We start from the raw sequence: 72,089 nt of genomic DNA on the forward strand, positions 1-72,089 counted from the left end.
AAACCTTTCATTTATTTTAAGTATTTTTTTTTTGAGAATACAAAATGCTGATTTTATATGATATGTATTAGCCTGAATTATATTCTCACAAATCAGGTATAGAATTTGAGATAAGGTCGATACTATTAAGGTTGACATACATTGGGTCGACCACTGAAAACCAACAGGCCAACACATGAAAAAGGTTGACATGCCTATGGTCAACAGGGTCAAAAGGTTGATGCAACCATTATGTCGACATTGGGAAGGTTGACAGTCAAAAGGTCGACATGGGTTTTCAGATTTTTTTGGGAGCCAACATGTGCCGACAGGCGGTATATCATGCCCTACCATCCACTAGGGTGTGGAGGGAGAATAGAATAGTGTGCCGAGCGGAGCGAGCCATGCGAGCGGATGCGGTGCACTTTTTTTGTGTCTGTCTCGACATTCGGGACAAAAAAAAAAAACCTGTGAAAAACCCATGTCGACATTTTGACTGTCAACCTTTTCAATGTTGACCTAATGCTTCTGTCGACCTTTTGACCCTGTCGACCTTAGGCATGTTGACACCAATGAATGTCAACCTTAATTTGGTTGACGCAATGACCCCTACCGTAAATATGTAATTTATAAAAAGACAAAAGTAGAGCAGTTCTATAATTGGTGCAATAAGAACGACCTGACTGCGATTTAAATACTGTCGGACAAGCAGAGAGGATGATGTTGCTTATGAGGACATCAGAAAATGTATTGAAAGTGAAACAATTTCTTTTTACCACTTCGGTGTTGTCAAGCCGACGTTCTGTTACTGGTTTCAGTTATCTGAGGAATAAGTCATCTATAATCTCAATGCTGAATGATGACGCCTGACAGAAATGTTATGTGTACCAGAGAATAATGGTGTATGGCCATCCGATCTGCCAAGAGCCACCTCCGACTCCAATCCAATGCACACGGGGCCGCGCATCAGATCAGATGGCATGTCAAACACCTGCAATTTGGGCCGATTTCACCCAATTTCTTGTCCCAATCCGTTGGAATCGGGTGAAATTAGCCCATATCGCATACATACATATATATATATATATATATATATATATATAAGTGTATGGGGTCCTTTAGAGCTTTACAGATTTCCCTAGGCAAAGTGGCACATGGGGAGATGTATCAAGCCTTGGAGAACTGCAGAAAGTAGTGGCAGAATTTGGGGTAAACAACCGGAATCCATATATCCATTATGTTTTGTGTTAACGGTTCAGGCTACTCTTACATCACCCACTAATGTCTATGGAGTATCATTTCAATGCAACAGCCTAGTCGCTTCCTTTAGGATACCTCTGTCGGGTCTTATTCAGACCTGTTAGCAAAGCTGCTTTTTTAGCAAACGGACAAAACCATGCTGGGCTGCAGGTGGGGCAGGTGTAATGTGCAGAGAGAGTTAGATTTGGGCGAGTTATTTTGTTTCTGTGCAGGGTAAATACTGACTGTGTTATTCTTACACTGCAATTTAGATTTCAGTTGAACACTCCCCACCCAAATCTATCTCTTGACATTGACACCCAAAGAGATCCAAAAACTCACACCGACAATTTGAATGGCAACATTTTTATTGTCTATATTTTGACTAGGGGTGGGCAACGGGCACTTTTCATGATCTGTATCTCTGGCCGTGTTTTGGGTCTAGATCTGTTCCAAAACAACACCCTTCCATGTTTCGTGTTTTGAATCAGTAATTTTTTTTAAACCACTAAAAACCGCTAAAATAGCAGAATTTGGTTTTTTTTTTGTTGCTCCTACGCTATTATTAACCTCAATAACATTAATTTCCACACATTTCCGCTCTATCCTGAACACCTCACACTTCATAATGATGTTTTTAGGCTAATTGGTTGCACCAATGTAGCCGGATGACTATGCTAAGTGACATAAGTGGGTGGCACAAACACGTGGCCCATTTAGGAGTGGCACTGCAGTGGCAGACAGGATTCTATAACCCCAAGAGCTGTATGTATGTTTTTTTTCTATATGTCTTTCTAAACTTATTTACTATGCCTATAGTAAAAAATGTTCATACTATTGATCACTGCATCATTTTTTTTCTAGTGCAGGGGTGGCCAAACTTGTCTTCAAGATCTACCAACAGTTCATGTGTCTCAGGCAACCTGTGGATCTATAGTAGGAATGAATGCAGCAGGTTTGAAAATGTGACAGTTAGTAATGACTACAGCTGTGCAACAGCTAGGTGATCTGGGTCATGTGACCGTTAGTAATGACTACAGCTGTGCACCAGCTAGGTGATCTGGGAAATGTGACAGTTAGTAATGACTACAGCTGTGCGCCATCTAGGTGATCTGGGTCATGTGACCGTTAGTAATGACTACAGCTGTGCGCCATCTAGGTGATCTGGGAAATGAGACAGTTAAGCCCAGTACACACGGGGGAGATATATTGCTCAGTTTCTCCTTTTCATCAGCGACCAGAGATGGTCGCTGATGAAAAAGAAACTGCCGGGGGAACCCGGCAGTGGTAATCAGCTGGTAGCAGGAGCATGTTCCTGCGACCAGCGATCACTACAGGGGTAAAAACGGGAGCGCGCACCCTGCGATATATCGCCGGTGCACACTCCCATCGTGGGCAATATGGTCGCTTAGCGACCATATTTTCCGCGATATTGTACAAAATCGCCCCCGTGTGTACGCACCTTTAGTAATGACTACAGCTGTGCGCCAGCTAGGTGATCTGGGAAATGAGACAGTTAAGCCCAGTACACACGGGGGAGATATATTGCTCAGTTTCTCCTTTTCATCAGCGACCAGAGATGGTCGCTGATGAAAAAGAAACTGCCGGGGGAACCCGGCAGTGGTAATCAGCTGGTAGCAGGAGCATGTTCCTGCGACCAGCGATCACTACAGGGGTAAAAACGGGAGCGCGCACCCTGCGATATATCGCCGGTGCACACTCCCATCGTGGGCAATATGGTCGCTTAGCGACCATATTTTCCGCGATATTGTACAAAATCGCCCCCGTGTGTACGCACCTTTAGTAATGACTACAGCTGTGCGCCAGCTAGGTGATCTGGGAAATGAGACAGTTAAGCCCAGTACACACGGGGGAGATATATTGCTCAGTTTCTCCTTTTCATCAGCGACCAGAGATGGTCGCTGATGAAAAAGAAACTGCCGGGGGAACCCGGCAGTGGTAATCAGCTGGTAGCAGGAGCATGTTCCTGCGACCAGCGATCACTACAGGGGTAAAAACGGGAGCGCGCACCCTGCGATATATCGCCGGTGCACACTCCCATCGTGGGCAATATGGTCGCTTAGCGACCATATTTTCCGCGATATTGTACAAAATCGCCCCCGTGTGTACGCACCTTTAGTAATGACTACAGCTGTGCGCCAGCTAGGTGATCTGGGAAATGAGACAGTTAGTAATGACTACAGCTGTGCACCAGCTAGGGGATTTGGAAAAGGTGGACCGTTGGTAGATCTCGAGGACCTGTTTGGCCTCCCCTGTTCTACTGAATACTGATGGGGATTGACACAACTGTTACTGCTGGCAGTAACACTTTAAACAGGGTTTTTGTGGCTACAATTCTTTTTGCCCATTTATAAATACACACCTAAATCTAGATATCTACACCAGTTAATGCCGTAGATTTGCAATGTTACTGCAGGGTTAGTAGAATAAAACAAAGCAAGATTGAGGTAGATATTCCACAGATCTTTTTCTATGGGTAACTGTTGTAACCAAATACTATTTGAATTTCGCAAGTATTACATATTGTATTCCAAGACAGAGATGTATACATGGCATGCTTGCCTACCAGGACGCTCCCAATTTTTACTACAGTCTCCTGCTGCCCCACAAACCCCCTCAGTCCTTGTGGATTTTGGGGTCCCTTGGTTAAATACTGTGCATGCCCATGTACTGAATAGGTGGGGGGCAGGACCTACAGAGGGGAAGTCACAGCCGGCCTCCGCAGGGTTGTGGGTAGTGGTGGCAAAGCTGCTGTGTGCACAGACAGGAAGTCAGCCCACGGCTTCCTTAAGGCTGGCCCCGCCCACCACACTGACAGTGGTGGACTCCGTGCCTCAGACCTGCCTGCTCCTGTCACAGGCTGTGACTGCCCTGTGCTGCATCCACCAATATACACTGCCGGGTCCCTGTCCCTGTATCTCCCAGGAAGGTGAATGTTGAGTGTACAGGGGGAGTGTAATGGCTGTGTGTAATATGTGTGTGGGGGGCTGTGAGTAGTAGTAGTAGTAGAAGTAGTAGTATGTGTGTGTGTATTTGTATATACTGGTTGCAATATGGGTGGAAGGCTGTGTATATTGTACTATGGTGTTGTGTGCAATGTGCTTTGTGTGTACTGGGTGTAATATGGGGGGCCGTGTTTACTGTACTATGGTGTTGTGTGCAGTGTGTGTACTGGGTGTTTTATGTGGGGTGGGGCTGTGTGTACTGTGTGTAATATGGGGGTATGAGTATAATGTACACAATGGCCCTTATTCTAGTTGAATCGGACGGATGCGTATTTCGGACAGGAACCAAGCGTTCTTAGCCCCGCCTACCGTATGGATCGCTCACACCCTCCGAATGCGGTAAGACGCCGACCGAATGGACCGCGGGTAGATGTTTCATGTGATCATCGAATGATGGACCGAGCGGTCAGGCAGCACCGAGTGCTCTAGGCCACCTGGACATTTTTCCGTAAGGAAAGCAGGGATATGGGAGGGCAGCTGGCATCCGGCTACGTCAGCTGTCCGCCCCCCACACGTCCGTCACGGCCGAATTACCATACCTACGCCCAGCTTTTTCATGGGCACGCCCATGAAACGCGGGGCGCACGCATATGGTAAGGAGCCCAAACAGCCCTTTACGCCCCTCTCCACCCCCTGTTCGGACGGTTCCGTATGATAATTTTCTGTATGGACCTCACGCCGTGTTCATACGTGTGAGGCGTTCGCACATGCTCAGATACGCCTCTGCACATACGCAAACACCAACCATCGGCCGTCCGTCCGCACTTGGAGCCATCCGACTCAATCAGAAGAAGGGCCAATGTGCTGTGTATTATGGGAGGCTGACTTGCCTACCTTCCGCATTGTGCGGGAGGCTCCTGCTTTTAGCCCGGGTCCCCTGCTGCCCTGCAAATTGAATTACAGCTCCCAGATTCCCCAAAACTGCCCCCTTTTCCATATGTGCCTTAAAATGTGATCTATAATCTCCCTGAAACTACTTTTCAAAAGTAGGCTAGTATGGTACATGGGGAGGAGCTACATGGTCTCTTATTATGTGGAATCACTGATTAAACCACATTCTAGCAGGCAGTGAGGAACACAAGGGAACAACCTAGCAGATACTGCAGTATGTGGACCTTGGTGGCCTCTGTATTCTGCCTGGTGACTGCTCTCAATCACGCTGATGACACCTGCCCAGGTAACTCGTATGTTACAGATTATATAGATAAGTATAAAGTCTGACAGTGATATTTGTAATTTACTCTTTGTTGATTTTGTTTCTGAAGACTGGGGGTTGATTCTGCCTTATTCTATGATGCAGAGTGTGTGTATGTGTGTGTGTGTGTGGGAAGGGGGGGGGTGTCACCTTATATGACCAATTGTTATATTAGGGGTTCTGTACAATGGGTGTTATTCAGTAAAGTCCTAAAGAGCAAACTTTCTCTCTAATGGGCAAAACCGTGTGCACTGCAGATGGGGCAGATGTAACATGCCCAGAGAGAGATAGATGGGTGGCGTGTGTTCAAACTGAAATCTAAATTGCATTGTAAAAATAAAAGGGTCAGTATTTACCCTGCACAGAAACAAATAACTCACCCAAATACTTTCACACTGGCCGATATATCGATTGTTCGATTGAACAGCCAAAATATTGATGGAACATCGGCCAGTGTGTGCCACCAATATATCTGTGAATGGCATTGTTTACAGATATATGGCATCGGCTGTACAGCGCACAGCTGATGCCCGACATATCTAAAGATATATCTATGCATTGTGCTGCGTGTATGTGACTCTCCAACGTTTGGGGTACTACACTTCCCAGCATACCCCTACACAATGTTAGTATGCCCTAATAGCAAAACTGTGGTAGTTCCACAACAGTTGAAGGCAGGGTTGCCTAACCTCCTGGAATGGCCGGGAGGGTCTTGGAAATCCAGTCCTCCTCCCGGTCCCCCAGACCTCTGCTAAGCAGACACCATTCACATAAAGGGGGTGATTCAGGTTGGTTTGCAAAAGCAAACTCCTTCTATAATGGGCAAAACCATGTGCACTGCAGGAGGGGGTCAGATGTAATGTGCAGAGATAGTTACATTTGGGTGAGTTATTTTGTTTCTGTGCAGGGTAAATACTGGCTGCTTTATTTTAACGCTGCAATTTACATATCAGTTTGAACACACCCAACCCAAATGTAACTCTCTCTGCACATTTTACATCAGCCCCACCTGCAGTGCACATGGTTTTGCCCATTAGAGAGGGAGTTTGCGATCCAACCTGAATTAGGCCCAAAGGTAGACAATTCTGTCTGTGGCAGGGCTTAAAGTGGTCCTGGAGAGGTGGGGGAACTCATTCCCCTTTGCCACCTAATTACCCCCCATCCCTTCCCCCAATTAGGCAGAGGCAGGGCCAGTGGTAGGGCTCTTGGTACCCCTCTGTAAAGTATTATGCTTTTCTGTTAGAAGTACTGTGCAGGGCCATGGAGGAGGTAGAAATGTTCCAACTCACTATTACAGATTACACTTTAACCCCTGGTCAGTGAATTCTCTGGGTGAGAAACTTATCAATCACATACTTCAATGCTTATCGAGCAGCATCCACGTTGGGATTATTCCCGGGGACTTTTACCAAGCAATGATGGATTATATATTATATAATATGCTGACAGTGGATTTCCTTAAGCCTGTTTTATGTTTTGGCCACGTAAAGCAGCATGGCCTCTTGGGAAAAGGTTCAAGGATTATATTTATTCATCTAGATAGTACCGATAAATCCATAAATTCACCCCAGAATTAATTAAGATTAGACAATGATTTACAAGGTTAGACAATTATTTATGGGATAAAAACATTTAGGGATATAACTGGTAATCAAAGGTTGAACTTGATGAACGTAAATTCTTTTTCAACCTAAACTACCATGTAACTATGTATAATACACAATAATCCAGCAATGCTTATCCTCCATATTGCATTATACTGTGGATGACCAGATGAGCTGCATGGATCGGTATGTACAGTATAATGACTGGTATATACTTACTGTAAGTACTTTTATTAAATAACAGTGATGTCATCTTCGGAGAGGTGATCTGTGAGTAATGGCTGTCCTTGTTATCGGTCTGCCTATGTACATTACACTTCTCTATCATCTTGGTTTGCAGATGTAAAGCTTGTGGGGATTGGAGAATCCGATAAGTTGGCCATTCTTCGAGGATGCCCTGGGCTGCCTGGATCTCCTGGGCAAAAAGGAGAAACTGGTCCATCTGGAGAGAAAGGTAAGTGGTCGAATTACTGTCTTTGCTTCGTACAGTAGCCCTTCCTGCACTTGATAGGCAATGATGAATATGTAATACAGAACATGCTGACATGGGAAAACTGACCTACCTCATAGACTAATATTAGTATAATTATGGTAACCCCCCCCCCCCCCCCCCCCCACACACACACACTGCACCTTTACCCAATTTCTTGCTCTGTTTTGCTTTACACCCACGCTAGAATCAGGCCCTCAATTCAGGAGAAAGTCATCTGCGCTTTCACTGTGGAAATTGCTGGCAGACCACGGACCCTAGTTGATGTCAGCAAGGTTTACTTCTGCCCTGATTGGGCCAGCTGTATGTTGGGCTGTCACAAATGCTATGGCATGGGTAGAAGGCAGCTGAGATCCCAGCTTCCATTGAGCTTGCAAATAATTGTTATCATTGCTGAGGTGAGGTATTTACTATCAAGAAGTAGCGTAGTCTAAGCTTCCGTCACCAGAGGGCGCTGTTGCTCAACTGTAGAACTTTAACCCCTTCCTGACAGAGCCAGTTTTTGCCTTCCTGACAGAGCCCTTTTTTTCAAATCTGACATGTATCACTTAAGTGGGGATAACTTTTTTTTGCTTTTACTTATCCCAGTGATTTTGAGATTTTTTTTTCGTGACACATTGTACTTCAAATTAGTGGTAAATTTGGGTCGATACAGTCTGTGTTTTTTTGTAAAAAATACCAAAATGTCGTAAAAAAATGGAAAATTTAGCAATTTGCAAAATGTTAAATTTTCTGCTTGTGAGACAAATAATCATACCACTCAAAATAGTTAATAACTAACATAGACCATATGTCTACTTTATGTTTCCATCATTATTTCAACTTCCTTTTAATTTTTTTGGACACTAGGAGGCTTACAATATGAATAGCAAATTCTCAATTTTTCAAGAAAATTTCAAACACTGATTTTTTTAGGGACCAGTTCAGTTCTGATGTGACTTTGAGGGACTTGTATGTGAGACACCCCCATAAATGATGCCATTTCAAAAACTGCACCCCTCACAGTATTCAAAACAGCATTTTGGAAGTTTGTTAACCCTTTAGGTGTTTTACAGGAATTAAAACAAAGTGTAGGTGAAATTTAAAAAATTTTTTTTTTTTGCAGATTTGCAATTTTAATACATTTTTCTAAGGAACACAGTACATTTTACTAGAGAAATGTGACTAAAAATTGATTCCCCCAATTCTTTTGTTTTCATAAATATCCTATATGTGGCCCTAGTGTGCACGTTGACCAAACCACAGGCTTCATAATAGAAGGAGCACCTACTTGATTTTGGAGCCTCCTTTTTATGAGATTATTTTTTAGGCACCATGTAGGTTTCTAGGCACCATAAGATGCTAAAAGTTAGGAACCCCCCCACAAGTGACCCCATTTTGCAAACTACACCCCTCAGAGAATTCATCTAGGGGTATAGTGTACATTTCAAACCCCCAGGGGTTTCACCAATTGTGGTACAACTGGGCAGTGAAAATGAAAAATTAAATTTTTTACACAAAAATGCAGTTCTGGCTCAACATTTTTCATTTTCAGAAGGTATGAACGAGAAAAAGCACCCCAAAATCTGTGCCCCAATTTCTCCCGAGTACGGCAATGCCTCACATGTGACCAAAAAATACCATTTGGGTGCATGGCAGGACTCAGAAGGGAAGGAGTGATTTTTGGATTTTGCAGCTCAGATTCTGGTGGAATGTTGGTGGGTGCTATGTCGCATTAGCAAGACCCCCCAAGCACCAATACAGTGGAACCCCCCCACAAGTGACCCCATTTTGCAAACTACACCCCTCAGGGAATTCATCTAGGGGTATAGTGTACATTTCAAACCCCCAGGGGTTTCACCAATTTTGATACAACTGGGCTGTGCAAATGAAAAATTACATTTTTTACACAAAAATGCAGTTCTGGCTCAAAATTTTTCATTTTCACAAGGAATGAAGGAGACAAAGCACCCCAAAATCTGTGCCCCAATTTCTCCCCAGTACGGCAATGCCTCACATGTGACCAAAAAATACCATTTGGGTGCATGGCAGGACTCAGAAGGGAAGGAGTGATTTTTGGATTTTGCAGCTCAGATTCTGGTGGAATGTTGGTGGGTGCTATGTCGCATTAGCAAGACCCCCCAAGCACCAATACAGTGGAACCCCCCCACAAGTGACCCCATTTTGCAAACTACACCCCTCAGGGAATTCATCTAGGGGTATAGTGTACATTTCAAACCCCAAGGGGTTTCACCAATTTTGATACAACTGGGCTGTGCAAATGAAAAATTACATTTTTTACACAAAAATGCAGTTCTGGCTCAAAATTTTTCATTTTCAGAAGGAATGAAGGAGACAAAGCACCCCAAAATCTGTGCCCCAATTTCTCCCGAGTACGGCAATGCCTCACATGTGACCAAAAAATACCATTTGGGTGCATGGCAGGACTCAGAAGGGAAGGAGTGATTTTTGGATTTTGCAGCTCAGATTCTGGTGGAATGTTGGTGGGTGCTATGTCGCATTAGCAAGACCCCCCAAGCACCAATACAGTGGAACCCCCCCACAAGTGACCCCATTTTGCAAACTACACCCCTCAGGGAATTCATCTAGGGGTATAGTGTACATTTCAAACCCCCAGGGGTTTCACCAATTTTGATACAACTGGGCAGTGAAAATGAAAAATTACATTTTTTTACACAAAAATGCAGTTCTGGCTCAAAATTTTTCATTTTCAGAAGGTATGAAGGAGAAAAAGCACCCCAAAATCTGTGCCCCAATTTCTCCCGAGTACGGCAATGCCTCACATGTGACCAAAAAATACCATTTGGGTGCATGGCAGGACTCAGAAGGGAAGGAGTGATTTTTGGATTTTGCAGCTCAGATTCTGGTGGAATGTTGGTGGGTGCTATGTCGCATTAGCAAGACCCCCCAAGCACCAATACAGTGGAACCCCCCCACAAGTGACCCCATTTTGCAAACTACACCCCTCAGGGAATTCATCTAGGGGTATAGTGTACATTTCAAACCCCCAGGGGTTTCACCAATTTTGATACAACTGGGCTGTGCAAATGAAAAATTATATTTTTTACACAAAAATGCAGTTCTGGCTCAAAAATTTTCATTTTCAGAAGGTATGAAGGAGAAAAAGCACCCCAAAATCTGTGCCCCAATTTCTCCCGAGTACGGCAATGCCTCACATGTGACCAAAAAATACCATTTGGGTGCATGGCAGGACTCAGAAGGGAAGGAGTGATTTTTGGATTTTGCAGCTCAGATTCTGGTGGAATGTTGGTGGGTGCTATGTCGCATTAGCAAGACCCCCCAAGCACCAATACAGTGGAACCCCCCCACAAGTGACCCCATTTTGCAAACTACACCCCTCAGGGAATTCATCTAGGGGTATAGTGTACATTTCAAACCCCCAGGGGTTTCACCAATTTTGATACAACTGGGCAGTGAAAATGAAAAATTACATTTTTTTACACAAAAATGCAGTTCTGGCTCAAAATTTTTCATTTTCAGAAGGTATGAAGGAGAAAAAGCACCCCAAAATCTGTGCCCCAATTTCTCCCGAGTACGGCAATGCCTCACATGTGACCAAAAAATACCATTTGGGTGCATGGCAGGACTCAGAAGGGAAGGAGTGATTTTTGGATTTTGCAGCTCAGATTCTGGTGGAATGTTGGTGGGTGCTATGTCGCATTAGCAAGACCCCCCAAGCACCAATACAGTGGAACCCCCCCACAAGTGACCCCATTTTGCAAACTACACCCCTCAGGGAATTCATCTAGGGGTATAGTGTACATTTCAAACCCCCATGGGTTTCACCAATTTTGATACAACTGGGCAGTGAAAATGAAAAATTACATTTTTTTACACAAAAATGCAGTTCTGGCTCAAAATTTTTCATTTTCAGAAGGTATGAAGGAGAAAAAGCACCCCAAAATCTGTGCCCCAATTTCTCCCGAGTACGGCAATGCCTCACATGTGACCAAAAAATACCATTTGGGTGCATGGCAGGACTCAGAAGGGAAGGAGTGATTTTTGGATTTTGCAGCTCAGATTCTGGTGGAATGTTGGTGGGTGCTATGTCGCATTAGCAAGACCCCCCAAGCACCAATACAGTGGAACCCCCCCACAAGTGACCCCATTTTGCAAACTACACCCCTCAGGGAATTCATCTAGGGGTATAGTGTACATTTCAAACCCCCAGGGGTTTCACCAATTTTGATACAACTGGGCAGTGAAAATGAAAAATTACATTTTTTTACACAAAAATGCAGTTCTGGCTCAAAATTTTTCATTTTCAGAAGGTATGAAGGAGAAAAAGCACCCCAAAATCTGTGCCCCAATTTCTCCCGAGTACGGCAATGCCTCACATGTGACCAAAAAATACCATTTGGGTGCATGGCAGGACTCAGAAGGGAAGGAGTGATTTTTGGATTTTGCAGCTCAGATTCTGGTGGAATGTTGGTGGGTGCTATGTCGCATTAGCAAGACCCCCCAAGCACCAATACAGTGGAACCCCCCCACAAGTGACCCCATTTTGCAAACTACACCCCTCAGGGAATTCATCTAGGGGTATAGTGTACATTTCAAACCCCCAGGGGTTTCACCAATTTTGATACAACTGGGCAGTGAAAATGAAAAATTACATTTTTTTACACAAAAATGCAGTTCTGGCTCAAAATTTTTCATTTTCAGAAGGTATGAAGGAGAAAAAGCACCCCAAAATCTGTGCCCCAATTTCTCCCGAGTACGGCAATGCCTCACATGTGATCAAAAAATACCATTTGGGTGCATGGCAGGACTCAGAAGGGAAGGAGTGATTTTTGGATTTTGCAGCTCAGATTCTGGTGGAATGTTGGTGGGTGCTATGTCGCATTAGCAAGACCCCCCAAGCACCAATACAGTGGAACCCCCCCACAAGTGACCCCATTTTGCAAACTACACCCCTCAGGGAATTCATCTAGGGGTATAGTGTACATTTCAAACCCCCAGGGGTTTCACCAATTTTGATACAACTGGGCAGTGAAAATGAAAAATTACATTTTTTTACACAAAAATGCAGTTCTGGCTCAAAATTTTTCATTTTCAGAAGGTATGAAGGAGAAAAAGCACCCCAAAATCTGTGCCCCAATTTCTCCAGAGTACGGCAATGCCTCACATGTGACCAAAAAATACCATTTGGGTGCATGGCAGGACTCAGAAGGGAAGGAGTGATTTTTGGATTTTGCAGCTCAGATTCTGGTGGAATGTTGGTGGGTGCTATGTCGCATTAGCAAGACCCCCCAAGCACCAATACAGTGGAACCCCCCCACAAGTGACCCCATTTTGCAAACTACACCCCTCAGGGAATTCATCTAGGGGTATAGTGTACATTTCAAACCCCCAGGGGTTTCACCAATTTTGATACAACTGGGCAGTGAAAATGAAAAATTACATTTTTTTACACAAAAATGCAGTTCTGGCTCAAAATTTTTCATTTTCAGAAGGTATGAAGGAGAAAAAGCACCCCAAAATCTGTGCCCCAATTTCTCCCGAGTACGGCAATGCCTCACATGTGACCAAAAAATACCATTTGGGTGCATGGCAGGACTCAGAAGGGAAGGAGTGATTTTTGGATTTTGCAGCTCAGATTCTGGTGGAATGTTGGTGGGTGCTATGTCGCATTAGCAAGACCCCCCAAGCACCAATACAGTGGAACCCCCCCACAAGTGACCCCATTTTGCAAACTACACCCCTCAGGGAATTCATCTAGGGGTATAGTGTACATTTCAAACCCCCAGGGGTTTCACCAATTTTGATACAACTGGGCAGTGAAAATGAAAAATTACATTTTTTTACACAAAAATGCAGTTCTGGCTCAAAATTTTTCATTTTCAGAAGGTATGAAGGAGAAAAAGCACCCCAAAATCTGTGCCCCAATTTCTCCCGAGTACGGCAATGCCTCACATGTGACCAAAAAATACCATTTGGGTGCATGGCAGGACTCAGAAGGGAAGGAGTGATTTTTGGATTTTGCAGCTCAGATTCTGGTGGAATGTTGGTGGGTGCTATGTCGCATTAGCAAGACCCCCCAAGCACCAATACAGTGGAACCCCCCCACAAGTGACCCCATTTTGCAAACTACACCCCTCAGGGAATTCATCTAGGGGTATAGTGTACATTTCAAACCCCCAGGGGTTTCACCAATTTTGATACAACTGGGCAGTGAAAATGAAAAATTACATTTTTTTACACAAAAATGCAGTTCTGGCTCAAAATTTTTCATTTTCAGAAGGTATGAAGGAGAAAAAGCACCCCAAAATCTGTGCCCCAATTTCTCCCGAGTACGGCAATGCCTCACATGTGACCAAAAAATACCATTTGGGTGCATGGCAGGACTCAGAAGGGAAGGAGTGATTTTTGGATTTTGCAGCTCAGATTCTGGTGGAATGTTGGTGGGTGCTATGTCGCATTAGCAAGACCCCCCAAGCACCAATACAGTGGAACCCCCCCACAAGTGACCCCATTTTGCAAACTACACCCCTCAGGGAATTCATCTAGGGGTATAGTGTACATTTCAAACCCCCAGGGGTTTCACCAATTTTGATACAACTGGGCAGTGAAAATGAAAAATTACATTTTTTTACACAAAAATGCAGTTCTGGCTCAAAATTTTTCATTTTCAGAAGGTATGAAGGAGAAAAAGCACCCCAAAATCTGTGCCCCAATTTCTCCCGAGTACGGCAATGCCTCACATGTGATCAAAAAATACCATTTGGGTGCATGGCAGGACTCAGAAGGGAAGGAGTGATTTTTGGATTTTGCAGCTCAGATTCTGGTGGAATGTTGGTGGGTGCTATGTCGCATTAGCAAGACCCCCCAAGCACCAATACAGTGGAACCCCCCACAAGTGACCCCATTTTGCAAACTACACCCCTCAGGGAATTCATCTAGGGGTATAGTGTACATTTCAAACCCCCAGGGGTTTCACCAATTTTGATACAACTGGGCAGTGAAAATGAAAAATTACATTTTTTTACACAAAAATGCAGTTCTGGCTCAAAATTTTTCATTTTCAGAAGGTATGAAGGAGAAAAAGCACCCCAAAATCTGTGCCCCAATTTCTCCAGAGTACGGCAATGCCTCACATGTGACCAAAAAATACCATTTGGGTGCATGGCAGGACTCAGAAGGGAAGGAGTGATTTTTGGATTTTGCAGCTCAGATTCTGGTGGAATGTTGGTGGGTGCTATGTCGCATTAGCAAGACCCCCCAAGCACCAATACAGTGGAACCCCCCCACAAGTGACCCCATTTTGCAAACTACACCCCTCAGGGAATTCATCTAGGGGTATAGTGTACATTTCAAACCCCCAGGGGTTTCACCAATTTTGATACAACTGGGCAGTGAAAATGAAAAATTACATTTTTTTACACAAAAATGCAGTTCTGGCTCAAAATTTTTCATTTTCAGAAGGTATGAAGGAGAAAAAGCACCCCAAAATCTGTGCCCCAATTTCTCCCGAGTACGGCAATGCCTCACATGTGACCAAAAAATACCATTTGGGTGCATGGCAGGACTCAGAAGGGAAGGAGTGATTTTTGGATTTTGCAGCTCAGATTCTGGTGGAATGTTGGTGGGTGCTATGTCGCATTAGCAAGACCCCCCAAGCACCAATACAGTGGAACCCCCCCACAAGTGACCCCATTTTGCAAACTACACCCCTCAGGGAATTCATCTAGGGGTATAGTGTACATTTCAAACCCCCAGGGGTTTCACCAATTTTGATACAACTGGGCAGTGAAAATGAAAAATTACATTTTTTTACACAAAAATGCAGTTCTGGCTCAAAATTTTTCATTTTCAGAAGGTATGAAGGAGAAAAAGCACCCCAAAATCTGTGCCCCAATTTCTCCCGAGTACGGCAATGCCTCACATGTGACCAAAAAATACCATTTGGGTGCATGGCAGGACTCAGAAGGGAAGGAGTGATTTTTGGATTTTGCAGCTCAGATTCTGGTGGAATGTTGGTGGGTGCTATGTCGCATTAGCAAGACCCCCCAAGCACCAATACAGTGGAACCCCCCCACAAGTGACCCCATTTTGCAAACTACACCCCTCAGGGAATTCATCTAGGGGTATAGTGTACATTTCAAACCCCCAGGGGTTTCACCAATTTTGATACAACTGGGCAGTGAAAATGAAAAATTACATTTTTTTACACAAAAATGCAGTTCTGGCTCAAAATTTTTCATTTTCAGAAGGTATGAAGGAGAAAAAGCACCCCAAAATCTGTGCCCCAATTTCTCCCGAGTACGGCAATGCCTCACATGTGATCAAAAAATACCATTTGGGTGCATGGCAGGACTCAGAAGGGAAGGAGTGATTTTTGGATTTTGCAGCTCAGATTCTGGTGGAATGTTGGTGGGTGCTATGTCGCATTAGCAAGACCCCCCAAGCACCAATACAGTGGAACCCCCCCACAAGTGACCCCATTTTGCAAACTACACCCCTCAGGGAATTCATCTAGGGGTATAGTGTACATTTCAAACCCCCAGGGGTTTCACCAATTTTGATACAACTGGGCAGTGAAAATGAAAAATTACATTTTTTTACACAAAAATGCAGTTCTGGCTCAAAATTTTTCATTTTCAGAAGGTATGAAGGAGAAAAAGCACCCCAAAATCTGTGCCCCAATTTCTCCCGAGTACGGCAATGCCTCACATGTGACCAAAAAATACCATTTGGGTGCATGGCAGGACTCAGAAGGGAAGGAGTGATTTTTGGACTTTGCAGCTCAGATTCTGGTGGAATGTTGGTGGGTGCTATGTCGCATTAGCAAGACCCCCCAAGCACCAATACAGTGGAACCCCCCCACAAGTGACCCCATTTTGCAAACTACACCCCTCAGGGAATTCATCTAGGGGTATAGTGTACATTTCAAACCCCCAGGGGTTTCACCAATTTTGATACAACTGGGCAGTGAAAATGAAAAATTACATTTTTTTACACAAAAATGCAGTTCTGGCTCAAAATTTTTCATTTTCAGAAGGTATGAAGGAGAAAAAGCACCCCAAAATCTGTGCCCCAATTTCTCCCGAGTACGGCAATGCCTCACATGTGACCAAAAAATACCATTTGGGTGCATGGCAGGACTCAGAAGGGAAGGAGTGATTTTTGGATTTTGCAGCTCAGATTCTGGTGGAATGTTGGTGGGTGCTATGTCGCATTAGCAAGACCCCCCAAGCACCAATACAGTGGAACCCCCCCACAAGTGACCCCATTTTGCAAACTACACCCCTCAGGGAATTCATCTAGGGGTATAGTGTACATTTCAAACCCCCAGGGGTTTCACCAATTTTGATACAACTGGGCAGTGAAAATGAAAAATTACATTTTTTTACACAAAAATGCAGTTCTGGCTCAACATTTTTCATTTTCAGAAGGTATGAAGGAGAAAAAGCACCCCAAAATCTGTGCCCCAATTTCTCCCGAGTACGGCAATGCCTCACATGTGACCAAAAAATACCATTTGGGTGCATGGCAGGACTCAGAAGGGAAGGAGTGATTTTTGGATTTTGCAGCTCAGATTCTGGTGGAATGTTGGTGGGTGCTATGTCGCATTAGCAAGACCCCCCAAGCACCAATACAGTGGAACCCCCCCACAAGTGACCCCATTTTGCAAACTACACCCCTCAGGGAATTCATCTAGGGGTATAGTGTACATTTCAAACCCCCAGGGGTTTCACCAATTTTGATACAACTGGGCAGTGAAAATGAAAAATTACATTTTTTTACACAAAAATGCAGTTCTGGCTCAAAATTTTTCATTTTCAGAAGGTATGAAGGAGAAAAAGCACCCCAAAATCTGTGCCCCAATTTCTCCCGAGTACGGCAATGCCTCACATGTGATCAAAAAATACCATTTGGGTGCATGGCAGGACTCAGAAGGGAAGGAGTGATTTTTGGATTTTGCAGCTCAGATTCTGGTGGAATGTTGGTGGGTGCTATGTCGCATTAGCAAGACCCCCCAAGCACCAATACAGTGGAACCCCCCCACAAGTGACCCCATTTTGCAAACTACACCCCTCAGGGAATTCATCTAGGGGTATAGTGTACATTTCAAACCCCCAGGGGTTTCACCAATTTTGATACAACTGGGCAGTGAAAATGAAAAATTACATTTTTTTACACAAAAATGCAGTTCTGGCTCAAAATTTTTCATTTTCAGAAGGTATGAAGGAGAAAAAGCACCCCAAAATCTGTGCCCCAATTTCTCCCGAGTACGGCAATGCCTCACATGTGACCAAAAAATACCATTTGGGTGCATGGCAGGACTCAGAAGGGAAGGAGTGATTTTTGGATTTTGCAGCTCAGATTCTGGTGGAATGTTGGTGGGTGCTATGTCGCATTAGCAAGACCCCCCAAGCACCAATACAGTGGAACCCCCCCACAAGTGACCCCATTTTGCAAACTACACCCCTCAGGGAATTCATCTAGGGGTATAGTGTACATTTCAAACCCCCAGGGGTTTCACCAATTTTGATACAACTGGGCAGTGAAAATGAAAAATTACATTTTTTTACACAAAAATGCAGTTCTGGCTCAAAATTTTTCATTTTCAGAAGGTATGAAGGAGAAAAAGCACCCCAAAATCTGTGCCCCAATTTCTCCCGAGTACGGCAATGCCTCACATGTGATCAAAAAATACCATTTGGGTGCATGGCAGGACTCAGAAGGGAAGGAGTGATTTTTGGATTTTGCAGCTCAGATTCTGGTGGAATGTTGGTGGGTGCTATGTCGCATTAGCAAGACCCCCCAAGCACCAATACAGTGGAACCCCCCCACAAGTGACCCCATTTTGCAAACTACACCCCTCAGGGAATTCATCTAGGGGTATAGTGTACATTTCAAACCCCCAGGGGTTTCACCAATTTTGATACAACTGGGCAGTGAAAATGAAAAATTAAATTTTTTTACACAAAAATGCAGTTCTGGCTCAAAATTTTTCATTTTCAGAAGGTATGAAGGAGAAAAAGCACCCCAAAATCTGTGCCCCAATTTCTCCCGAGTACGGCAATGCCTCACATGTGACCAAAAAATACCATTTGGGTGCATGGCAGGACTCAGAAGGGAAGGAGTGATTTTTGGATTTTGCAGCTCAGATTCTGGTGGAATGTTGGTGGGTGCTATGTCGCATTAGCAAGACCCCCCAAGCACCAATACAGTGGAACCCCCCCACAAGTGACCCCATTTTGCAAACTACACCCCTCAGGGAATTCATCTAGGGGTATAGTGTACATTTCAAACCCCCAGGGGTTTCACCAATTTTGATACAACTGGGCAGTGAAAATGAAAAATTACATTTTTTTACACAAAAATGCAGTTCTGGCTCAAAATTTTTCATTTTCAGAAGGTATGAAGGAGAAAAAGCACCCCAAAATCTGTGCCCCAATTTCTCCCGAGTACGGCAATGCCTCACATGTGACCAAAAAATACCATTTGGGTGCATGGCAGGACTCAGAAGGGAAGGAGTGATTTTTGGATTTTGCAGCTCAGATTCTGGTGGAATGTTGGTGGGTGCTATGTCGCATTAGCAAGACCCCCCAAGCACCAATACAGTGGAACCCCCCCACAAGTGACCCCATTTTGCAAACTACACCCCTCAGGGAATTCATCTAGGGGTATAGTGTACATTTCAAACCCCCAGGGGTTTCACCAATTTTGATACAACTGGGCAGTGAAAATGAAAAATTACATTTTTTTACACAAAAATGCAGTTCTGGCTCAAAATTTTTCATTTTCAGAAGGTATGAAGGAGAAAAAGCACCCCAAAATCTGTGCCCCAATTTCTCCCGAGTACGGCAATGCCTCACATGTGACCAAAAAATACCATTTGGGTGCATGGCAGGACTCAGAAGGGAAGGAGTGATTTTTGGATTTTGCAGCTCAGATTCTGGTGGAATGTTGGTGGGTGCTATGTCGCATTAGCAAGACCCCCCAAGCACCAATACAGTGGAACCCCCCCACAAGTGACCCCATTTTGCAAACTACACCCCTCAGGGAATTCATCTAGGGGTATAGTGTACATTTCAAACCCCCAGGGGTTTCACCAATTTTGATACAACTGGGCAGTGAAAATGAAAAATTACATTTTTTTACACAAAAATGCAGTTCTGGCTCAAAATTTTTCATTTTCAGAAGGTATGAAGGAGAAAAAGCACCCCAAAATCTGTGCCCCAATTTCTCCCGAGTACGGCAATGCCTCACATGTGATCAAAAAATACCATTTGGGTGCATGGCAGGACTCAGAAGGGAAGGAGTGATTTTTGGATTTTGCAGCTCAGATTCTGGTGGAATGTTGGTGGGTGCTATGTCGCATTAGCAAGACCCCCCAAGCACCAATACAGTGGAACCCCCCCACAAGTGACCCCATTTTGCAAACTACACCCCTCAGGGAATTCATCTAGGGGTATAGTGTACATTTCAAACCCCCAGGGGTTTCACCAATTTTGATACAACTGGGCAGTGAAAATGAAAAATTACATTTTTTTACACAAAAATGCAGTTCTGGCTCAAAATTTTTCATTTTCAGAAGGTATGAAGGAGAAAAAGCACCCCAAAATCTGTGCCCCAATTTCTCCCGAGTACGGCAATGCCTCACATGTGACCAAAAAATACCATTTGGGTGCATGGCAGGACTCAGAAGGGAAGGAGTGATTTTTGGATTTTGCAGCTCAGATTCTGGTGGAATGTTGGTGGGTGCTATGTCGCATTAGCAAGACCCCCCAAGCACCAATACAGTGGAACCCCCCCACAAGTGACCCCATTTTGCAAACTACACCCCTCAGTGAATTCATCTAGGGGTATAGTGTACATTTCAAACCCCCAGGGGTTTCACCAATTTTGATACAACTGGGCTGTGCAAATGAAAAATTACATTTTTTACACAAAAATGCAGTTCTGGCTCAAAATTTTTCATTTTCAGAAGGTATGAAGGAGAAAAAGCACCCCAAAATCTGTGCCCCAATTTCTCCCGAGTACGGCAATGCCTCACATGTGACCAAAAAATACCATTTGGGTGCATGGCAGGACTCAGAAGGGAAGGAGTGATTTTTGGATTTTGCAGCTCAGATTCTGGTGGAATGTTGGTGGGTGCTATGTCGCATTAGCAAGACCCCCCAAGCACCAATACAGTGGAACCCCCCCACAAGTGACCCCATTTTGCAAACTACACCCCTCAGGGAATTCATCTAGGGGTATAGTGTACATTTCAAACCCCCAGGGGTTTCACCAATTTTGATACAACTGGGCAGTGAAAATGAAAAATTACATTTTTTTACACAAAAATGCAGTTCTGGCTCAAAATTTTTCATTTTCAGAAGGTATGAAGGAGAAAAAGCACCCCAAAATCTGTGCCCCAATTTCTCCCGAGTACGGCAATGCCTCACATGTGACCAAAAAATACCATTTGGGTGCATGGCAGGACTCAGAAGGGAAGGAGTGATTTTTGGATTTTGCAGCTCAGATTCTGGTGGAATGTTGGTGGGTGCTATGTCGCATTAGCAAGACCCCCCAAGCACCAATACAGTGGAACCCCCCCACAAGTGACCCCATTTTGCAAACTACACCCCTCAGGGAATTCATCTAGGGGTATAGTGTACATTTCAAACCCCCAGGGGTTTCACCAATTTTGATACAACTGGGCAGTGAAAATGAAAAATTACATTTTTTTACACAAAAATGCAGTTCTGGCTCAAAATTTTTCATTTTCAGAAGGTATGAAGGAGAAAAAGCACCCCAAAATCTGTGCCCCAATTTCTCCCGAGTACGGCAATGCCTCACATGTGATCAAAAAATACCATTTGGGTGCATGGCAGGACTCAGAAGGGAAGGAGTGATTTTTGGATTTTGCAGCTCAGATTCTGGTGGAATGTTGGTGGGTGCTATGTCGCATTAGCAAGACCCCCCAAGCACCAATACAGTGGAACCCCCCCACAAGTGACCCCATTTTGCAAACTACACCCCTCAGGGAATTCATCTAGGGGTATAGTGTACATTTCAAACCCCCAGGGGTTTCACCAATTTTGATACAACTGGGCAGTGAAAATGAAAAATTAAATTTTTTTACACAAAAATGCAGTTCTGGCTCAAAATTTTTCATTTTCAGAAGGTATGAAGGAGAAAAAGCACCCCAAAATCTGTGCCCCAATTTCTCCCGAGTACGGCAATGCCTCACATGTGACCAAAAAATACCATTTGGGTGCATGGCAGGACTCAGAAGGGAAGGAGTGATTTTTGGATTTTGCAGCTCAGATTCTGGTGGAATGTTGGTGGGTGCTATGTCGCATTAGCAAGACCCCCCAAGCACCAATACAGTGGAACCCCCCCACAAGTGACCCCATTTTGCAAACTACACCCCTCAGGGAATTCATCTAGGGGTATAGTGTACATTTCAAACCCCCAGGGGTTTCACCAATTTTGATACAACTGGGCAGTGAAAATGAAAAATTACATTTTTTTACACAAAAATGCAGTTCTGGCTCAAAATTTTTCATTTTCAGAAGGTATGAAGGAGAAAAAGCACCCCAAAATCTGTGCCCCAATTTCTCCCGAGTACGGCAATGCCTCACATGTGACCAAAAAATACCATTTGGGTGCATGGCAGGACTCAGAAGGGAAGGAGTGATTTTTGGATTTTGCAGCTCAGATTCTGGTGGAATGTTGGTGGGTGCTATGTCGCATTAGCAAGACCCCCCAAGCACCAATACAGTGGAACCCCCCCACAAGTGACCCCATTTTGCAAACTACACCCCTCAGGGAATTCATCTAGGGGTATAGTGTACATTTCAAACCCCCAGGGGTTTCACCAATTTTGATACAACTGGGCAGTGAAAATGAAAAATTACATTTTTTTACACAAAAATGCAGTTCTGGCTCAAAATTTTTCATTTTCAGAAGGTATGAAGGAGAAAAAGCACCCCAAAATCTGTGCCCCAATTTCTCCCGAGTACGGCAATGCCTCACATGTGACCAAAAAATACCATTTGGGTGCATGGCAGGACTCAGAAGGGAAGGAGTGATTTTTGGATTTTGCAGCTCAGATTCTGGTGGAATGTTGGTGGGTGCTATGTCGCATTAGCAAGACCCCCCAAGCACCAATACAGTGGAACCCCCCCACAAGTGACCCCATTTTGCAAACTACACCCCTCAGGGAATTCATCTAGGGGTATAGTGTACATTTCAAACCCCCAGGGGTTTCACCAATTTTGATACAACTGGGCAGTGAAAATGAAAAATTACATTTTTTTACACAAAAATGCAGTTCTGGCTCAAAATTTTTCATTTTCAGAAGGTATGAAGGAGAAAAAGCACCCCAAAATCTGTGCCCCAATTTCTCCCGAGTACGGCAATGCCTCACATGTGACCAAAAAATACCATTTGGGTGCATGGCAGGACTCAGAAGGGAAGGAGTGATTTTTGGATTTTGCAGCTCAGATTCTGGTGGAATGTTGGTGGGTGCTATGTCGCATTAGCAAGACCCCCCAAGCACCAATACAGTGGAACCCCCCCACAAGTGACCCCATTTTGCAAACTACACCCCTCAGTGAATTCATCTAGGGGTATAGTGTACATTTCAAACCCCCAGGGGTTTCACCAATTTTGATACAACTGGGCTGTGCAAATGAAAAATTACATTTTTTACACAAAAATGCAGTTCTGGCTCAAAATTTTTCATTTTCAGAAGGTATGAAGGAGAAAAAGCACCCCAAAATCTGTGCCCCAATTTCTCCCGAGTACGGCAATGCCTCACATGTGACCAAAAAGTGGCAGGACTCAGAAGGGAAGGAGTGATATTTGGATTTTGCAGCACAAATTCTGGTGGAATGTTGGTGGGTGCTATGTCGCATTAGCAAGACCCCCAAAGCACCAATACAGTGGAACCCCCCCACAAGTGACCCCATTTTGCAAACTACACCCCTCAGTGAATTCATCTAGGGGTATAGTGTACATTTCAAACCCCCAGGGGTTTCACCAATTTTGATACAACTGGGCTGTGCAAATGAAAAATTACATTTTTTACACAAAAATGCAGTTCTGGCTCAAAATTTTTCATTTTCAGAAGGTATGAAGGAGAAAAAGCACCCCAAAATCTGTGCCCCAATTTCTCCCGAGTACGGCAATGCCTCACATGTGACCAAAAAATACCATTTGGGTGCATGGCAGGACTCAGAAGGGAAGGAGTGATTTTTGGATTTTGCAGCTCAGATTCTGGTGGAATGTTGGTGGGTGCTATGTCGCATTAGCAAGACCCCCCAAGCACCAATACAGTGGAACCCCCCCACAAGTGACCCCATTTTGCAAACTACACCCCTCAGGGAATTCATCTAGGGGTATAGTGTACATTTCAAACCCCCAGGGGTTTCACCAATTTTGATACAACTGGGCAGTGAAAATGAAAAATTACATTTTTTTACACAAAAATGCAGTTCTGGCTCAAAATTTTTCATTTTCAGAAGGTATGAAGGAGAAAAAGCACCCCAAAATCTGTGCCCCAATTTCTCCCGAGTACGGCAATGCCTCACATGTGACCAAAAAATACCATTTGGGTGCATGGCAGGACTCAGAAGGGAAGGAGTGATTTTTGGATTTTGCAGCTCAGATTCTGGTGGAATGTTGGTGGGTGCTATGTCGCATTAGCAAGACCCCCCAAGCACCAATACAGTGGAACCCCCCCACAAGTGACCCCATTTTGCAAACTACACCCCTCAGGGAATTCATCTAGGGGTATAGTGTACATTTCAAACCCCCAGGGGTTTCACCAATTTTGATACAACTGGGCAGTGAAAATGAAAAATTACATTTTTTTACACAAAAATGCAGTTCTGGCTCAAAATTTTTCATTTTCAGAAGGTATGAAGGAGAAAAAGCACCCCAAAATCTGTGCCCCAATTTCTCCCGAGTACGGCAATGCCTCACATGTGACCAAAAAATACCATTTGGGTGCATGGCAGGACTCAGAAGGGAAGGAGTGATTTTTGGATTTTGCAGCTCAGATTCTGGTGGAATGTTGGTGGGTGCTATGTCGCATTAGCAAGACCCCCCAAGCACCAATACAGTGGAACCCCCCCACAAGTGACCCCATTTTGCAAACTACACCCCTCAGGGAATTCATCTAGGGGTATAGTGTACATTTCAAACCCCCAGGGGTTTCACCAATTTTGATACAACTGGGCAGTGAAAATGAAAAATTACATTTTTTTACACAAAAATGCAGTTCTGGCTCAAAATTTTTCATTTTCAGAAGGTATGAAGGAGAAAAAGCACCCCAAAATCTGTGCCCCAATTTCTCCCGAGTACGGCAATGCCTCACATGTGATCAAAAAATACCATTTGGGTGCATGGCAGGACTCAGAAGGGAAGGAGTGATTTTTGGATTTTGCAGCTCAGATTCTGGTGGAATGTTGGTGGGTGCTATGTCGCATTAGCAAGACCCCCCAAGCACCAATACAGTGGAACCCCCCCACAAGTGACCCCATTTTGCAAACTACACCCCTCAGGGAATTCATCTAGGGGTATAGTGTACATTTCAAACCCCCAGGGGTTTCACCAATTTTGATACAACTGGGCAGTGAAAATGAAAAATTACATTTTTTTACACAAAAATGCAGTTCTGGCTCAAAATTTTTCATTTTCAGAAGGTATGAAGGAGAAAAAGCACCCCAAAATCTGTGCCCCAATTTCTCCCGAGTACGGCAATGCCTCACATGTGACCAAAAAATACCATTTGGGTGCATGGCAGGACTCAGAAGGGAAGGAGTGATTTTTGGATTTTGCAGCTCAGATTCTGGTGGAATGTTGGTGGGTGCTATGTCGCATTAGCAAGACCCCCCAAGCACCAATACAGTGGAACCCCCCCACAAGTGACCCCATTTTGCAAACTACACCCCTCAGTGAATTCATCTAGGGGTATAGTGTACATTTCAAACCCCCAGGGGTTTCACCAATTTTGATACAACTGGGCTGTGCAAATGAAAAATTACATTTTTTACACAAAAATGCAGTTCTGGCTCAAAATTTTTCATTTTCAGAAGGTATGAAGGAGAAAAAGCACCCCAAAATCTGTGCCCCAATTTCTCCCGAGTACGGCAATGCCTCACATGTGACCAAAAAGTGGCAGGACTCAGAAGGGAAGGAGTGATATTTGGATTTTGCAGCACAAATTCTGGTGGAATGTTGGTGGGTGCTATGTCGCATTAGCAAGACCCCCAAAGCACCAATACAGTGGAACCCCCCCACAAGTGACCCCATTTTGCAAACTACACCCCTCAGTGAATTCATCTAGGGGTATAGTGTACATTTCAAACCCCCAGGGGTTTCACCAATTTTGATACAACTGGGCTGTGCAAATGAAAAATTACATTTTTTACACAAAAATGCAGTTCTGGCTCAAAATTTTTCATTTTCAGAAAGTATGAAGGAGAAAAAGCACCCCAAAATCTGTGCCCCAATTTCTCCCGAGTACGGCAATGCCTCACATGTGACCAAAAAATACCAGTTGGGTGCATGGCAGGACTCAGAAGGGAAGGAGTGATTTTTGGATTTTGCGGCTCAGATTCTGGTGGAATGAATGGTGGGTGCTATGTCGCATTAGCAAGACCCCCGAAGCACGGTGAAATTATGAACCTAATAATCCATAGATGTGTGGTATATTTTAAAACACTCCTTTATACATAGGCCGGGTTTGTCGGGGCAAGTGTCACACTGGAAAATAGTTTGCTTTCTTATTCCCTTTTTATAGCAAACTTTGCACCTTTTTTGTGTCCTGCCCTTTTTTCCAGTGGAGGGGATTTCATCAGGAAAATGCTGCCCTGGTACAATACGGGGGCCAGTACTAGAAGTACTGGGGCCCTCTGCCTGCTGGTTCCCAAATATTAGGCCCTTTATGACTTCCTCTTGAAAGTGCATAAATGTCCCCCTCTGGCCGGTAGAACGGAATAGCACGTAAGCGTTATACAGTGCCATCTGGATGATATACACGGCCAGCTTCTTGTACCAGATAGAAAGGAAACAGACAAAATATGTGTATAAATAACACAAAATACACAATGGTATCAAGGTAGGATAATTCCCCAGGAATTCTTGGTAAGAGAGGAGTACTCTGTCCCAGTACTCTATCTCTTACCCAAGATTCACAAAAATGCAACTAACCCTCCGGGACGCCCGATTGTGGCGGGCACAAATAGCATCACTGCCAATTTATCTTATTTTATAGACCATCACTTACAGCCTATAGTGCTAACCAATAGGTCCCATCTTAAGGACACTAAAGATGTGTTGAATAAAATCCGGTTGGTAGAATGGGATGATGAATGTTTTTTAATAACTGCAGACGTCACATCCCTTTATACTATCATTAGGCATACTGATGGGATACAGGCAGTCAAACAATCCCTTTTAGAGACAGAAATGTCCCCTGATCTACAGGACTTACTTACACAAGGTATTGAGTTCATCCTTGTTAATAACTATTTTAATTTCAATGGTACTTTTTACAATCAGGAAGTCGGCACCGCCATGGGGACCAGGTTTGCCCCCAGCTACGCCAACATGTTCATGGCCAGATGGGAGAACCTGATGGTATGGCATGGGCACGGCTGGGAGGCGAACCTGGTCCAATGGTGGCGCTATATTGACGACGTACTGTTCGTGTGGAGGGGAGATGAGGTACAATTGAATAAATTCTGTGAATATTTAAACCAGAACTGCTTCAATATCCAGCTCACATTTAATATAAGCAAGATGGAGGTGAATTTTCTTGACTTAAGAATTTACATTGAGGATAATAAAATCGAAACAACGGTGTACCACAAACCATCTGATTCAAATTCATATATTAATCCCTCTAGTAACCATCTTAAGAGGTGGATCTCGAATGTCCCCAAAGGACAATTTGTGCGGCTAAAACGCAACTGCTCCACGGTTACTAATTTTGAGAACAGCGCTAACAGAATGAAAGACAAATTTGTCAATAAAGGGTATGGGACCAAACTACTAGAAGGTGCCTTGGAGGAGACCAGGGCACTCCCTAGAGAAGATTTACTCAAAGACAAAGTTGCTAATATTTCAGGGAATACAGGTTATACTATAGCGTTTAACACACAATATAACGCTTATCATAGATCAATAGAACATATCTTCAAGAAGAATTGGAAATTACTTCTTGAAGACCCTGTTCTGACGAAGATTCTACCTCAAACCCCCAAGTTCATTTATAGACGAGCTGCCAATTTGAAAGATAAGCTAGTTAATAGCGCATTCATGGATAAAGGGGGAATGCTAACACGAAACAATGGATTTCATCGTTGTGGCGATTGTGCCATGTGTAGATCATATCCATCTGCCATTAGAAAATTCACTGAGATTAAATTGAATCATTTCAATATCAAACCCAAACAGTTCATCACCTGCAATTCTAATTATGTAGTTTATGCCATTCGCTGTTCCTGCGAAAAATTGTACGTGGGTAAAACAAAGAGGAATTTAAAGGTTCGCCTCGCCGAACATATACGGAACATCAAGAGAGGGTTTAAAGATCACCCTTTCTCCCTTCATTTTGCAGAGACACATAATAGCTCTACTAAATTCATTACAGGTTTTTGGGGGTTAGAAGTGGTTAAATGCAATTGGCGTCATAATAACCGAGATATTCGTTTGGCCCAAACGGAGATGAGGTGGATCTTTAACTTGTCCACCCTGGCTCCCCACGGCCTTAATCATGAGTTTGAATTGAAATGGTTCTTATAAGTCTAACTGCAATTTATGTATTTTAATGCATGATGTATTGTCATTAATTTTTTGTAAATGGAGGAACCATATATAGCCTGCCCCTAGTAGAGGGACACATTTTTTTGATGCACTGTATATATTACTGGCCAGTATGTCCACATATATACATAGACCAACAAATTATATATATTTTTTTAAGTGCCATTAGCTAAAGCACTATTTGTCCATATAAGTAATTTGGTCCGTATCGCCTGGAATAGCTATTTACGTTTTCCTTCCGCCATTTGCGTTTCATCTGGCGGAAGGACATTTAAACACTCCGTTTCCGGGTGTGCGTTCCTCTGAATGCTGACCGCATTAGACATATGCGGGTCAAGCACCAGTCACTTTACTTCCGGGCGTGCGTTCCACGTCCCGGAAGTTATGCTACAAGGACGCGCGAGGGTATATGCTGTATATTAACACAGTAAGTATTATATTTTACATCAAGTTTACCTCGACTTATGCCCGCTAGTATTACTAACGGAGCCCATTGCTTATAATGCATCGCAGCACAGGCTATGTGTCCCGTTTACCCTAATTAAGGGAAACCGGATATGGATCCTCCATAGCACTATTTAAACTCTGTCAGTTTCACTCACTTGATATCCTTGAAAAAGGCGGCTGGGACCGCTGAAACATGTTGGATTACAAGTGAGTTTGTTGTTCTTATTATTGTTTTTATTGCTGCAGCTGTGGTTTATGGCCATTGGGCCACTTTTGCAGTTTTATAAATAAATTTTTGGTACTGAGACCAGTCCTCTTTTTTGCTTTGTGGTACACCATCTCCTATATGGTTATTGTGGAGAGCTGATTGCAATTAAGGACTGCACCCAGAAAGATACCTTTATATACGTGGAAAACCTACATCTGTAGTGAGTACGGTACGCAGTTACCATTTCACAGCAATTGGTGATCGGGGGATGTGTCATTTAAAGATACCTTGATATGCATGAAAACTCCTGTTTAAACAGTGAGTACGGTACGCACAACAGATTGCTCATTATTTGGTACCTGCCTCATCTTTATCACAGTGGTGAACCCTTAATAAAGAAACCGTTATACACTTTAAGCACATCACTTCATTGTGAGTTTCGGTACGGTTCATTCCTGGGGAATTATCCTACCTTGATACCATTGTGTATTTTGTGTTATTTATACACATATTTTGTCTGTTTCCTTTCTATCTGAGAAACATTTTGAACATACCAGTCAAGCGCCATCGATTCTATATTGGTTTCGGAAGCATCTACAAGTGAGGACACCAAGTGGTCCTACATCTGGAATTGAGGCTGCAGGGACTGATAGCGCCTTGGGACTTTTCTACACGTTTGTTTTTTGTTATTAGCTTCTTGTACCAGATTTTTGTTTTCCGCAGGGCACTGTACGGCTTCAGTACCTGATCTGAAAGATCCACTCCGCCCATGTACCTATTGTAATCCAGGATACAATTAGGTTTTGAGGTGTGGGTACTGGTACCTCGTACAGGGATGGAGGTGGTACTGTCTCCGTGAATTGTTGTCAGTATAAGGACATCCCTCTTGTCCTTATATTTGACCAACAACATATTTTCGGTGCATATTCCCCTGCTTTCACCCCTTCTCATTACTTGGGCAATGTGCGTTTTTGGGAGGCCTCTTTGGTTCTTGCGCACAGTACCGCAAGCTGCTGTACCTCTTGAACCAAGGGCCTTAAACAGGGGGATGCTAGTGTAAAAGTTATCCACATAGAGGTGATAACCTTTATCCAGGAAGGGGTGCACTAAATCCCAGACAATTTTTCCACTAACACCTACGAGGGAGGGGGGGCATTCTGGCGGTTCAATTCTTGAATCCTTCCCTTCATATACCCTAAACCTGTGAGTGTACCCTGAGGTGCTTTCACACAGCTTATACATTTTTATGCCATACCTTGCCCTCTTACTGGGAAGGTACTGGCGGAATTTAACCCTTTCTTTAAAATGTATAAGGGACTCGTCTATGCAAATGAATTTATCTGGGATGTACATCTCTTCAAATTTGGCACTGAAATGATCAATGACCGGCCTGACTTTGAATAGCCGGTCAAAGGTGGGATCATCTCTGGGTGGGCACTGTGCATTATCGTTGTAATGCAAAAATTTAAGGATCGTCTCAAATCGAGCCCGGGTCATGGCCATACGGTAAAATGGGGTGCTGTACAGAACATCTGTACTCCAATATTGCCTAATTTCTGGCTTTTTTACTATGCCCATATGAAACACCAGACCCTAAAACGTCATCATCTCTACTGCATCTACAGGGGTACACCTAGCAAATGATGACGTGGGGTTTTGAGCAATAAACTGCTGGGCATATAAATTAGTTTGGTCCACCATTAAATTTATAAAATCATCAGAGAAAAATAATTTGAAAAAGTCAATTTCTCTGAGACCTGTGGAATCAAATTGGATTCCTGGCATGGCCAAAAACTCAGGAACCTGGGGCTCAAAATTGTCTGGTGGTGGGGTCAATACGAGATCAATTATTGGGGGGGGTCTCAGCTGCTCTACGGGGGCGTCTTTGAGGGGGTCCCTCATCACCAGAGGAGGAAGAGGAGCTTAAGACGAATCCTTCAAATTCCCCGCTTGCCTCACTGGCTGTGTCAGAGTCAGAGGCAAGCATGGCATATGCCTCCTCCGCTGAATACATTCTTCTGGATGACTGGGATGACATTTGGGATGACATTTGGGATGACATTTGGGATGCCATTTTTATTTTTGTGTTACTGGTAGTGAAATGTTTCAACACGTGTATAGTGTAGGGGGGGGTACAAACTTTATTTCAACCCGGGGGGTATGTAGTGTGTAGTGTGTATGTAGTGCAGAAAAAAAAAATACTTTATACAGGAATTTGATCCCAATAAAAAAAAAAAAAATTGAAGGGGTTAAAAAAAATAAAAATTGAAGGGGTTAAAAAAAAAAAAAAAAGGTCCTGCGCCAAAAATTGAGCACAGATGTTGGTCAGTAACGTCCGTCACTGAACAGCGCTCAAAGGCAACAGGAATTTGATCAAAAAAAAAAAAAAAAAAAGATCAACCCTGTGCCGAAAAAGCTGATCAGTGATGTACGTCACTGATCAGCGCACAGTGGCCACAGGACACCCACAAAATCACAGTGTGTGTAAAAAAAAAATTAAAAAAAGACCCCAAAGCACCCTCAAAAAAAAAAAAGGTGATCAGTGATGCGACACTGATTACCAGTGAGGGGCAGCAGGTGCACAACCTTTGGTGCAACTGACAGTGCAACTGGCAGCAACTGACAGGTATATATATAAAAAAAAAAACCTCTGCACCCCCAAAAAGTTGCTGATCACCTCAGATATAGTGATCAGCACAAAAGGCGGGGGCAGCAGACACAAAATATAGCACTCTCTATCACTCTCTGTCACTATCTCTCTATCTCTCACTATCTATCACTCTATGACACTGCAGCAGCAGCACTGACAGTTATATATATGAAAAATAACCCCTGCACCCCCAAAAAGTTGCTGGGGGTGCACAAAAGGGGGGCAGCAGACACAAAATATAGCAGTCTCTATCACTCTGTGTCACTATCTCTCTCTATCTCTCTATCTCTCTATCTCTCACTATCTATCACTCTATGACACTGCAGCAGCAGCACTGACAGGTATATCTATCTAAAAAAAAAACCTGCGCCCCCAAAAAGTTGCTGATCAGTTAATTTATACTGATCAGCACAAAAGGGGGGGCAGCAGTCAGTTATATAAAAAAATATATAGCACAATCTGTCACTATCTCTCTATCTCTCTCTATCTCTCTCTATCTCTCTATCTATCTCTCTATCTATCTCTCTATCACACTGCAGCAGCACAAAATATAGCACTCTCTGTCACTAGCCCTCTCTATCTCTCTCTATCTCTCTCTCTCTATCTCTCTATCTAAAACTCGATGACACTGCAGCAGCACAACACAGCACAGCACAACACTGGAAGTCACAACAAGTAGCAAGATCCCAAGCAGTGATCAGGTAAGTATTTTGCAAGGTTCTGGTCAGGGTATCGCGGCAGCTAGGCACGGTGACCGCACTGCACGCAATTCCAGACCGGAATGGCGTCTGCAGTGCAGTCACCGTTAGTTTAAACCCCCCTCCATGGCTGTGATTGGTTCGTCGGTCCGACGAACCAATCACGGCCTTTGGGGGCGGGCGGGGTGAGGTGGGGTGACACCAGTGTCACCCTTACACCCCGCGGTGATTGGTGCTGTACTTTACAGCACCAATCACCTCCGATCCCTGTGTCACCGGCGAACGTTATTCGCCGGTGACACAGAAAACGCTGTGAATGGCTGTTCACACTGAACAGCTAATCACAGCGATCGCCGACGGGGGGGCGGCATCGCAGCCCCCCCTGGGCATGCAGGGACATGTCTGCTGTCAGGGACAGCAGACATGTTTAAACTGTCACCGCGTCTATAGACGCGGTGACAGTTTAAATCCATGACGTACATTTACGTAAATGTACGTCAAATGTCGGGAAGGGGTTAAAACTGATTGATGCCTAGCAAGTTAGTATCTCCAACTCTAGGAGGTAGTCTGTATCGCTCCTTGTGTTCCCTTATTGGAGAGGGCTGGGATACTTTATCTCCTGCGCTCTCTTTATTACAGGTTTAGGGAAAGGGTATCGCCCCTGAATAGGTCCCTGTGGAGGGTGGCACTAATGAGTCCCATTATCACTGTCTCTATAATGGCATTACACCCAGCAGCTCTCCCTATCTGTCCTCTGGAATGATTGATCACCAGGGGAGGTACTTTGGCTTATAATGGGGTTCTCTTCCCCCTCTAGGCTATTACAGTCCACACTAACAGTTTGTCTAATTCTAATGCAGCAAGGTACCAGCGGCCTTCTTTGACAAAGGTGGGGGCGTCTTTTCCCTACCTCTGTCCGACACTCTGCAGGCCGTGGGCTGCCCGGAGTTACTCGCCACTCCGCCTACCGCTGCCGCCTGACACTTGCGGGGCCTGGTCTCACTGGAGTCTCTTGGGATGATGCAGAGGTAGTTGCACCTGCTGCTCCTGCTTCCATCTCTATGCACTGTGCTGCCAGACACCTCCAACCTCTACTCCTTTCAGCTCTCCATGCACTTCCCATCCTCAGCACCCCTCGTCACTTCCTCCTCTCCTTCGCGACACTCACCCAACCAACCAGGTTAGGCTAATACCACATACAAGGACTATCTCTAAATGAGGCCCCCAGTGCGGTAACACCACAGTGAATAGGAAGTGTGCAGTAACTGCGAGGATGCCGCATGATGGGGATCTCACGTGTGACCTAAACAGTGCTGCATTTCCGAGCAAGTGCCACAGAATATGGTTTTGTATATTTTGTTGACCTTCATCATATAGAAATGACTACATGGTTACAAAGTCAACACACAGCATATCAACAAGCTAGGCACGTAGATAATGACCATGTTGACATTAATCATGTCAACACTGATGGAGCATTGACACGATTAGAATGTTAATAACACATTCCTGGTGGTCTGGTGGTGAATTACCTGCTTGACTTCTGCCATTATTTTGGCAGTTCCAGTGGTGAGCATTGGTCACCGATAACCCTCCCCTTGTGCCTAACATCCTAAACCATCAATGCTGTCCCCTAACCCTAATCCTCCAAACTGGCAGCCTAACTCCAACTGTTGGCATTCTAATAATATTGTTAATTCACATGTCAATATATCAGATGCTGACATTGTGAATATGCCAACATTTTCCGACATAATCACTGCCTCCTTATAGAATGCTAATGCGGCCTTTTGGTGCCGACATTTTTCCTGGCCTTCAAATACAGGGATTAGTAAAAGAGCAAAATGTAAAAAATAAATGCATTAAAAGCTCAGTCGGCACTCCCTTATAAAGTATGCTGTTGTATTGTAGTTTTATTCCTCATTTCATTGCATGCATTTGGTTATCAACAGGAACAGAAGGTTCTCCTGGTTTGAAAGGACAAAAAGGTGAGTTGCTTGTCCCGTTACTGTTTTATCCTGTGACAGCATCTCCTGTAACCTCTTCATGGTTTCTACAAAATAAAAAACTACTCTAAAGCGTGGCGAGCGAAGCAAACCTGTGAGGGGACGCTTACGCTACATAAGTTCCGTAATGTAAGATGAGAAAGTACCAAAAAAATCTAAGTAAACTAGCACATACTGTAAATGCACTTTGCCTTCTAGACTGTGCTGCCTTTGGTATTATGACAAACACCTGACCTCTAGGATCTACAGCGTGATGACGGGGGTCATTGGGAGCAGGAAGGGACCTGGGCACTGGGGTGTGACCAATTAGAGAAGACTTGACCACACTGCCAAAACACAATAAACAAAAGTGCATTCCTTGCCTACTTTAAATTTCACCTCTCCGGGAGAAGCCCGCAATTGAGAATTCCGCGATTGTGTCATTTAAGCCCCGCCCCCTCACCACAGACCCGCAATTTGTGGTAAATAAACCAGCAGGTATGGGGGGAGCGGGTTCTATGAACAGAAAGTGGGAGACTTGCCCACGTTCCCGGGGGGGGGGGGGGGGCGGGAGGTGGACCCTATTTGCGGGAGGCTCCCGGCCATTCCGGGAGGGTAGGCAAGCCTGTAAAAGTGCACTGCTAAAAGGGTCGCCGATTGCTGCAAAGGGAGAACCTTACTTGGGCCTGCAGCCGAGCTGCATTGGGCAACAACAATGTCCTCCTCATCTACAGACCCAGGTTCTTCTCCCTGGGCCTCTCAAGTAAACCAGCCAGTGCACCAGGACCTTGGTAAACAGTACTCATTCCCCAACAACTCTCAGAGCCCCTTTTTCTGAGGTGTAACCTAATACAGTTCTGCAGGGGTTTGGATGGTTTTTAGCCATCTATTTAAAATGTATCTAAATATGTTATCTAAACTCTGAAGTGTTTTGGGGTATTTTTGCGTATTGCACAAAATACATTAATGAGGGCAGCTTGTATTCAGGCTCATCCATTAAAAGAAGCAAAATTGGTCTATCCAGAACAAGACACACTCAAGGCCCATACACACTGGGTGACTTTGAGCTGAAAGGCTCTCAAAACAGCAAGTTTGTGTTGCTTTCAGCTCAAAGCCGCCGAGTGTGTATGGCCCGGCGACGAGTGGTGAGCGCTGCTGCGTCCTTCGAATCATCGCCAGGAAAGCTGCTCATCTGCTGGTATTACCAGCAGATGAGCGGCTTTGAGGACAGCTTGGCATAGCGCTGCGCTATGCCAAGCCGTCCTCCCCCTGCTGACGGCGCCGGGCAGGGGGAAAGCCGCTCAGTGTGTATGCACTGAGTGGCTTTCCCCCCATTGATGATAGCGATCATCGCTGTCCATACACACTCGGCATAATCGCCCGGTGTATGGACCTTAAGAGAGATTTATCAAAGCCTGAAGAGAGATTCAATCAGCTTCTAGCTCTCATTGTAAAATGACAGGAGATGATTGGTTTGTCTCTCTACATACTATAATAAGTACCCCCCTGTCATGTATTTATACATAGAGCTGAGACCATGTATTATAGCTAGGGTAATCTGGTGCAGAGCGGGTCCAGGCCCTGTGTGAAAGAGTCAACATGGTTCTTACACCCTGGGTCCAACCTGATCACAACCAGGGTTATTCCCAGTACCAACCTGGGTCGTAACGAGGTCATGCCTCACTAGCACTGACCTGGGTCCCGGAGGCGGTGTGAAAGGGGTATGTATATCTAAAGCCCCTGTAATGAACCATGAACCATGTTCAGAATCCCAGATTAGGCATGAGTCAGAGTCGTGACTTCCACATACAAGGGGTATAATTGTACAAATGAGCACAGTTGTTGCAAACATGCAGCATGTCATAGAAATGAGAGAAGGAAACATCTGTGGTGCATCCTTTCTGCCTATTATTTGCGAGTATTTCTTAATTTCTGCATTAGTACAAGTCACATCAAGCACAGTAGTGTTTTGTGTTTGGTATATTGGAACTAATTCAGCATGCATAAATCAGTGACTGCATTGTGCGTGCGTGGCCACAACTAGACTCAAAATTCCACAGTTTGACAGGAAGCCGGCGTTTCTGGGAGGAATCCTGCCATTATCTGGGTGTGTTTGAAAAAAATGCAGGTTTGTCTATTCATATTTTTCAGATGGGTCTGTAACGTCTGCGCTGACCACTTCCAGCCTATCTCGGTGGCAGATTGGTGGCAGCCTCAGGGTTACTCACATTTGCACAGACGGCAAAGATGCCTCAATGTTCTGGGAGTTGCGAATGGATTTGCGAGTGGATTGCGGTTATCGATCCATTCACAATTCAATCTCAAATTTTCACAGAATATTTCTCTCTCTGTCTGGGCGGCGGCTTAATGCTTGCAGTCAGCTGCGGATTCTCTGATTAGCGATCTTTGCTGAATTAGGCCCTTTGTCAGGCAGCTGATAAATAGTATTCTACATTGTGCATGCCCTAATAACTGAGGACTTTCCCTTTTAGGAGAGAAAGGAGATGCAAGCACCACAGACACAGCGTATGGTAAGTGAGAGTCTTAAACTCAGACATCATATAACTACAGTACAGCAGAGTATGAAGACTAAAGTAAGAGTGGTGTAACCAAAACCTCAATCTGAGCTCAGTCTCTTACTTTGAGCGATCTTCCTGTCGGTTTTCCAAAATCCAACATTAGTCCTGTGCTGTATGCCTGCCCTGCCCTAACTCTACTCTCTTTCAGCTGCTCGAAACTGCAAGGAGCTGCGGAACCTGGGCTCTTACCTCAGTGGGTGGTACAAAATATACCCAGATGGTGTAAAGCCTCTAACAGTCTTGTGTGACATGGACACAGATGGCGGAGGATGGGCGTAACTACTACCTTCTGGGCCCCATAGCAAAATTTTGAAAGGGCCCCCCACCACAGGAGGAGAGGGTGACAGGTGTGTGTGTTTGGGGGGGGGGGGGGGGGGGAGATAGATTATATGGAAGGGGCCGAGGTGTAAAGGGAGGGGGGGTTGTAGCAGAAGAGAGGGAGAAAAAGAGGAGAGACATGGTGGGGAGGGAGAGTAAATGAGAGGAGGTGGAGAGAGACAGACATAGAGACATAGACAGAGAGAGACAGACAGATAGAGAGAGAGAGAGAGAGAGAGAGAGAGAGAGAGAGAGAGTGAGAGACATACAGAGAGAGAGAGGGCCAGATTCTATAAGCTTCAAAAGTGATAAAATGGAGAGTGATAAACAGCCAGCCAATCAGCTCCTACCTGCCACGCCACAGACTGTGTTTGAAAAATGTCAGGCAGGAGCTGATTGGCTGGCTGTTTATCACTCTCAATTTTATCACTTTTGAAGCTTATAGAATCTGGCCCTGTGAGAGAGAGAAAGACATACAGAGAGAGAGAGAGACAGGCAGAGAGAGAGAGAGATAGACATACAGAGAGAGAGACACAGAGAGAGAAAGAGAGTGAGACAGAGAGAGAAAGAGAGACAGAGATAGACAGACAGAGACAGACAGAGACAGACAGAGAGAGAGACATACAGAGAGAGACATACAGAGAGAGAGAGAGAGACACAGACAGACAGAGACATACAGACAGAGAGACAGAGAGAGAGACAGACAGACAGAGAGACAGAGAGAGACATACAGACAGAGAGAGACAGAGAGAGACATACAGAGAGAGAGAGACAGACAGACAGAGAGAGAGGCATACAGAGAGAGACATACAGACAGAGAGAGACAGACAGACAGACAGAGAGAGACATACAGACAGAGACATACAGAGAGAGAGACACACACACACACACACACAGAGAGAGACAGACATACAGAGAGAGAGAGAGAGAGAGAGAGAGAGAGAGAGAGAGAGACACACACACACACACACACAGTGTTTCTCCTATTCACATCCTCTCCCCTCCGACCCACAGTTAACCCTGTCCCCCCCTTACCAGTATAATTCATGCTGTCAGTGCCGAGTCTTCCTGCACTGACAGCTCCGTGTCTCCTGTTTCCCAGGGCCAGGCAAGCAGCACAGCGTGTGTCACGCCAGGGCTGGTCACTAGATAGTGACGTCAGTCCCCGGCAGCATCAAAGAAGGGAGAGGGGGGAAGGCTGCAACAGCCAGACCACCACATTCCCCTTCATACGTACTGCATCGTCGCTAGCGGGGGAGGGGGCAGAGGCACCACTGACACTCCCAAGCGAGCGGCACTAATAAGGAAAAAGGGTGCAGGGGATGCCTGCTGTGCTATGGGGCCCCCCAAGGGCCCGGGCCCCATAGCAGCTGCATCCCCTGCACCCTCCATAGTTACGCCACTGATTGTAAGTGAGAACAGAGCTATATAACTTTTGTAATGAAATGCCCCCGAATGCAAGGGGCCTTCAAGCAGGGGTAGATTGGGCTGTGAGCAGCCAGGCAGCATTTCTTCCATCAATTAGAGTGTAATATTCTCTTCTTGCTTTCCAGCCTGCAGCCAAACAGTTAATGGCTGTCAACATGCTGATTGGTAGATGCATGCACACATATCAGTGTGCTGACAGCCCATCATTGTATGGAAGCATTTGGAGAGTTGGTCCTGTTAATGGTTGAGTTGGGGCCCCAGTGCATTGCTTTGCCCAGGGCGTACAATACTGTTAAGATGGTCCCAATAAAAAACAGTGTTCATTTAATAAAGTAAAGGCCCTGGGCCGCTGCCTTCTCTAGCATCCTCAAAAACTGTCTGCTGTATGGGGGCAGCCATTTTCCGAGTGTCACATTTTTGTATTAGCAGCGATGCAGCAGTAACTGGGAGAGCCGGGACCCGGCACAGACAGAAGCGCCGGCGGCAGAAGGCAGTGAGTAACAATAGTCCTGCAGCCCCCCGTTGCCCACACCCCTCAGCGCCTCCCCACCAGCGAGGGCTGCGGGACTATAGCTACGCCACTGTTCCTTACCATATTTTTGCACATTCGTGAGTCCAAAATCACATGTGTGGCAGCTTTAGCGCACAACTATGAATCCTGTCCATAATCCTCACAGAGAACAGGATGTTCCACAAGACATAAGGTTCCCCCTATATATGAAAAAGTTCTGCAGAGATACAGTATGGGCGATATCTGTGGAGGACCCCCATTACAGCAAGAAAAGTAACTTTCCAGAGCTTGTGCCTGTAGAATGACTATAGAAGCCTATAGTTTTCCTACAGAAGTTGATGGCTTTTTTTACACAAAGTGGCCTAGAGAGGGATCCTTCCATATTGGAAGCAGAATTTAGCATAAGAACTGATGGATTTAGCACAGACAATGTGAATTGTTTACTACCCAATGCAATGTTACATGTAGAATAGTGAGAGGCTATAAGCAATGTTTGCCATCTCAAGATTATGAACGACTGTAATTGAGCAACTCTCATAAGTAAGATTGATTTATTTGACCTAGATTTACTTTTAACAATTTTTGCAGTGTTTATATGGGATAAGAAAAGATTGTCTGGTTTCCCATTTACCAAATCTGTAGTATAAAGTCTGACCAACACTGACCAACAATATCACGTGGTATAATAAATCCATCTGATGATCTGTGATGTAGAAACCGGCTATTGTATGAACAGAGCAACATATTACCCTCAAAGCTGCTGGTCCCATTCCTCCAGGTATCGCCAATCAGGCCTTTCTCATCTTCCGGAAGGTTCCTCTGTAGTGAAGTTGTAATTAGAGAATACACTTATTTTACTGTCCGGGATTTCCCAAGGCTCCTAATCTTGCTTTAAACCTTTAGGTCTTTCAGAGACGATACGATGGCACTGTAAACTTTTTCAGAGAATGGGATGACTACAAACGTGGCTTTGGCAACCAACTGAGCGAGTTCTGGCTAGGAAATGAGAACATTCACAGACTGACGTCTTCAGGTAACTGACTCATTACATTCACATACAATCATATGTATTTTTAAATTACTTTTTTGTGTGCAGGTGAACATTGGTTCTAGAGCCATAAGATGGGACTGGATGATATGAGTGCTCACCATGCGGTTAAGGCCCCCATACACTATGCGATTTTCGGCCGATTTCATCCGATTTCGGCCCTTTAGGCCGATAAATCGGGTGAAATCGGCCCAAAATCGCATGTGTTTGACATCTGATCTGATGCGCGGTCCCGCACGCATCGGATCGGATCACGGCGTCAGACCTACAGAACATAAGATATATCAGAATCTGAGCCATCATGGGTGCTTTTTAGCACCCACGATGTTCAGATCCGATATATCTTTATATACAGCCCCCCTGTCTTACTAGCAGCGCCCCCCCCCCCCAGAGCCGGGCAGGAAAAGCTGTCAGCGCTTGAAAAAAAAATCCCATACAATGAATGGGCAGCCTGTGATTGGCTGAGCGCTCTCTCAGCTAGTCAGCAATTGGCTGAGAGAGCGCTCAGCCAATCACAGGCTGCCCATTCATTGTATGGGCTTTTTTTTCCAGCACTGACAGCTCCCGCCTCCCCCTGCCCGGCTCTGTCACTGTCCCCCGCAGCGTCCCCTGCATGCTGCCTTAGCAGCGCCCCCCACCAGTAGCCCTGTTCTGCAGCCCCCACTGCTCCCTGGGTTTACATGTGATAAATCGAGACGATTTATCACATGTAAAAAATGGCACATCAGGTGACAATCTTATCAAGCTTCCCCGGGGAGCTGCCGGGGAAGCTCAGGGGGAAGTCGGGGGCGACTTGTCCTCAGGACAAGTCGCCCTAGTGTATGGGGGCCTTTAGTCCCACCCCAAATACGGATGCTGTTAGGGTCATCATAAATAGGTACACTGGGCAGCCCACCAGGTCCCCACAATTCTAAGGACCTTCAATCAGGGGCGGTTGGTCATATGATCAGAGTGGCGAGGCAGTATTCTATACCTGAATGACTGTCAGCATGCTGATTGGTGAGTGGCTGGAGCTATCCACCAATCAGAGTATTGACCGCCATTACTTGTATGGAAGCATGTGGAGAGATGGCACAGGAGGGCATGACATGATTTTGTATAATTGGTTCCTGTGAATAGGTGGATAGGGGCCCTACTATACTGTTAATATGACACTGCAAGGCCTGCAAAGCCGGGGTCTCTAGTGAGCCAACCCAGCCACAGATAGTCCTGCTCACAGTAAAATTAATGTATGAGGGGGGTTCATTAAATAAGATCACAAGAATATATTCATAGCTCACAGGTTAAATCTAATAATTATAAAGAGTACAGTATATTATTATATCAAATTACACAAAGATTACATTCAACTTCAGAGAAAATAAAAAGAATAATAATAAAAAAAAAAAACATAGTTCTGGCATCAACTTTGAATGAACAATGTCCTGGGGGTAAGGACTCCTCTGATAACATTTGGCCATCCTCACCGCGTGTGGCTACTTTAGGTGAATAACACATGTTACACAGTTTGTATGGTTAATATACCCATTGTGTCCTGCTTCCTATCACCCCAAATATGGATGCTTCCTGTTCACAGGGCACGAGGAGAGAGATGCTTGGGTTTTAATTACTTCCCTGGTACCTGATGTAATTATCAGACCCTTTCCTCTGGATAGTTGTTCCTTCCCACATCACAGGTTAAAGTGGGAGGGGGGAAATGGGTGGAACTGAGTTCCACCACCTGTAATGGTGGGGGAACTGGTTCCACCTCCACTACAGCCCTTTACAGTAATTCCAACAGAAAAGCCTGTCCCAACGGCTTCTTTTCTGAGATGGTGTTGTGATGTCAAGCCGTAACCACTGCTAAAGTGAAGAAGTGTCACTATGGGGGTTATTCTAGTTCATTCTTTCTGACAAAATCCTTCTTAGATGGACAAAACCATGTGCACTGCGGGTGGGGCAGATGTTACTTGTGCAGAGAGAATTAGATTTGGGTGGGGTTTTTCTTCAAAGTGAGATCTATATTGCAGTGTAAAATAAAGCAGTCAGTATTTTCCCTGCACAGAAACAAAATAACTCACCCAAATCTAATTCTATCTGCACATGTTACATCTGCCCCCCTGCAGTGCATATGGTTTTGTCCATCTAAGAAGGATTTTGTCAGAAAGAATGAACTAGAATAAACCCCTAAGAGAAGCAGGCTCTGTGCATGCCGATGACAAGGTGAGAGGTGGCTGGAGGTACACAGGAAGGCTGTGAAGTTGCTGGAAGCATAGGTGCCGATTTATGTTTTTGCTGGTAGGTGCTCAAGCCAAAAATATAGAGGAGTGGCTTCATGGGGAAGGGGTGTGGCCACAAAATAATACCAATTTATATTATGGAGCACAATTGTCTCCAATATTAAAATTACGGCAACAGAGTTCCACATACATAAATGCCCCCACAGTGCAGGTACTCCGCGGACAGAATACACTCTTCCCGGCATTACTGTTTCCCAGGTGGCGGGTCCGGCGATGTGGGTGCTGCAGCTGCAAATTAGCAAATTAATATGATGGCCCAGCAGCAGGACTCGGGCCCGTGGGTGCTCATCAATTTCCGTGGGTGCTCGGGCCCTTGAGCACCCAAAGAATCGGCACCTATGACTGGAAGGATACAAGGCATGGAACTGCTGGAGGGACACAGGCGGTGTGCTTCTGGAGTGACATATATGTGTATAAGGTACCAGGGCCGGACTGGGACCAGAAATCGTCCCTGGCATTTTGAGCACACAGGCCCACCGGAAGTGGGCGGGACCCTTGCGTGGCGAAGCCGCGCAGCAAAAAAGGAGGTGTGGCCTCATGAAAAGGAGGCGTGGCATCACAAAAAGGAAGCAATACACTGCCCATTACACATTATGGAACACACCATTATGCCCATTACACATGACACCACACACCCTACTGCCCATTACACATGATGCCACACACCGTGCTATCTACTACACATGACGCTACACACCATAATGCCCAATTACACATCAACACAAATACATGTATCTTGTGCGTAAGTTTATCTATAGGGGAGGCAGCTGGCTGGGAGTCTATCCTGTTAGGTTTTCCTGGAGGGGAGCAAGGTAGGGCCACACTAGCCAACTCACGTGCCCTTGTAGGGACCAGAAGTGTCCTGGGCCTCTGAGGATGCCGCTTTTCTATCGCTGGGGATGGGACCTTCTCACCGCCATCCACAAGGTACTGCTGCCGGATGCTGTGCAGTGCTGAAGCCGATACCTCTTGCTGCCAGGTGCTGCAGCCGGGACCTCTTGCTGCCAGGTGCTGCAGCCGGGACCTCTTGCCGCCAGGTGCTGCAGCTGGGACCTCTTGCCGCCAGGTGCTGTGGCCGGGTGCCGTCAGGTGAGGCTGTGCGCCGGGACCTTGTCCCCGAGTCCGGCCGGGAGCTACAGCCGAGTGGGATGGGGTTGGCAACCACAGAAGCCACTGGCGGGTGCTGCGGGGTTCTGCCGTCAGGCGCCGCTGGACACTGCCTGACCCTGGAGCTGCTGCTGGATATGCTGGCAGGCACCGCTGCTCCGTCCCCCACCACGCTGCTCTTCTCTTCCTCCATCCTCTGGCACACACTTAACGTGCCTGACACTTCCGCCTCCTTTCTTCAGCCTCCATCCACCTTCTTCTTTCACAGACCTGTCACTCATGGGCGGTCCTGTCTCTGATCTAAGATGTAGGGGTATTACACGTGTGTGCGGGCAGCGTCATGACGTTACCCGCACGGCTTCATAAGGAGGAGGAACCCAACGGTGATGGGGATGAAGCTGGATCCTCCTACTCCTCGCCGGAGCCAGCAGCTGTGTGCCCAGTCTGTGTCCAAAATCGGCCCACAAGGCCATCGGCCCTTCTGGCATTTGCCAGAAGTGCCAGATGGCCAGTCCGGCCCTGTAAGGTACCCTACTGTGGACATTTGGCAGCCCATAGAAGTCAGATTGGGTGGTGCAATAAGGCAGGGAGTGGCAACCTACAGGAAGCCAGCTCTGTACTTATCGCAGCCCTGACTGGCAGTCCCAGAGGGAGAGAACACCTCCCAATGGACTTGCTTCGTGTGTCTTTGATGGACAGGTAGGACTTCCAACAGTTAGTCACTTTATTTATTTGCATAAATAAAATAAATGGAACAAAATTACTCTGCTACTTTAGATTGCACAGATTAATTAGTGGAGTAACATTTGTTCATCTGTGTGTGACTCAGAGCAGGTCGAATAGTCCAAATCTAATAGAAATCTAATCGAAAAAGTGTGTGTGTATGTGCACCTTTAATCTGACTGTATATGAAGGGCTGCAATGCGGATTTTCCCCACACCGTGTTCCATTGTGCTTTATCTGTGGGTTTGTATGTGTTTAACCCTTCAGGAACCCATGAGCTTCGAGTTGACCTGACAGATTTTGATAACAGCTATAGTTTTGCAAGTTATGCTTCCTTCGCCTTGTTAGGAGAAGACGACAATTATAAGCTGAGAATTGGAGCTTTTAGAGGAAGCAGTACAGGTAAGTGTCTTTATTCAACTTATGTGTAAAGCTCTGGGATGTGTTATCGTAATAGCAGGTACCCAGAAGACTTTAAAAGGCAGCAGGAAAACATGTACCTACAGTATATGATCAATTGCACCTGTTTACAGTATGGGCATACTTACAGTATCTACTTTTCAAAACTGGTTTCAGGGAGATTATAGTTAAGGGGGCGTGTCATGCTCCACCCAAAGGGCGTGTCTATTTCCATGTGAACGTGGCACCTAGAAGCGTGGGTGTGTACTGCTACATCTGAGAGGACTCTTGTACAATGACTTATATCCAAATGTAGATGAGCCACAAAGCAGTTAGTGAGAGTCACCGAAGGTGTTCGCACAGGGGGGGGGGGGGGTGGCACAGTCCCTAAAACTTCGGAACAAGGCCCGAATTTGGATAACACTGAATGAAGCTGAATCACCCCCTGTATGTGTTGTATGTGTGAGTGTGTATACACGTGTCACATCGCTCCTCGCAATGGGGGTGATTTATTATCACTCGCTAAGCAGCTGTTGCTTGGGGCTTAGTGAATGGTGGAATGTCGCTTGGCCGCCTCACCCGCCACCAAATCCCCTCACATGCAGCCGCTAGCTGGAGAAATCATTTGATGGTCTCCTGCCTTCGCAATTAAAAAGTCAGTCTGAACTGATATTTATTTGCTAGCGCTAGGATGGAGATGGGGCGGGTGCTTTTTTTTGGGGCACAGCTTTTTCATAAGGGTTGCCCATAAAAGGCTGGGAGTTCCCCTGGCTTGGCCCTGTGTCTGCTCCTGTCCGCCCACGGACCTCCCTCCCCACAGCGATTGGTTTGGTAAGTTTGTAACCCGCCAAAGTCATTGGCTGTTGGAGTTTGCACGTGCGCAGAAAACCCGACCACCGGGCTGGGGCCGAATTAGGATCTCTACGGTCGCCGGTAGGCCACACAGATGCTGCTCCCCCGAATTTAGATCTCTATGATCACCGGTAGGAAACACAGATGCTGGTCCTGCCTTGTCTGTAACGCACCCCCACAATGCCATCAGTCTTACAACAGTCTACCACCTCGCCATTGCCGCCCCATCTTGCACAGTCACCCTCCCTTCCCCACCGCACCTTAGACTGTGGTCGTAATGCGACCGCAGTTTAAGGCTCAAGCACGCACACTAGCATATCTGCAAAAATCGCGATCTGCAATTTTTGGAGATCTGCATCCCATACTGAATCAGGCCCACTGTGTATCTTCAAGGGGGGGTTAGGCACTGTGTGGGAGTGTCCATCCAGGGGCGCTAAACTGAGCAAGGCAGCTGCACTAACAGGTTAGTTGGGCCCGATGAAGACAAGAAAAAACAGGGTGTCAGAACAAAGTTCTGTGGCAGCGCTGTATGGAATATAGTAAAAAACAATTTGTTGGGAAATTGGATGATCTTTACAAATGATTTTATTAAATTAGACAGACTGTCCGTATATAAAAATAGATGAGCAAAATGGCATGTACATACACTATAAAAAATGTAACAGTGGAAATGAAATAAAATACATAAAAACACTCTGCCTGCTGGATTTCATATTTGTATAAAAATACAATTGATATTTGAATGTCTGGTATAGTTACCAATCCTGGCGTACTATTGTTTACCGCTGGACTTGGTAATTGTCCTGCCGTGGATGGAAACAAACGGTGATTGATGTAACAGAACGTTGTTCCAAATTTTCAAGAGCAATGAATTTGGTCGGTGAGGCCCCAATGAGCTGGTAAAGATGATAATTGGACCGCACAGCCAGTGATGTTGGATCCTCTCTAGTGGGTGGCCTGGAGAGCTTGCAGTCTAAACATTGAATATATGGGCCATTGAAGTGATTTGGATCAAATCACTTCAATGGCTCATATATTCAGTGTTTAGACTGCAAGCTCTCCAGGCCACCCACTAGAGAGGATCCAACATCACTGGCTGTGCGGTCCAATTATCATCTTTACCAGCTCATTGGGGCCTCACCGACCAAATTCATTGCTCTTGAAAATTTGGAACAACGTTCTGTTACATCAATCACCGTTTGTTTCCATCCACGGCAGGACAATTACCAAGTCCAGCGGTAAACAATAGTACTCCAGGATTGGTAACTATACCAGACATTCAAATATCAATTGTATTTTTATACAAATATGAAATCCAGCAGGCAGAGTGTTTTTATGTATTTTATTTTATTTCCACTGTTGCATTTTTTATAGTGTATGTACATGCCATTTTGCTCATCTATTTTTATATACGGACAGTCTGTCCAATTTAATAAAATCATTTGTAAAGATCATCCAATTTCCCAACAAATTGTTTTTTTACTATATTCCATACAGCGCTGCCACAGAACTTTGGCCCTTATTCTGATTGATGCGTACTTTTCCGCATACTTTCGGATAGCGTCTTTACGGCGTCTGCGCATGCGTGGAGAACGCAACGCGCATGTGCCACGCATTGACTCCGTACCTGTTCGTGCAAATCCCGTACAAAACTGTGCACCGCAATCAGTCTGGAAATATGGGCGTATTATGGGCGTCATGCGGAATGACACATGGGCGTAGTTTCAAAGTGGGCAAAACTGGGAGGAAACATGGGCGGACACGGGGGAGTACACTTATGTTGGGGGGCGTGCATTCGGATAGCACTCCGAATGCACGCGAACAAAACCGATAGAAATGTGCGGAGTCCATAAGCAAGTATTGCTTTGCGGAAACCACTCGGTCCTGCGGTAGGCGAACGGAACGCCTAATGACTACAAGCATTAACACCTGAACCCAATACAATCGACTCCTTTACTCATTACTCACTAATGGCACGCTTGTCAGTGCTTTAATTGAAACCATTGCTGCTTCAAGGAACCTTTACTAAACACACACATATGCTGTACTTGTCACACACTTTTAAACTGCTAAGAATGGACATCACTGAATATTAATACTATCAATACACATGTGTATTCTACATGTACTAATTAAACCACACAATTTTGGTTAACTAAAGAAATTTATTTAAATACATTTCACAGACAATGACACTGTGAAGCAATAAAAAAAAAAAAAAAAAAAAAAATACCAAAAACCATGCCAGGAATGTACCGAAATAAATTATAATACAAAATAAATATTATTGCACACATTCATAGCCACAGCAGAATCATTTGGAACACAAAGGGACTTAGCAACATCACTTCAAGTATAGCTGACAGTAATGGCAGGCAAAAGAGGGCAACAGGGGAACCAAAAATGACATATGAAGCAAGGGCTCATCTGGTTACCCTCAGCACGTGATTGGACACAAGAAGCTGACACACACAGCACAATGAAAGAGTTGGGATCACATAACGGTGGAGATTAATGCAGCCACAAGTTCATTTGCGAGCACGTTTGCCCTTGGTAGGCTCCTTGGCCTGTGCAGCAGCTCTTCGGCCACGGCCAGATGCTGGGGCAGGTGGAGCAGATGCTGGTGAGGGGGTGGATGGTCTACCCCTCCTGCCAGCAGGGAGTGTTTCTGGTGGTAATGCACCAGAAACGGATGACATTAGGACCCTATTGCTGTTAACTAGCTCCACCATAAGCTCATTATGGTGGAGGAGGAGATCATTTTGACGCGTGGCTTGCTCGGCCAGCACCTGAACACTTGCAGCCATGGCCTGATGCGCCTCAGCCATGGCCTGCATGCTCCCAGCGATGGACTGCTGGGTGCTGACCAAGCTCGCCATGACCTCCTCGGTCCTACGCATCCGTTCTGATGCCAACTCTCCCTGCTGGTTAATGTCCCCAAGCATCTGGGCCAAGCTGCCATAATCGGCTTGGACCGATGCCTGCTGCTGCACACGCATACCACTGGGGCCAGGTGGCACGGACTCCTCCACCTCCTGAGAAGAGTCTTCACCAAGCAGTGGGGTGTCTGTTGAAAATGATAAACACAATTAGGACACATTCTAAGATAATTACTTGCACAAGCTTATGGCATGACAAATATTTACCTTCCAGAAAAGACGCAAACACTTCAGCTGGGGCCTCGCTATCCATCGTGCTCACCCCCCTGACCTCCTCAACTGCTACACAGCACTCGGCCATCAACTCCAGGGGGGTGAACTCTAGCCCTGATGGCATGGGCCCGGCCCCAGATCTCTGGCTGTGTTCCCACCGCTTGGTCATCTTCCTCTTCAGGTTGGTTTTGAAGTCGTGCCACCTGCAATGTAAGTTGACATATTAATACAAGTCACTCCAGATGTTTGCTGTTGCAGCCATTGCTCTGTGCTACATATTACGACATGTGCTTAATGTCAAAAAGATAACATTACATTCAACTATGATATCAACCGTTACAATACACATTCACACTCACCCTACTCTAACTCTCAACTAAATAACATGGCAATAATGTCTGTGTATCGTACCAACCTCACCGGCCATTTGCCAAATCCATCTAAGCATGAATTCAAACATTACTTGTCTATTACTGGGCACATGTATCACAAAACAACTTGCCTCTTCTTGACGTGCTCCGTCTCACGAACTTGTGGCGCCACTTCATTAATCTCTGCCGTTATGTCTTCCCAAATCTTCCATCTGCGTGTGTGTGTCAGCCTCTCCGGTGGACACTCAATCCAATCACGTGCTCGCGGAACCAGGATGGCAAGCTCCTGTGCTTCATATGCCTTATTTCTGGAACTTGGTTCCTCTGTTGGCCTCTTTTTCCCCTTGCCACGTCCATGCCCACGCCCACTGGCACGTGTCGCTGTACTTGAAGTGCTGGCCATGGTAGTATCTTGTGAAGTCCCCGGTTGTGTTCCAAATGATTCTGCTGAGGCTGCATATGAGGCAGCTGCAGGTTGCCCTGCTGTAGAAGGGCCAGGTGCAGGTTGCCCTGCTGTAGAAGGGCCAGGTGCAGGTTGCCCTGCTGTAGAAGGGCCAGGTGCAGGTTGCCCTGCTGTAGAAGGGCCAGCAGCCTCATCATTTCCCACTGGCTGCCTGTGCAGTGGCACATAGGAGGTGCTGGAGTCCATCCTGTCAAACAGTAGCTGCAACTCCTGGTCCACCTCTGATTGCGATCCAGACATGTTAGCAGCAACTTTGTCACATTCTAATACACCTTTATATACTGTTTGTGTATCCTGTTTGGCGTACATCAGCGGCAGCTGCGTTCCGTGCGCGAGCGTAACGGCCGCCTGCGTACGGCGCGGTTTTTTCGCGCCGCATACGCCACGGCCATAGTTGCGGAAATTCCATTGTGTAAAACCTGGCGAAACTTCTACATGAAATATTGGTCACCAATTCTAACATTGCATAGAATCTTCTGATACACCTGTGACTATCGCACAATATACATGCTATTTGGTAGCATGACATGACATTTGGTTCATGACTACTGTGGTATTGTTGAGTTTGATTGCAATCTAAAAGTAGCCCAATCCCTTAGAAAATCCAGGCCACAAGTCATGCAATACTCATCACTACTGTTATAGACAACACATGTGAGAGGCCTATAAATAGTGAATTGCTGCTAGAATCATTTGTCTCCAGATCTGTAGTTGTCAGGGTCTAAGGTAAGCTCTTCCATGGTCCTTGTAGATATGATATACATTAACAATGTAAGTGTATGAATGTATGCACCATTGCCTCACTGACTACAGATTGTTGGGCCAGCAAAGGCTTTGTAGCATTATTGCAACATGTCACATGTTCACTATTTCACTCACAGGTCTTAAACCTTTGTGTGTCCATCTATTGCAGGACAACATGTCCCAGCAATAGGTGAAATGTCTCATAGTACATGATGTCGGCAACAAATGCAGACACCTTTGATACTCAAGTAGTGTTTAGTAGTTCGATGTTGTAAGCATCTGTGTGTTTAGGACGGTGTGTATTGAGTTCATATTATTGTTACATCATTATAGAGTCAAATGGATATTCGTGATTTCACGGGGCGGCCATCTATTGTACGTATTGAAGCCTACAAATCTATTTGTTGTCGGATATGGCCATTATGTGCATAGGTGCATCATTATTTATGTTCATTTATTTATAGGTTGCTGAAGCAATGATGGCATTCATGGCAAGGAGGCTAAGGGCACTTGCGGCTCTCCCCACTCGTCGCCCAAGGAGGCCAGGACGTGCTAGAATCTATCGCACACGGGTGACTCTGTTTGGTATGCCCGATGATGAGGTACTTACTAGGTACCGGTTACCGCCACATGTCATTCTGGATCTGCTCTCGTTAATTGAGAGTGATCTGGAACCTCTTCACGGGATCACGACAGCAATTCCGCCTCACACACAGCTGCTGGCGGTGTTGCATTTCTGCGCCTCAGGATCATTCCAACAAGTAGTGGCAGTACTTGCTGGAATATCTCAGCCGGCCTTCTGCCGAATCCTGAGGCGTGTGACGTCGGCCATGTTTAGGCGCAAGGGGCACTTCATGGCCATGACATTTGCCACCGAGACCCTGCGCAGAAGCCAGCAGGCCTTCCATCAAATTGCTGGCTTCCCTAATGTGATAGGGGCTGTGGATGGCACCCATGTACCATTTGTGCCTCCATCTCGAAGTGAGAAGATATATAGGAACCGCAAATTGTTCCACTCACTGAACGTGATGGTGGTATGTGGCCCATCCATGGAAATTCTCTCCTTCAACTCGAAGTTTCCCGGAAGTGCCCATGACTCTCATGTTATCCGACAAACCGGGATTTGGCAAAGACTACAAGAGCTGGAAGGCCGTGATGCGTGGGTTCTGGGTGACTCCGGTTACCCATGTACGCCCTGGCTACTTACGCCGTACAGCTCCCCAGCACCGGGCCCACAGGAGGCATTCAATCGGGCGCATGTTGCCACCAGGCAAGTGGTGGAGCGCTCAATTGGCCTTTTAAAGGGTCGATTTAGAGTGCTCCACCGCACTGGTGGTGACTTACAGTATGCGCCTGAAATGGTGTCGAGGATCGTGGGCCTGTGTGTATTTTTCCATAACATTGCTGTGCGGCGTGAGATACCCTTTGATGAGTGGGAGGTTCCATCTGAGCCGCAAGATCCGCCCATGCGCCCATCCCGCGCCCCTGAATGCCGGAGGGGATACCAGCTGCGGGACTCTGTGGTGCAAAGATTCTTCAGGTACATTTTATATAGTTGACCAGAACACACCAATTGTTGTAAAAATCACCCCTTCAAATAAGTACAGTGTGTTAGTTGTCAGTCTTACAAAACGACAATTAGCCAGCCTGCCCTCCTAATGGCAAAGAAATAGGAGATATTTATCATATGTGCTTAGTTTTGGTGGAAGTACAATATAGGTGGGCATTATTATACCTTGTGCAAGGGATCTTATGTGTTTGTTATATCTTCATTATTGTAGTTGATACTATCACTGATGTCTGGTGAGTACATTGATTTATTCTCTAATGTGGTGGTGACTTTTTTTCTGTGTTGATGTATGATTTGTTTCCAGATATATATATATATATATATATATATATATATATATATGATATTTGAATTTATTAACATGTTTAGCAATTTCAAGGAGCAGCCAGGCAGGCAGGCAGGCAGGCAGGCAGCGCTGGTGTATAATGGTGGACTCAGGATACCTGCAAGTATGTGTATGTGTCTTTTAAACATAAATGTACGCATACACATAGATGCATAGAGTAAGTAATGCGAAGTACAGCTATGCGTTGCCAAGCTATAGCACGCGTTGCTTGGCGGTGCGATGCGTTATTCGATTTGCAAAGTGCATACACACTGTGTTTTATATATATCAGATTTGTTCATTGCCATACATCAGCACTACCGTTTTTAAGGCATGCGAATTTTTCGCCATTTGTGTTGGCGCAGAGACGCTGTTCATGTAAAGATGAACAATAAAGTTATTAACACAAATAACTGTGATAAACCAATGACAGCACATGATTGGTTGATTGATGCCAGTGCTAACATGGCGGAGACACGCAGAGCAGAGGCATTTTCACCTGCGGAACTTAGAGCTCTGGTCTCCGTCATGGAGACAAGGCTGGGCCGTGCAGGGCCCTTTATTACAAATGGCCAGAAGCGGCGGGCCTATGCTGCGGCAGGGCGCCGTATTTACGCCCGCACCCGGGTGCGGAGGAGCATCGACCAGTTAGAGAGGCGCTGGTCAGACCTCCGCAGGCGCCAGCCCCAGCTACTCCAAGAGATTAGGAGGGAGATAGCGGTTTGTGAGTATTTTCGCTATGAAATTTCGCACTTACATCATAGCATATATAAACAATAAAAATTGTCTAATGATAACTGGGTGTCCATGGGTTTAAAAGTCCATAGACTGTTATGTGTGCTTCTTCCTGGTTAACATGCAGTCATGTGGCTTGTATATGTAATTACATAGCATTCTTGATTCTGATGCATACAATGTGCCAGATCTAATATGTGTTAAACATTGATAAATGCAAGGGTTGTCATGATTGAACAAATTACTAACAATCACATAATAACTTAAATGTCACATTTTGGAGTCCATTAACAGTAAGGAGCAACTTTCAAGCATCGTTTTCGATCATTATCACCCTTCCATGTATCTCTTGTTATGGATTAATACATGTGTCCCAATGACCCTACATTGACAATGATGTTTGTTTTCTACCACACAGCACGAGCCCGAGCACGACAGGCACGGGAACAGGCCGAGGCAGCCCAGGCCGAGGAGGAGGTGCCTGAGGAGAGGGAACAGCCTGATGAGGAGGTGCCGGCGGTGGTCGAGGAGGAGGATGTGCTTGTGGAGGAGGAGGAGGAGCAAGTGGAGGAGGAGGAGCAAGTGGTGGAGGAGGTGGAGGAGGAGGAGCAAGTGGTGGAGGAGATGGTGGAGGAGGAGGAGCAAGTGATGGAGGAGATGGTGGAGGAGGAGTATGTGGTGGAGGAGGTGGTGGAGGAGGAGGAGGTGCCTGAGGAGGTGGTGGTGGAGGATGTGGAGGAGGTGTTGGTGGCGGAGGAGGATGTGGAGGAGGTGTTGGTGGCGGAGGAGGATGTGGAGGTGTTGGTGGCGGAGGAGGTGGCTGAGGAGATGTTGGTGGCGGAGGAGGTGGCTGAGGAGCCCAGGATTGTCCCGGAGTCGGCCGAATCAGAGGGGGAGAAGGCGTGTGAGGCGGTGGAGGCCGAACAGATCGGTATGTATACATAATGCATCATTCATGAATTAGTTGTACTGGTATTTGTTATGTAGCACTGGTGAGGATAAATTTTGTTACAATACTATTAATACATAACCCAAAGTGGGTAGCTACAGATACAGGTACGGGTTAGATGGGGTGTCCAAGGCATCCCTTTCATCCAGGACACCTCTTAATTACACAGGTTTGTGGGATGGCTTGGAGCTCCATTTTGACTGCCACATAACCGTTGTAGTTAAACAGGATCCTGGAGTAAAGGGATGAGTGTATCATTTGTGGATTAAATTCACCTGCTGCAAGCGTAGATTCTGTCCCATCATATAGCGGAATATATGTTTTAGGTGAATGTTATTTATAAACTATATGATGTATGCTATAAATGGAGTATGGGCCGGCCTACCTTGGAATGGAGTCACAAGTTGACAGTGTCCCTGGAGCCTCCTCTACCTAAACACCCCCTGTAGTTCAGATTGTTTTTTTCCCCTCACAGAATTGTAGGTTGGTTTAGACTGAATTATGATTTTGAGGATGTGTACTGTGCATTCCTGACATTTGCATAACTCCCATGCCACGAACCATCACTGAACTTATACTGAGGAGATTGTGACAAGTTGTTATTGACGGAGGACATGACATGCTTGTCATTGGTTAGTCATGGGTGGGTTGTGAATCAGAAGAAACACTATGACTGTTATGTCTTGTGCAGAGTAAAGGGTAGAGGGACAAAAACACAGTATTTATTAAATAAGTTTGCATGTATGTATATATGTATGTGTCATATCTATTTATCTATGTGTGTCTCTATCTCTCTACACATATATATATATATATATATATATATATATATATACATGTCACCTAGCATTTCTGCGATTTATGTAGCAGTATGTGAAATGTATGCATGAATATCATGACTAATTTTTGCCCCTTTAACATGCCCACAGATGCCACAACACCAGCAGATGAGGGTGTCCGTGGGGCCCTCATGCGGATGGGCCACCATTTGCGGCTCCTAATTGCTGACCTGCAGGACCTCCGGGACTTGCTCCTTTAATTTTATTTTTTTCGTCCTTTATATTTAAATGTTTCATTGTTCAAAAAATAAATATTTTATGCAAGTTCGAAGTTGTTGGTTTTCTTTGCACATTAAACAGTATATGTGTAGATTGTTTATAATATTTTACACAGGGACAAATACAAACCATTGCACTTCAATTGCTGTAAGGGTTAATGTGTGCAATGCATGTGTTAGGCATGGTTGTAAGGATATATTGGCATGTAATTGATTCCAATTCCAAATAAACATTTTTTTAGGAGGATAGGTAATTGAATAAGTGGGTCATGTGATGTATTGCAGAATAGACATAATAGTGGGTAGTTTTGCGTAAATACACCGCTTCCGTGCGGACGCACCGCTTGCCATCCATTCGGATGCGGTATCACCGTGCATACTCTGTAATACCGTGCAGAATCTGAGTGTTTCCCCCGCACACGCATGGTTTGTATGTCGTCCGTAAACACGCCCTGTTCTTAAAGAGTGAGTCCGTCCGAATGCGGAGGACACGTGGGCGTTTCTACGGACAATGGCCGCACGCGGCCGCACTGACTGGCGTGCGGACCGCACCGTAAGAATTCGGGAATATCCGCACCGATCAGAATAAGGGCCTTTGTTCTGACACCCTGTTTTTTCCACTGTGTATCTTTGTTCTTAGTGTGTGTAAGTATTTGTGTGTTTGTACTGTATATGTACTGTGTGTGTTTTATGTGTGAGTGTTTATACTGTATGTTACTTATGGGACGGAATGTAATAGTGTCCGAGTTCAGCTTCCATGCAGGATTTTTTTTATAGGGGCAATTACTTAAACGGCATAGTTTTCCCTGGGAAATGATAGCCCCTTTCAAAAATTGTCCAGGTTTGGCTGGCATCCAACATGGCCGCTGAGCTTGGTCGCTATTACATCCCTACCATTGGGCCATTCAACTTTGGTTGTAGTCTTGTGAGGATTTGCTGAACTATATTCCATGGTGGGGCTGCCCAGCTCAGGGCAAGGCCGCCCCGCATGCCATATCGCTCCCTGCAATGTGCTCCAAAATTTTACAGGTGCATTGCTATTGTACAAGCGCTTTGCTACACAGCAAAGTACTCGCACATCACCGGTAGCCCCCTAGCTGCAAAGCCACACAGATGCCGCCGCCCCCCAAACTGGCTGGACACATATCTGCCTTGTCCAAACTGCGCCCCGCAACCCCACCACCCAACTGTCTGTCGCCTCCCCCGTTGCACTCCTTTCACTCCGCCACCCACACCGAAGCTTAGGCTGTGGTTGTAATGCGCTAGGGGTAACCAGGCAAAATCTTGCCTAGGGCATTAAATTGGTTAGGATTGGATCCCCACCATCGGCAACTGGGCCGAATTCAGACCCGTCTGATCAAGCCTGCATCTGGCTGTATGTTGGAGATGTATGAAGCAACGTAACCAATGGCAACTAATCACCCGCTACTTATAAAATTTGCCTCAGTGCTGATGTCCTATGTGACTCTACTTGAGCTGCTAGTTTTTCTGAAAAAATGCCTGAAAATGCATCTGTTGAAAACGAGATTTTAAAATGTTGCCAAATAAGATACATTGATTTGAACCATAAAACTTCCCCATAATTACTTGCCATTTCCCAAAACAAAACAAAAAATTATTTTGTTGTCCACTAATACTTCTGAGACAGCTGCCTCCGATTGGCTCATTATAGGTGCACCCCATGCTCATTATAGATGCACCCCTGGCTCATTATAGGTGCACCCCAGGCTCATTATAGGTGCACCCCTGGCTCATTATAGGTGCACCCCTGGCTCATTATAGGTGCACCCCTGGCTCATTATAGGTATATTCCTGACTTGTTATAGGCTCTCCCCTCTCAGATAGAGCCAGGACACAAATGCTAAATACAGGTATTACATATTTAAGAAGCATTAATGTTTTAATTTCTTGTCTTTGTTCTCTACAGGTGACTCTCTTAGCTATCATAACAACCATCCATTCACGACGAAAGACAGGGACAATGATGCAAACCCAAGCAACTGTGCAGCCATCTTTAAAGGTGCTTGGTGGTATGGAAACTGCCATAAATCCAATCTGAATGGACAGTATCTGAGAGGGACACATACCAGCAACGGAGACGGAATTAATTGGGAATCTGGCAAGGGACTGCAATACTCTTATAAGATAACGGAAATGAAGTTCAGGCCTCTCTAACCTACAATAACACTGTGTGCATCGTTTCATGTGAAATAAAGCCAGAAAACATATCTGTTATGTTGCATAAATACTCAGTGGAGGAGCCCATTGACCTGCAGGCAAACAAGTGACTCAATATGTATCAAGCTTCTGTTGAAGCATGTTGTTTTACCCCACATAGTGCTATTACCATGCCCATGCAAGAAGGACATTTACCAGAAGTATTATAAAAGATATAAATATTTATTCATCATCATACACAAGAATGTAATTCAATACAATACCACATAACAAGACATCTTCATGTCTCGGCTTCCTCATCACAGCTTCACTCCTCTCCTTATGTGACACCCGCGACCACCATACGACAATCTGAACCTTGGGTGCAGTTGTGACTAGTTTTATAAGTTGATGATATGGGTGGACACTCTTACAGCTAGCTCGTCTTGCATGTCCATGTAAGGTAATTTTAACTGCGTGTAGAGAAGTTTGGCACAGATTATGGATATTTGTCCATTTTATCTGTATGTGTGCAAAAGGCTAAGTTCCCAAGAAAGTTCTGGATATATTACATAATATATCCTGTTGTTGTGTGTTATACAGAACATCTGGTTTTCATTAGTTAACTAGATAAAAAACAAATCATTGTTACAAAATGGAAGAACTTATCAGAACCAGGAGCATCTTGTCCGCCTGGATCTCCTGGACTAGAATTATAGAATGACTAGAATCCTATACCTTTAACAATTCCACCCTTTGATCAGGGACATTATACTGTACATGTTCCCTATCACTATCAAAATTGGTATTTTATCACAAGAATAAACTTTTCCACTGAACATCATTATTCTATTCTTGGGAAACATGGCCTATGATCTACCCATGACTATCATGCATCATTTATAGTATTCTATCATTATATAATTTTCTATGTTTCTCCTTCATACCAGGAATTTGTAACATTATCAGTCAAACAGTTACAACAACATTTACTTTCAAACATTTAAACAATATTCTCCGGATTGTATTGTTAAATAGTCCAAAACGCTTGTTGTAATAGTCCATTGCTTTTAGCATTTAGATCATGTCCATCATATTTAAAAATGTCCTTATAAAGTTCAGTAACATTGTCCAAAAATTGTGCAAAGTCAATAATCTCTTGTTGATTGTCCAAATAACCACCATTTCCATACGTATAGATATTTGCCAAGGTGGTATCCATATGATTTTTACTTGATAATCGATAAATGGAATATATTTCCTTATAGCCGGAATAAAGTCTTTTAAACTGTAGTATTAACCTGTGAAAAGACTCCTTTCAACTCATCATGGGTTATGGTATTAAAACTTTGGTACGTATTTCTTTTATTCCCAAATAGTAAAACCTTCAAACTTTATTGGTAATCATTTCAAAACACATTTCCCCCAATATGGTAAATATTGTTTTAGCATAAGGAAAAAAAAACAAAAACATCAAACTTAAGAACTATGGTGTAAACCATTATTCCTAACTTATAAATTTGAACTCTGGAACATTTTATGTTGAACCTTCATTTTTTTAGTGTAAACTCAAATAATTTATCATTTCAATCTAGGGTGCATGTGATAAACTTAAAACCTTGAAAGTTAGTTGCACATTGTTCAGCGCATTGCGGAACATATGGCTTATGCATTGTGACAATTTTGTCGCAATATCCTGCATCAGCTTTCATCTTGTATGGCTCTTCCTGATAGTGAAAGTGTAAACATTCTGTTTACCTAAATCTGGTTTCATCTTACTTATGATTTTGCTGAAACAAAATAATGATATCTTATATCAATCACAATCATTTTTCACTAATTTTCTAAAGTAACTATTTAGTTTTTTTCATTATATAAACATATGGTGACATAGGCATGTTATCACTCATCAATGGTGTGTTAATGCATACGCAACAATCAGTTGCATTCGTTACCTACAGTATCCCATCAGTGAATGATACTGTTGACTTACAAATTCTCTTGAATAATATACCACTTTATCCATACATCAGAGTATATCTTTTTCTCCTCTGATACGATCACCACTTCATCTTTCAAAGGGTATTGTACCCTATTCCTTATAAACGTTATTAAATGTTCGTGTTGACCTGCTTAGAAGGGACAAAGGAATTGGACTTAGTGAAATAACCCCTATCCATGCTACTGGACAGGAACTCAGACCAATAACCTCGACTAGGCCTCTCTCCAAGGTAGATCATTATAAATGCTGCAATGATGTCCATGATTACTCCACTCAAATGACTTGAATATTTTCCTTAACATTGTCCCGTAAGTATACAGTCAGTTAAAAGTGATGCTTTCCATCTTGATTGAAGAACTCTTATTAATATCATATAAGTCTCTGTTTAAGCACACAACATAGTCTCTGGTGATTTTGTAAACTGGAACACAACATAGCCTCTGGTGATTTTGTAAACTGGAACACAACATAGTCTCTGGTGATTTTTAAACTTGAATCTCTCACCATCTTTCCATACGACCTGCGACTCCAGGTTGATGTCCTTCTCAATAACTTTTATAGCCGTATCTGTTGTCAGCAATACTTGTCAAGGACCGTCCCATCAATCTGCAAGGGAACCTGAATGCAAGAAACTTCTCACCATAACATGGTCTCCAGCCTGTGTATCGTGCTCTGGACCAAATAAAGAAGTAGAACGGATCTCCTGTTGACTCGACGAAGGTCTTGTAACTGCTTAACATGTTCTCCCAGCTGTGTATCGTGCTCTGGACCAAATGAAGAAGTGGAATGGATCTCCTGTTGACTTAACAAAGGTCTTGTAACTGCTTAGATAGGTGGATAACATATGGAACAGTAAAATTATGTTGCAATTTAAAAGTCAGTCTTTAGATTAGTACCGTATCTTGTCTGCCATTCGACTTTATGTGGAGAGAGGTTAAGTGAAGGTACAGGTGTGGTACAGGTGAATACTATGAAGCAGTGCTTCCGGTCATGCCATTCCTTTCTCCATTGTAAGAAACCTTCCTAACCACCCTTGGATAATCCGATATCTTTATATTGATTCTATTCCCATCCTTTCACACATTCTTTGAAAAACATTTCCTATAGTTCCTTGGTCATTTTCTATGACACTTGATAAACCATATCTACATACCAATTATTGTTAACTCTTTTTTTCTGGCAGTAAACTGCTTAGTTTTAGACGCTTTAGGTCACGCCTCTAACATATAAACACTTTCATATACATACAAAAACCTTCTTTTCTGTACTGAATAAAATCAATAATCTTGGTCTGCAACCTCTACAAATGGGACAAATATTTTAACTTAATAATTGAATTTCTCTTATTAAGTACCATTGTCTCTTAATTATTTCTTAAACAAATTGTACCTTTTATACATATGCATTTATTCATTTTTATAACTCTTGGTAATTATTCTGATTATTCTTTTATTTTCTGACTTTATCCCATATATGCACTTATAACATTGAATAAAATATCAGATTTGTTAAGACAACTCCTATTGATGTTGAATGTTGTATGTGTCATGACATGGGAGGGACCTTCCTCAATGTCAATCAACCAATCATTCGTTACCCCTAGAAACAAAAGTATGATTTTGGCATTTAATAACTGCAAACTATGTTTCAGACTCTTATGTTTCATCAATGCTATTACAGTTTGTGAATGTGCATTATGATGCTTCCAATCAACACCAAACTCTTGCACTACTACTTCTTATAATATTAACTTAGCAAATTTATTTCAGCAATATGATTTTTTTATTACTGCTGTTAATGACCTCATGTGGAGTGAACCCATTGATCTCTCTTCTTCCCATTATATGAATATTTATATATATCCCCCATTTGGGAAGAAGAAAACAATGCAACTGGTCAAATAATGACCTTCCTTTACTCATAAGATAGGATGTACCCTTAAATGTTGTTTTCTGCTAAAACCTTGTGTAAAACCATTCTTAAATGCATTGATAATACCTGCCAGTAGTACCTATGGCAGAGAGATTTTCAAACCTTAATGATCCTCATTGTAATATATAATTTCCATAGGAATCACTCTGAGGATTCAAAATCAGCTTATAATTACTGTTGTTCTTTGCTGGACAATTTCCAGTCTTATACTGTTATAACTCAGAGTTGCATCCTGAACTCTATTAGGCCTAACCAGTGTTTTATAAATTGGCACAATGCCATACCTTGCTTCTATGCATGTGTGTATGGGTTTGTTTAAAGGAATCATAAACAACACCTACTTTCAATACTACATGTTCTGTTTGTGCATTGTTTGGCATCTGTGTGACTGCATGCAGACATTTTTTAAAATATAATTCTTGTTGTCTCCACAACAAATCTAAGGTAATATCATCCAATGGCAATGGCTCTCAGCCATGTATAGCAGATAATACTTTTCTTTTCATCACTTGCAACGTACTAAAATATTCAATTGTAATGATAATGCCATCATACATTTATATTGACAATCCCTAATACAGTGTCATTAGTATTAGTATGCATTAGTAAGCACAGTATGCCTGAAACTTGTTATAATTTGGTAAAGTTGTATGTGTTTCATTTTTCCTGATTCAATTTAATTTATTCTATGGAATAAATTGTTGTAAGGGTATCCTTTGTTTAAACTTCTTGCTATTACTTAGGCAAGGGATGTTTAACCATTTTAGAACCCCCCTTTTGAGGGTTTAAGTAATTTTGGCCTGGTGCCAAATAATGACTGTACGGGGTTAATCCTGTCAGTACTTTTTTTATTACTGCATCTGAAAGAAAACACAATTTTGTTAGAATCTGCAACCGATTCCTCACTTGGTAGCACATCATTCCTATAGTATTAGGATACCTGCAAGAATAAAACGCGAATTACAATCACATTAAACAAAATTAATATCGAGATCCCTATGTAAAACATAGGCTGGGGTCTGCTCTGTAGGTCTCACTGTGTATCACTTGAATATGCAGTGTCTGGAATGATTCACACTAGGATGGGGTCAAATTACACCTCATCACTAAAATACTGAAAAGTTCTGAAAAAGTACTTTTACGTGAGGTAGATATTAACTCATATACAAACTCCAGCTGTTGATGATAATCCAGCAATTAATGATATGCTGAGTACTGCTTTCTTATTTTTCAGCACAATTTGAAGCCGCTTAGTAAAACTTATAATGCACAGTATGACTTGTACGCTGTACTCAGCATTACAGCAGGGGCCCCCACCCTTGGAGATCTTAGGGATCGGCCCTGGCATCACGCCCGGATAATGGCGTTGCGCCCAGAAAAGGAGAAAAAAAAAAAAATGATAATTTCTCTTTTTTTTTTCTCAAACTCCGTGCATATGTTTAAGTAAATCATATCTATACATGTTATACATATGCTGGCTCGTTACACAAACCATCTACAGTATATACCCTGTCTCTGTAAATCCTATAACATCATTAGAACATCCGATAATCTGGCACAGTTCCAAATAACAAAAACCTTTTTTTTTTCTTTTAATATGAATATGAATGTCTCTAACATATCAACAGATGTCCTGCAAACTTTTATCTAATACATATACATATATTTATATATATATATATCAAATCAACTTGGTTCTAGGGAGTCCACAGCGGCCATCCTGGCTGGTCCGTCCAACCCTAGAATCCCGTAAAATCACGGACGGGGTATTACTCCGTGTTTTATTTCAATCTGTTGAATTTTTTTTTCCTTTACATGCAATAACTCTGCATTAAATCTTCAATGAATCTATGTTAAATGTTCCCTCGTACCACCGCACTGATGCCAAACTCAAGCATGATGGGTTTAACCCCTTTTTAACCATTTACAACACAGGCATTAGTATCAGCCGAGGAAGGGGGGGTGCACTGGCCAGATACACCCTCCCTGCCAATGTATTTGCAGACCATTATGCCATATCACATTAGTTGAATTTGATAATATTTTTTTTTCTATTACATAAAACAATGCTCTGGAGGTTTTGACACACATTGCGGCATTAGAGGGAATGTATCCTTCTGACTTGCAGAAGACCAATAACTAATATGAGCTGTCAGGCAATGCACCTTAACTGTCGGTGAATATTCATATCCGTTACATAAACATTTCACGTGTGATTTCGATGGTCTGTCATATCTACTCGATATCTTCTGTTTTAGCCAGATAAAACAGGATAAATCAATTACCCACCCCGAGGGTAATAATGCATCTGCTAATTTATCAATTCAACACCATGCATCATAGTATTGAACAAAACTAGAGTTTTGCATTATTCCGAATGCCCAATTGGCATACAATCTGCTTGCCCCCCAAATGAAGAGATATTCGATCATTGTGGCTGTATCAATAAAAACTTCACAGTACGTCTACCGAATTGGGCGGATAAACAAGCGTAATCACCCTAGCACCAAATTGGTCTAAATTGGTCTAAAGTATTTTCCTCTCTGTCTGCAGACAGAGATATAATATAATACGATATCCTCTACCAATATCGTATTGGTGCACAGCTGCAGTTCTGTGCCCAACAAAGGTTGCCATACACAGGTAGATCCATCTGCAGATCTGTCCGGTCAGAACAAAAATCTGACCATGGATGAGAGCAAATGACAGCTGACCATTTGCTTGGACCTTACCAGTGCATGGACACCTTAAGACGGACACAAAATCACACGTTCAAATGTCAGAATATGAACTACAGAATTAATATCTTCCAGACATTCTAAAATTGGAATTCATTCTAAACCTAGCAGGATGCAGTGGCGGAACTCCCGGAGGCAATGGAGTCATCTGCCGCCGGGCGCCAGCCTTAAAGGGGCCACTTGCTCCATTGCCTCCTGGGAGTCCAGCCAGAGATGCTACAGCCCCTGTAAGACAAAGTGCCCCAGCGCAGTGCCCCACTATTATTTGTATTACACTCGCTGCGCTGCTGTGCAGCAGCTGCAGCAGGAAGAGGCTGAGGAGCTCTGGCGTCTGGTGCTTCCCTCCTCCTCAGTCCCCGTGCGCCGTGTGTGGAGGCGGAAATGTTGGACGCGTCTGGTCCAGTCCCCGGCGCCACGGAGCAGGAGAGTAGTAGCAGCGCCGGCGGCCGGGCACAGTAAGCTGAGCAGCGTCGGCAGGGAGCAGGACTGAAGCAGCAGCTGAGTGGCCGGGAACGTAGGCGCCGTGCGGGAGCAGGTGATTAGAGGCACTGCGGCAGCCAGGGACCATGATAAGGGCAGCGGCAGCCGGGACCACATGAGAAGGCCGGTATCAGGTGAGCAAAGGCCGGTATCAGGTGAGCAAAGGCCGGCCCCTGTGAGCCACTCAATGCTAGTGGGAACAGATCTGCTTCCTCTTCCTACCTTCTCCTGTACCCCTCTCGACTCACCCTCTGCCACCTCGCCCCATTTCACCAAGTCACCGTGACCTCACCCCCTGTCAGCATGCCTCTCTTCCCCTTCTTGCCTCAGCCCATCTCCTCATCCCACCACCTCGCCCCTTATCACCTCAGCCCGTCACCTCGCCTCTTCTTACCTCAGCCTGTCACCTTGACCTTTCTCTTCGCAGCCCGTCACCTCACCCCTTCTCACCGCAGCCCATCACCTTGTCCCTTCTCACCGCAGCCCGTCACCTTGTCCCTTCTCACCGCAACCCATCACCTTGTCCCTTCTCACCGCAGCCCGTCACCTTGCCCCTTCTCACCGCAGCCCGTCACCTTGCCCCTTCTCACCGCAGCCCGTCACCTTGCCCCTTCTCACCGCAGGCCGTCACCTTGTCCCTTCTCACCGCAGCCCGTCACCTCGTCCCTTTTAACCGCAGCCCATCACCTTGTCCCTTCTCACCGCAGCCCGTCACCTTGTCCCTTCTCACCGCAGCCCGTCACCTCGCCCTTTCTAACCTCAGCCCAACACCTTGACCCTTCTAAGCTCAGCCTGTCGCCTTGACCCTTCTCTTCGCAGCCCGTCACCTCACCCCTTCTCACTGCAGCCCATCACCTTGTCCCTTCTCACCGCAGGCCATCACCTTGTCCCTTCTCACCGCAGCCCGTCACCTTGTCCCTTCTAACCTCAGCCTGTCGCCTTGACCCTCTTAACCTCAGCCTGTCGCCTTGACCCTTCTCTTTGCAGCCCGTCACCTCACCCCTTCTCACTGCAGCCCATCACCTTGTCCCTTCTCACCGCAGCCCGTCACCTTGTCCCTTCTCACCGCAGCCCGTCACCTCGCCCCTTCTCACCTCAGCCTGTCACCTTGCCCCTTCTCACCGCAGCCCGTCACCTTGCTCCTTCTCACCGCAGCCCGTCACTTCACCCCTTCTTACCACAGCATGTTATTTCGGCCCTTCTTACCACAGCCCGTCACCTCGCCCCTTCTTTTCACAGCCCATCACCTCCCCCTTCTTACCGCAGCCCATCACCTCCCCCTTCTTACCGCAGCCCATCACCTCTCCCACTCTCACCATAGTACATCATCTCGCCCCTTCTCACCTCAGTCAGTCGTCTTGCCCTGTCCCCTCTCGTCTCAGCCCATCACCTCACTCCCTCTTGTCTAAGCCTGTCACATCGCCAGCCCTCACCTTCTCCACTTACCTCCCCCATCTCTTAGTCTCACCTCTCTCTCTCACCTGTCTCCCTCTCTTTATCCCCCCCCCCCAAGCTATCTCTTTCCTCTCCATCACCTTTTCTCTCCCCTTTGCTCTCTCTACTACCCCATCTCTATCACCCTCTATCTGCCTGGCAGTTTCTTCTCTTTTTCTATCTCTCTCTGTCTCTCTCTCACCTACTCCCCTCCCTCTACCCCTTCTCTCACTGTCCCTCCATCTTACCTGTCTCTTTATCTCTCTCTGCCCTAGTCTCGCACTCCTCCCTCTCTTGTTCCTTCCCTTTTCTCTATCTGACATGTCTCTCACACCTCTAACTCCTCTTTTTTCATGAAAAATAAGCTCAAAAGAATGTGTGGGATGCCAATTTATATAAGATGAGGGGTCTCTGGTACCCACACATGTTTTCACTGAGTGCTACCACTGCGCCATGGTGCCCAGAGAACGGTGCCACAATCTAACTCCCTCTGTAACCATATCATCCCTATTAATGGTGCCCCCCCTGCAGAGAGGTGCATGGAAGATGGCATTGAGAAGTTCAGGGGGACGGAAAAGTGCAGGAAAGGAGGATGAATGGGGGGGGGAAAGAAAGGGGGAGGAAGAGAGAGGTGAAGAAGTGATAGGTCAATAGAGAGGTGCAAGGAGTGAGAGGTGTAGGGTGAGCGGTCAAAGGAGATGTGGGGGTGACAGACGTAAGGAGAGGTGCAGGGGAGGAGGAAATGAGGTGACAGGGGGACAGAAAGGTGCAGGGAAGGAAGGAGTAAGAGGTGCAGTGGTAACTGGGATGAAGAGGTGGACGGAGTGAGAGGTGTAGGGTTGAACAGTCGATGGTGAGGCGGAGGGGTGACAGATGGAGGTAGAGGAGCAAGGAAGGAGGGAGTGAGAGTAAGTTAAACCATGAATATATGCTGAAGTCCGTGGCACCGTAGCATATTGCATTATATATAATAAAGTGTGTGTATGGGGGGGGGCACCAACATTCATCTTGCCTCCGGGCACCTGGGACGAACTTACGCCACTGGCAGGATGCATATATAACATTTGTTTTCTGGCAATCCACAATGCATGTTTGTAATTTGTTTCTCTCATAAGACAATAAAATAAAACACAGAGATTCCTGTCTCTTGGCTGATTTGTCACATACTGACAATACATTACATAATACACGTAGCACTGAAGGAGTTGCTACACTATTTTTCCCAAATACAACGGCATCAATTAATTTAAGCCTGATAGCAATGTCACACTTTCCATGGTTCATGATTAATAATTTCACCAATTTACCTGATATATCGATATATATATATATATCGATATATATTTATATACCTAGTGTATTCACCCCATTTATTTTTGCAAACACCTGTGTAGCTTTCCTAAGACTTATGGGACAGTGATCTATGTGATTTTACATTTTAACGATGGCGGTACTGTCTTAACTGACTTCACTTTGCCGCGTTAACCATAAGTAATACGGCAAAAGTAAAGATTGAACCATGCAGACCCCGTGAACGGCCGGTCCAACAAACATACTTTCACTCAAACCAAGCATACATATAAGGTGAACACAACAGGTACAGTATTTTCAATTTTAAATCTTTTTTTTTTTTTTTTTTTCATGTTCCTTTCGACATGAGCAGTGAAACAGCACTTCGGTCCCTCAAGATTCTATTTGGCATCATCTGAATTCTCACAAAGCAACCCTCAAACTGGTATCACATTACTGTTGGTATACAGTATTTGCTTTAAAATTCCCCTCTTTGAGGAATGCTTTATAAGAACCCAATTTGCAAACTCCCACTTTCTTTTTCGAGCCCCCACTGTTGAAGCATGCTGTTTTACCCCACATAGTGCTATTGCCATGCCCATGCAAGAAGGACATTTACCAGAAGTATTATAAAAGATATAAATATTTATTCATCATCATACACAAGAATGTAATTCAATACAATACCACATAACAAGACATCTTCATGTCTCGGCTTCCCCATCACAGCTTCACTCCTCTCCTTATGTGACACCCGCGACCACCATACGACAATCTGAACCTTGGGTGCAGTTGTGACTAGTTTTATAAGTTGAGGATATGGGTGGACACTCTTACAGCTAGCTCGTCTTGCATGTCCATGTAAGGTAATTTTAACTGCGTGTAGAGAAGTTTGGCACAGATTATGGATATTTGTCCATTTTATCTGTATGTGTGCAAAAGGCTAAGTTCCCAAGAAAGTTCTGGATATATTACATAATATATCCTGTTGTTGTGTGTTATACAGAACATCTGGTTTTCATTAGTTAACTAGATAAAAAACAAATCATTGTTACAAAATGGAAGAACTTATCAGAACCAGGAGCATCTTGTCCGCCTGGATCTCCTGGACTAGAATTATAGAATGACTAGAATCCTATACCTTTAACACTTCAAAAAGTGATAAAATGGAGAATGATAAATAACAAACCAATCGGCTCCTACCTGTCATTTTTCAATCCCAGCCTGTAACATGGCAGCTAAGAGCTGATTGGCTGTTTATCTCTCTCCACTTTATGAAGCTTGATACATCTGGGCCTCAGGCTCTCCTAGCAGTGTGTACAAATTGGAAAAATGGTCATTGTCGAAACCGTGGGCCCTGATTGGTCTAATGTGACGGTGGTTGTAGGTGGTCAAAGAATTATATTGAATTTTTTTATTGACGCAAATCACACAGGCTGTGTATAATCGTATTGTAACGTGAAAGTTTGTAACTCCATGTAACATGTAATTTCACTACTGAAGCCAATAAGAATAGCAAAATGGAAAAAAGATTTCAGAGGCAGCGCTGATCCAAATGCACCGTTAAAAATGTATTAATTAAACAATCTATACAATTATCACACAGATACCGGCCGGTACTTCAATATATATAAAAAAAAAAATAAAGCAACAAAAGCAGTTATAAAATTTGTTAGTAGCTCGCTACAATAAACACCATATCCGTTTTTACTCCAGCTTCATGTATTATTCACTTTATGTTTAGATTAGTATGCAGATGAACAATTGGCTCTCACAGTTTAGTCCATATTAGTAGGTTAGATAGCATGCATGCTTTTAGTATTATAGAAATGCTCAGTCATTTGAAAAAATACAGAAAGATGAATAATGCTCAATTGAGCTATAACCTGCCTGCCTCTGGCTCAGTCACTCATTCAGACTGTGGGGATTTCCCGGCTGTTGATTCCCTGCTTGTATGCAAAACAGCTTCTGGGGTCGTGTCCACAGAGTGGTGTGCGGTCTTGGAGGCGAAGTAAATAAGCAGGAAGGCACGGTGATGTGGCGATCGGCACCTGGATACTCCTTAACGCGTTTCTCGGCCTTTCACAATCGGCTGCTTCATCAGAAGGAGTATTCAGGTGCCGATCGCGTTAAGGAGTATCCAGGTTCCTGACTTTCGATGTCGACACGCTTTACAGTAACATTCCTCATGAGGGTGGTATCGAGTCCTTGCGATACCATCTATCCATGGACAGTGGCCTCAGTGATACCACATGTGATTTCTTAATTAATTCTGTTCACTTTATCCTTTCTTACAATTATTTCACATTCAATGGTGGTTATTATTTACAGATTCTGGGTACCGCCATGGGCACCGAGTTCGCCCCCAGCTTTGCCAACTTATATATGGGCCGCCTAGAGGATGGAATGATCTGGGGCGGTCCATATGAGGCGAATTTGGTGTACTATGGGCAGTACATACATGATTTATTCTTTGTTTGGAAAGGGGATCTATCTTCAGCAGAAAACTTTGTTTAATTTCTTAACACGAATCACTATGGTTTAAAGTTCACGAGCACTTTTCATCCTAAGGAGATTACCTTCTTGGATGTTGCACTCTCGGCTGAAGGTAGCTCCATACGTACAACATCATTCAAAAAGGAGGTTCTTAGTTTTACCAGCAGCCATCATCGTCCCTTGATTACTAATATCCCTAAGAGCCAGTACATCAGGATTAGGCGCAATTGTTCTGAAGAATCCAATTTTATTAGACAAGCGGATGACCTGACCACAGCATTTCTTGAGTCAGGTTACCCTAGTCAACTTTTATGTGAAGCCAGAGAGGAAGCTATGGTCCATACACAAACTTCCATTCTCAATAAAATGAGAGACAAAAGTGAGTCTAAGAATTTAGGGTACTTGTTTCCTAGCACGGCCACAATCGGGAGTGGTCGCGGCTCTTATTTAGTGCACTTTAAGGGCCACGATCACCCCCGACGGACGCGATTCTCTTGATTTTTTGTAATCGTGTGTATCGTGTACCATGCTTCAATTACCGCGACACGACCGACGCGATAATTGAAGATTTTCCAGAAATCGGGTGGATTACCAGATATCGGTCCCATCGGGAGCACTAAATGACAGGATTTATTGTCCCCGACGCGACCGACGCGATAATTGAAGAATTCACCGATATCGGGTGTTTTACCATATATCGGTCCCATCGGGAGCACTAAATGTCAGTATTGAATGCCCCCGACGCGACCGACGCGATTTTTTTTATTGCAAGCACCCATTTCATGGTTTTACATGGCTGCTTCCAATTGAACCCCACATTTACACCCACATTTACAGTTTACACCCTATTTATAACTACACCTGAACTATCGGTCCCATCGGGAGCACTTACACCCACATTTACAGTTTACACCCTATTTATAACTACACCTGAACTATCGGTCACATCGGGAGCACTGAATGTCATTATTCAATGCCCCTGACGCGAGCGACGCAATGTTTTTTATTGCAAGCACCCATTTACACTTTACACCCTATTTATAACTACACCTGAACTATCGGTCCCATCGTGAGCACTGAATGTCAGTATTCAATGGCCCCAATGCGAGCCATCGTGAGCACTGAATGTCAGTATTCAATGCCCCTGACGCGAGCGACGCAATGTTTTTTATTGCAAGCACCCATTTTATGGTTTTACATGGCTGCTTCCAATTGAACCCCACATTTACACCCACATTTACAGTTTACACCCTATTTATAACTACACCTGAACTATCGGTCCCATCGGGAGCACTGAATGTCATTATTCAATGCCCCTGACGCGAGCGACGCAATGTTTTTTATTGCAAGCACCCATTTACACTTTACCCCCTATTTATAACTACACCTGAACTATCGGTCCCATCGGGAGCACTGAATGTCAGTATTCAATGGCCCCGATGCGAGCGACGCAATATTTTTTATTGCAAGCACCCATCTCATGGTTTCACATGGCTGCTTCAAATTTAACCCCACATTTACACCTGAAATAATAAATAACACGACACATGATAATAGATTTAACCACTTTTATTGTAAAGCTTTTTTTTTTTTACGTTTATTTTTTTTTAACTTATTGAAAACCTTTTTTTTTTTTACGTTTAATTTTTTTTTACGGCAACATTTTTGCCATTTCAATTTATTTTGAACATTACATACAAAAAAATACATTAATTACAGCTTTATTTGAAGCAATAAATACAAATTTATTTATTTTTTTCATTTTTTTTTAATTTTTTTTTTTTTTTTTTTAACAATATAAATGTCATTTTTTTAACCCCTTCCCGACATTTGACGTACATGTACGTCATGGTCGGGAAGTACTTCCCGACATTGGACGTACATGTACGTCATGACTTGTAACTGTCACTGCGTCTATAGACGCGGTGACAGTTAGGAGATGTCTGCTGTCCCTGACAGCAGACATCCCCCCTCGCCGCCCAGGGGGGGCAGGGGTGCCCCCCCCGGTCGGCGATCGCTGTGATTGGCTGTTCAAATCTGAACAGCCAATCTCAGCGTTTCCTGTGTTACCGGCGGCTAAGCCGCTCGGTAACACAGAAAACGGTGGTGATCGGTGCAGCACCGATCACCACCGAGCGGCAGCACCCCCCTCCCACCCACCCGGCACTCACCGGGCAGCTCCCGCAGGTCCCCCGGCAGCAGCACGCCAGGTCCCCCGGCAGCAGCAGCAGCACGTCACAGCGCACGCAGCGCTTCCCCCCTCCCACCCCACCAATGAGTTAAAAAATAAAAGGAACTGAAATATATATATATATATAAATATATATATATATATATATATATATATATATATATGTGTGTATGTGTATATATATATATACACACATATATGTATGTGTATATATGTATATATATATATATACACACATATATATATGTATATATATATATATATATATATACACAGATATATGTGTGTATATATATGTGTGTGTATATATATATATATATATATATATACATACATACACACACACACACACACACACACACACACACACATATATATATATATATATATATATATATATATATATATATATATATAGAGAAAGATATTCCCGACATATGAC

General features: G+C 44.4%; 1 protein-coding gene across 1 annotated transcript; it reads left to right on the forward strand.

Moving 5' to 3' along the window:
- Window positions 1-5,315: 5,315 nt before the first annotated feature.
- LOC146027215 (ficolin-2-like) lies at window positions 5,316-57,297 on the forward strand. The gene is made up of 9 exons (XM_083158171.1): window positions 5,316-5,421; window positions 7,384-7,497; window positions 34,285-34,320; window positions 36,810-36,848; window positions 37,045-37,171; window positions 39,868-39,931; window positions 40,057-40,186; window positions 44,578-44,712; window positions 56,855-57,297. The coding sequence occupies exons 1-9, from the start codon at window positions 5,352-5,354 to the stop codon at window positions 57,100-57,102; spliced, it is 963 nt and encodes a 320-aa protein (XP_083014297.1). The 5' UTR covers window positions 5,316-5,351; the 3' UTR covers window positions 57,103-57,297.
- The last annotated feature ends 14,792 nt before the right edge of the window (window positions 57,298-72,089 follow it).

The sequence above is a fragment of the Crinia signifera genome, chromosome 8 (assembly GCF_055691185.1).
Source record: "Crinia signifera chromosome 8, ASM5569118v1, whole genome shotgun sequence".
NCBI lineage: Eukaryota > Metazoa > Chordata > Amphibia > Anura > Myobatrachidae > Crinia > Crinia signifera.

Coding starts and splice junctions, on each gene's coding strand:
- LOC146027215 (XM_083158171.1), top strand. CDS start 5,352: ATGTGGACCTTGGTGGCCTCTGTATTCTGCCTGGTGACTGCTCTCAAT. Junction 7,498..34,284: donor TGGTCCATCTGGAGAGAAAG/GTAAGTGGTCGA, acceptor GGTTATCAACAG/GAACAGAAGGTTCTCCTGGT. Junction 44,713..56,854: donor TTTTAGAGGAAGCAGTACAG/GTAAGTGTCTTT, acceptor TGTTCTCTACAG/GTGACTCTCTTAGCTATCAT.